The sequence below is a fragment of the Arachis ipaensis genome, chromosome B8 (assembly GCF_059453495.1).
Source record: "Arachis ipaensis isolate K30076 ecotype BB chromosome B8, ASM5945349v1, whole genome shotgun sequence".
In the NCBI taxonomy this organism is placed as follows: Eukaryota; Viridiplantae; Streptophyta; class Magnoliopsida; order Fabales; family Fabaceae; genus Arachis; species Arachis ipaensis.
Genome location: NC_142443.1, coordinates 55,174,842 through 55,246,930, shown reverse-complemented (window position 1 = coordinate 55,246,930; position 72,089 = coordinate 55,174,842). Strand labels below are relative to the sequence as shown.

The 72,089-nt window shown below is 36.5% G+C and overlaps 1 protein-coding gene and 2 non-coding genes across 4 annotated transcripts; 1 reads left to right on the top strand and 2 right to left on the bottom strand.

Moving 5' to 3' along the window:
* Positions 1-3,818: 3,818 nt before the first annotated feature.
* Positions 3,819-5,376, bottom strand: LOC107612316 (glutathione S-transferase U25-like). 2 transcript variants are annotated; one of them, XM_016314081.3, is made up of 2 exons: positions 5,050-5,376; positions 3,819-4,151 (listed from the first exon to the last, which is right to left on the bottom strand). In XM_016314081.3, exons 1-2 carry the CDS (start codon positions 5,374-5,376, stop codon positions 3,819-3,821), a joined length of 660 nt encoding a protein of 219 aa, XP_016169567.1. The 2 variants fall into 2 exon arrangements, with proteins under 2 accessions (XP_016169567.1, XP_088352937.1); XM_088496811.1 differs by having other exon boundaries at positions 3,819-4,163; positions 5,062-5,376.
* A 38,837-nt stretch (positions 5,377-44,213) lies between these two features.
* On the top strand, positions 44,214-44,321 carry LOC148548162 (small nucleolar RNA R71). Its single transcript, XR_015898330.1, has one exon. It is a non-coding gene; the product is annotated as a small nucleolar RNA R71 (small nucleolar RNA).
* An 18,291-nt stretch (positions 44,322-62,612) lies between these two features.
* Positions 62,613-62,720, bottom strand: LOC148548161 (small nucleolar RNA R71). The gene has a single exon (XR_015898966.1). It is a non-coding gene; the product is annotated as a small nucleolar RNA R71 (small nucleolar RNA).
* Positions 62,721-72,089: the final 9,369 nt, after the last annotated feature.

The window sequence follows — 72,089 nt, the reverse complement described above, 5'->3', positions numbered from 1 at the left end:
GCGAAGAGGTCAGGCTTGACAGCTTTTTGGTTCCATCATTTCTTCATGAGTTCTCAAACTTTACATGCTTTTTCTTCATTCCCTTAATCCAATCTTTGCCTCCTAAATCTGAAATCACTTAACAAATATATCAAGGCATCTAATAGAATCAAGGTGAATTAAATTTAGCTATTTTAAGTCCTAAAAAGCATGTTTTCACTCTTAAGCACAATTAAGGGAGAAGTTATAAAACCATGCTATTTCATTGAATAAATGTGGGTAAAAGTTGATAAAATCCCCAAAAATCAATACAAGATAAACCCTACAAATGGGGTTTATTACTCAGTCTCAAAATTTTTACTTGACACCTTCACACCACAAGCATATAGTTAGAGAAAACAGCTCATTTGAACTTTTTTAGGCTAAGATTTTGTTTCTTTAGACCCTCCTAACCATTGATGCTCAAAGCCTTGGATCCTAGCTCTCCTTTTTTTTTTTGAGCTTTTTGGATTTTTATTTTGCTTTTTGTTTTGCTTTTTCTTTTTCTTTTTTTTTTCTTTCTTTCTTTTCTTTTTTTTTCTGCTATTTCTTTTGCTTCAAGAATCAATGTTTTTGATTTTTCAGAGAGTCAATAATACTTCTCTAAATTCACTATTCTTCAAGAGCTAATACACTTAACTTCACTATCAAATGTGCACAGTTAATTCATACATTCAGAAAATCAATGCAAGGCCACCACAAAAAAGATATTTGGAGATAAGTCATGATATACTCAAAAATTATGCACTATTTCTTGAAAAAAAAATTTCTTTTAAGCATGGTGACGGATACAATGGATATCTTATGATCACAACAAGGCACGAACAATAAGTCTAAACGGAAATAAAAGACTAGATATGATCATGCATTAGAACATAAAACAGACAGTAATTTAAAGAGCAATGAAAATAGAAATAACATAGATAGGAGGAGAATGAAACTCAACCACCTTAGTGATGGTGGCTACTGTTCCTCAGGCTGTACTCTTCCATGAAGATGATTCAGCTTCTCTTGGTGCCATTGATAATATTATAAACCTAGAGCTCGCTCTGCAATACCCAACTTAAAAAGTTTGCTTGTCCTCAAGAAAAGAAAATATGGGAGGGAAGAATGAATGGGACATGTTTGAATTTGAAGTGGGTGGGGTATAGGATGGGACCCACTGGCTGAGGAGGCTCCAAACTTCGAGTTCCCTGCCCCCCTGTCTGGTGTTCAATGCCAGGCTTGTGTTCTTCTGGGGTGTTGAACACCCAGCCTTGCTCCCCGGCTAGCGTTTAATGCTAGACTTGTGCCTGTCAGGGGTGTTGGACGCCCAGAGTGGTCCTTCTCTGGCGTTCAACGCCAGTTTCTTGTCTTCTATGGGTGTTGAACACCCATTTTCCTCCTTTTCTGGCATTCAATGCCAGCAAAAGGATCTATCCAGGGTGTTCTGTGTCCATCTCCAAATGTCTTTGTCTCTGTTCTAAGTACTGCACATGATCACAAACATTAAAAAGAAAGGAAGAATTCTAAAAATAAACTAAAATAAACTAGAATAAAAACAAATAGAAGAAATAAGGACAAAAATACTTTACTCATGGTTGGGTTGCCTCCTAACAAGCGCTTCTTTAATCTCATTAGCTTGACACTCGATTGCTGACTTTCTTCCTCTTCTTCCAGTTGGTTAGCAGAAATGACTCCAAGGGAGAAAAGTAGGAGATCAGTTTCCTCAAATTTGAATTTCTCCTAACAAGCTTTCTTTTATTGTTATCAGCTTGATTCTCCTTGCTTGTTAGGGTAGGGATTGTATTGTTTCTCTATTCCTTATGCATGTTCCTTTTGGGACCTTCCTCCTTGGTGGGTGGTGACTGCCCAACACCAAACTTAAGTTTGATGTCTGAAAAAACTGTATGAGTTTTCACCAAGGGAGGAGGCTTTAGTATTGTACTCTACATAGAAGTACCTCCTTTGTTAGGGGGTAGTGGAGGTTTAAGGACTTTGATAATCATGTAATCCTTCTGTAACCTCAACATCAATTCGCCTTTCCCAGCATCGGAGAGGTTTCTTCTAGTAGAGAGAGACCATTGCTCCAAAACCTCAACAAAAAAAATATTGATTTGCGACTTCTTAAAGCCTTCCAAGGACTATGAGCAGTGCTCGTCCTTGGTCTCCTTTTGGGGCTTCTGAGGGTATGGTACTTTAGGTTTTCTTCCCATAAAAATTATTTTGACTATTATCCTTAAAATTTTCTTAGTTGATATTATCAAGTGCGATCAACTACATAAATTAAATGATGTTGTTATGATCTATCATATATCATGTCTACAATGAAATTGTTAACACCTAGATCTTCTTTGATCACCTCATATATAATCTTTTAGATATTCTTTTATTGTTTGTCATCTGACCACTTTCTGCTGTCTCATCTTATCAATCCTTCTAATTAGGTGCTCTGCTAATCTATTTCTACCCACGTGATCATACCACTTGAGACGAGACTCTACTATCTTTTTTACAAAGGTGTTATTTTAATTTTTTTTATATCTTTATTCTTTATTTTATCTACGTACAGGAACAGAGTTAAATGAAATATTAGATAAAAACAAAATATTTTCACAATAAAATAAGACTAAAATAAAAAGATTAAGGGTTATACTAAAATTTGTATATAATTTATATGAAAAATTAAAATTTAGGAGACATTGCCTCCTTTCTTACTAAAGAGCTCCACTCCTCTTTACACATATGTGTGTAATCACTTATCTATATTAATATCTTTATTTTTATCATGCTTAACTTATGTTCATACTTATTTTTTGTGGTTCAATATGTTATTCTATATAACATCGCCCGTCTAGTGACAGTACAATAAAATTTCATTTTAAGTTTTAAAAATATATTTTATCGTATAGAAAATTAGATACATTCTATCACTTTGACTAACGTGTTTGATATTAAATAGTTAAAACTTTGCTCATAGAGACCATTTGAATATTGATCATTTGGATTTAAAAAATACAGCTTTTTATTATTTAAATTAAAAATATCATTATTTTCAAACATATGGAAAGGTTAAAAAATTGTAAATATGCACAACAAATAGTATTTCGCAACTAAAAATGTTATGTATACATTAAAATTAAATCAGTTATTAAATTTAACTATTATATATTTGTGTATAAATATATAAGTTGTTTAACTCATTTTAATAAATATTTTATATTTTAACATATATTTTATACTAAAACTAATTTTAAAAGTAAAATGCATTTCATACAAAAAAGTTAATTGCAACTATTCGCATTTCGCTTGAAGAACTTCGGAAAATTGAGTTAATTCATTTTGAATTTGTTTCACTTATATTGCATAGGAAACTAATTATGGAAAATGTGTTGATTTTTTTTGGCATAAGTTCAACTTATTTGGTAACTTTATTTTACTTTTGTGTATGTCGGAAAATAATTAATTTTTATTTAATATGCGCAATTTTTCAATTATTATGTTTTTTATAAGTGAATGATAAATTGCATAACAACAACATTTAAATAGTTTATAAGCATGTGATTGATCACCATATTTTGCCGGAACAAAAATCATAAATCCAAATGATTTTTTTTAGTCCATTTCAAAATTCTGAATATAAAAAAAAATAGTAATTGAATAATTGATTTAAAATTTAAACTAATATATGAAAAAGTTTAATCATGATTTTTTTTTCGCAATCACATCCATGATATATCTAAAATGCTTGAAAGCATTTAGGTTCTTATTTCATCAAAATTTATTTGAAAGATAAAGTACCAAAAGATCAATGATCGAACCTACTCAACTCCAAACTTCTTTCTCATCTCCACAATTAAACCATACATCTTCTCTTGATCAGGAATTGACTTGGAAACACTCTCTTTTTGAAGGCACCTATTGGCCCAAGCAAAAAGCTTTGAGAACTCATCTTCAATCTTGAATTTGCCATAAATCTCCCTAGTTTTAAATCCAGTTATGATTGGAAGAAGTGCTACATCCAAAAAACCAAGTTCTTCACCTCCAAAATAATGCTTGTCTCCTAGTTGTTCTTCCAACAATTTTAGGTTTTCTTTGAATTCCTTTGTGGCAACCTCCAGCTCTTCTCTTTTTGAGGTCAATAGGCTCATTGACTTGTTCAATATCTATTTGATACAATGAAAAAAGATACTAAGCTAGTCATATATTATTATTATAATTAACAAGCACTATATATGATAAAGGAAAAAGAAAGAAAGATGCTAATAACCTCAATCAAATATAATTTTTGGGTTAATATAATAGCCACCATTTTGTTATGAAAACAAACTTGTTCATACTTAATCCCTTTACCAATATATCACTCTTAATGAATTTGTAAACTATTGATTAGGTGTATTATATAGTAATTAGATACTGGAATCAATTATATAATAATTAAACATCGTCAGTATTGCGTAGTGATAATATCATGATCATGATATATTATTAAAAAAAATTTAAGTAAGTTCGGCACTAATCAGCTCACAAAAGGCACGTACTTGTGTCTCCAAACTCAAGGAGCATTTAAATTTATAAATTACCTAAAAAAATTGATAACGTAAAATGACATGTCAAAAGAAAGACATATCAATAACTCAATAAGTGAGAAAAATAACAAAAATGTTATTTGTACACTAAAATCAACTATCAATATATTTGTGTATAAATACATATATGGTTTAATTTATTTTCAATATGTATTTGTATTCCAACATGTATTTTATACTAATGGCTGATTTTGGTAGCTAATTTTAATATACATATAGCATTACTCGAAAAATAATTACTTTTAATACGGATTGAAAAGATAAGTTCTGAACATTAGTTTTTATATGAATAATTAAAATCATATATATGTTTTTAGAATTATTATATAAATTCCTTTCAAATAAACAATAATTAACTTTTTTTTTGTTACCCACATTATTCCTCAACTCAACAGGTCTAGTTGACCAAGGACCACCACTGACTTTCAAATAAACAATAACTTTTAATTTTAAGCTGAAGAACATAAAGGCATACCATTTTGTCAGAAAAATCAGCCCAAAACTTAGCATGAGCCCTTTGATAAGGGTCAGAAGGAAGCAAGGGAGGTTTTTCATTCCAAACTTGATCAATATACTCAACAATAATAAGAGACTCGCAAATAGGTTTTCCATTGTGGATGAGAACCGGAACCTTCTTATGAACTGGGTTCATTTGTAGCAATAGAGTGCTCTTATTACTCAAATCTTCATCTTTGATCTCACATATCACACCTTTCAACGCCAATGCAATTCTCACCCTCATGCAATAAGGGCTAGGCCAGCGATCTAGTAGAACCACCTCATCTGCCATAGCTATGTCAAATTGTCAAGAGAGAATTTCAAGGAACCAAATTATATATAAGAGGAGAGTTGGAGTAATTGATTTTTGTATCAGGCTATGATGTGTTGATTTTATAGGGGAGTTTATTATTGTGGGTGTGACAACATAATCATTGATCCAATCTTTTCTTTTACTAGACTAACTGCCATATATGAAAAGTTTATTATTTTCATTGTTTTTAAGGTACTATGTATACATAATAGCTATTGTTCTAATCTCATTATGACTGGAATTAAGAGATCTTATCACAATTGTCATATCCAAGATTTGAAAATTTCCTTCTTATCATATAGTGCAACATGTTGGTGCTAAATACAGCTATTTGAAAGGCATTAATTTTGTGAACTTAATAAAATCATGCCTATATGCTGGAAATGATCAAATGTTATCATATACACTATATATAGTTATTTAGAAATAAGTCATTAAATGACTCGGATTGTCACTTCATAAATATTGGAAACAGTAAAATAGAAATAAATCAACTTCTTTTATATTTATTTATAATATATTAAAAAAGAGATCAATCTCTTCTTACCATAGACTTTAATTAGATATATATCAAGCATTTTAATATTTTACCATGTCAGCTGCATTTGTGATACAATCTCTTTTCTTTAATTAATTAATTTTTATACTGAAAATGGATTTTTCTAAAACCAATTAGGTAGAGATGTCATGTTTTTATGGTTCTTTTTTCTTCCAAAATATAGTATATTGTTATCATCTTATAATATTATATCATTGTTATATCATTTTATAATAGATTATATTTTTACACAAATGTAAGAATCTGATTTTTTCTAATATAATTTTTTTGGATTTTTTGCTATTGAAATTCACAAAATTCGAGAATTATAGTTTATCTCGATCGGTATAACTTTAAAATAATATTTCAGACAGGGTTGCTACACATTTAAATATTTTTTTTTATCCAAGTTCATCCAAATAGGTTCAATACTAACAAAAATCACTATCATTAAAAGAGCGTGATTACACGCGCTTCTCATGTTCGTTTACGCACGTAGCTTCTTCTTCTTCACCTTCTTATTTGCGTTCCTCCTCCTCCTTCTTTTTGGCGTTCCTTTTTTTCACGTGTTTTCTCCTTATAATATTATATCATTGTTATATCATTTTATAGATACTGAAATACATTTTTCCATGAACTATGTAAACTGCAACAGAGATATTTGGAAAAAACATCACATAATCTGCGGTAGGAGGTGTCACGGTTTATGTGTGTTTTGGGTTTCGTGCATAAACCGCTACAAGGGTGTCGCGGTTTATGCTTTGTCAATTTTGCCTACACATACCAAGCAAGATAGGGAGTGAGTCATTTGAGGAGAGTCATTTTCATTCTTTGATCGGAATATATTTCAATTGAATTAAATTATTAGATGGTGCGTTTTCCAATTGAATCATTTATTTATTTACTTAGTTATTAATTATTTTTGCGTATTTTGATTTTAAATGGCACATAATATATTAGTAAAGTGAAAAATATTGATATTATTTGTTATTTAAATTATTTTTAATTAATTTAATAATGACAATAATTAATTATAGTAGAGTATATAAAGAGTATATCAAGTTAACTACAAAATATTTTTTAGAAAAAATAAAATTGGTTCTTCTTATTTTTAAAATTTTAAATAAATAAAATAAAAAATTGAAAAAAAAAATTTATGGTTAATTTGATGTCCTCTTTATGTACTCTTATTATAATTAATTACCATCAATATTAAATTAATAATAAATTAATAAAAAAAGTAATATAAATAACATTATTATATTTATTATTGCTTTGAGCTAGTAAATAATGAATATAATAATTAGATGGTCCAAGATTATTGATGAATGATTACAGGAGAAGAGGAACTTGGTGGAAGGACAGGTATTCCAGATGCCTTTGAAGGAATTGGCTAATGTTAAATCTAAAGAGGGAAAGATTCTCAATAAACCCTTCTTGAATGTATGCAAAAGTGTCTTACCAGTTTTAGGTATATACAGTGACGAATCTAGAAAATTTTAGAAGTGGGGGCAAAATAATATAGCAAAATAATAAAAAATATTAATATTAATATATTTAGATATTTAAATTTTGGAGTATATTAGTTAATCAAATTTTTAATAAATAAATATAATTAATACATCTAAAAGTACAGTAATTTAGTTTTTTTTTATTTCAATATTTCGGTAATATTGTATGAGCTACATTTATTATTAATATTTGTGCCTAGTCAAGCATTTAATATCTGTCAAATTATATTTATATTGATTATTTTTTATATGATACAAAAAAAAATTATAACTTAATAGCTAAAAAGTTTATAAAAAATATAACTCAAATGAACTAAATTAAAATTTTGACAATTTTTTATTTTGGTGTCTGAATTTTTTCTAAAATTATGCGAGAAAGACAAAAAATTTGTGAAAAAATAAAAATTCAAATCAAACAACCACAATTATCTTTATATGTAGATATAGACAAAATAATATTTTTCTCTATTAAATAAATATTAAATAATTTTTTGATATTTAATTGAAAAGTTAACATTTTATAATACTATAATAAACATTTTTTTAACGAATTAAATAAATGATATATATTATAAAAAAAATATTAAATACTAATAATCTCATTTATATTTAAAAAGTTAAGCTTAACTATAGGGAATTAAATAATTAAATTTTTATTAGTTATTATTAATATTTGTTTTGAATTTATATAATATAATAATTTTTATTATTACATTAATATCTAATAATATAAATATTTTTTACACATAATTTTTTTTGAAGTGTGGGGACAAATAAATTATTATAATGAAAATAATTCTCTACACATATATAATTGGTATTAATTTTTTAAAAATTCAATGGGGGCAATTGCCCCAAAGTGCCACACATAGATCCGTCCCTATATATATATATAGAATAAATGGAAAAGACTATACATAAAAGAGTTTGTTGTACACAAAAATACTTATAAAAGAATGAAAGATTGTAAATATCAAAATATATAAGAAAGATTGTTTTTAATGAATAAGAATATTATGTATGCTATCAGTGAGTTTGTAAGGTTTAAATTGTACTTTTGTCCATTAAAATTAATCTTTCAACTCTATTTTGATGTATATTTTTATGCATTGTAAATTTTTTATGTATATTTTTGTTTATTTAATACAATTATCAGATTAAATTATTTATATTATATTAAATACAATTCATTTTAGATTTTATTTTACCACGAAATATACTTGTGCATTAGACTATTTTTTATATATGTCCTTGAATTTAATATTATTATTAGATGATTTTACAATTGATATTTAAAATTATATTTAATAGTGATTACTTTTGTAGTTAACAAGGTACTTTTAATTTATAGTGATTACCTTGCTTGGTATTTATAGGTAAATTATATTCAATAGTGATCATATTTTATAGTAATTTATACATCTTATTAGTCAAAGAATGAAAATGACTCTCTCAAATGATTCTCCCTATCTTGCTTGGTATGTATAGACAAAGTTGACAAAGCATAAACAGCGACATCCTGTAGCGGTTTATGCACAAAACCCAAAACACACATAAACCGCGACACCTATACCGCGCATTATGTGATGTTTTTTTTCAACGTAATCCGGATACCCCTGTAGCGGATTACGTACATTTGTAAACCGCGATACTCCTGTCGCAGTTTACATAATTTATGGAAAAAATGTATTTCGATATCCACTTTACAAAATGTGTATTCTGGTAATATTGATGGCCAATTTATTTAAAAGGGTAAATTGCCCTATAACAGATTGTATTTTTATGACAAATGTAAGAATATGATTTTTTCTAATATAATTTTTTTGGATTTTTTGCTACTGAAATTTGTGAAATTCGAGAATTATAGTTTACCTTGATCTGTATAACTTTAAAATAATATTTTAGACAGGATTGTTACACATTTAAGTATTTTTTCATCCAAGTTTATCCAAATAGGTCCAACACCAACAAAAATTACTATCATTAAAAGAGCGTGATTACATAATATAACACCCTAAGTTTTAGCATCTCATGATCGTACTAAAAGTCCAGGCGTCACTTACCTCTATTCCTTTAATTATATACTATGTTTATTTAATATTGAGCCTTCGTGAATACGAACCGAAACTTTAGTTAAGAAAACGAAAAGTTTTTACTTTAATCATTTAATCACAAAAATATATATATTCACATAGCATTATTTACATAGACTTATTTCAAGATACTTAAATACAAGTCCTATCCCCCTTAAAAAAAACCAAAACGATAAACGACGAGGGGAAAATAAAATCTAAGAACTTAACTCATAAACTTAATCTTCTATGCTCCTGTAGTTCCGCACTAAACCTTCGCACCTGTAGCTGAAAGGGGGTGAAAATAGGGGGTAAGAACTGGGGAGTTCTTAATAGGATCGGGGTGTATAGTTATATCCATTTTATATATACTTGGTCAGCAATAATAGTCAACAAAGTATGAGCCAATTCAACAATTATAGAACACAAAATCCAATCACAAGCACACACAATCATAGAAAACACACTCACAAACAAATATGAACAAACAAGTATCATGCATGTCTATCCCTAGTGCATGTAATAAACTCATCTGTCGGTTTCGTCTCACTCCCGACGCAACTCAGTAACCTTTGTCTGAGTTTGGTTTCCATTATCATAACCTCTGTAAGCAACCTCTGTCTTACATGTGTGACTCTCTTGAGCCAATGTATGCAAATATAACCTCTGTAAGCAACCTCTGTCTTACAGGGGAGGCTCTCTCTAGCCAATGTAAGTAACGATAACCTCTGTAAGCAATCTCTGTCTTACAGGTGCGACCATCCCCTGGATTGGCCGATATATCTCTGGAAGTAACTCTCGGTGGATTCACCACCATATCTCTACTCGTTTTCAGCAGGTACATAATCATCTTAGCTCGTTCTTTCTTTCGTTTCTTTTATTCCTACTCTCTGCTCTCCTGTGGCAGAAGTTCTTTAGATTCTTTTAATCTTTTCTCTCTACTATTCTGTGGCAGAGGTTTCTTTAGATTCTTTTAATCTTTTCTCTCTTCTCTTCTGTGGCAGAGGTTTCTTTAATATTTTTCTTTCCTTTTCTTTTCTTTCTTCTTTTTTCTTTCTTATCGTTCATCATATAAATCATCCTCACATTGTTCCCTTGCCTTTCCCTAAGTGTCTTATGGAAAAGAATTATAAAGTTCTTTAATTAAGTCTGCAATCTCTAAAACTTTTAGGATTACTTTGCTTGCTTGCTTACTCATTAATATTACACATTATAATATTCTTACAAAATAATATCTTTGAGAAATACTAATTATAATAATAATTTATTTTAATATAAATGAATAATTTTAAAGAAGTATTTAAAATAATATTTATAATCTTTTTTTAAAACTTAGTTTATAAAATCTTATTTTTAAACTTTTATTAATTACTTTCTAAATCACGAACTCTTTAATATTCTATTTTTAACTTTGATATTTTATAAAACTATATTTGAACCCCCACTTATTATCATATTTATAAAAATAACTCTGATCTTTTACAAAATACCCATTTTTACCCCCCTGAAAAATACAATTTAATTACTAATCTTTTTCTTATATCAAAACCGAAATCCTTAGTCCTTTCCTTTCAAAATATTACTTTTATTTTAATTCGTTCTCGAGTTTCTCGGTTACCGATTCTTTGTAACTTTTAATTTAATCCCTCGACCATCAAATCTCACTAAATTTATACTTTATTTTCAACGATATTCCAGCCCAAAATTCACCAAAACACCCCAACTGGCCGTTCATATATAGCCGATCCAATAAATCACAATCAACAACAATAATTCAACCAAATTAACTCATTCAAACTCAAACAATAATCAACCAAATCAACATTCACTTATCAAATTCACATTTAATTATTATAAAGTTACCAAACCCCACCTCCGTACAAAATCAAAACAACGGAAGCTCCGAAAAAACTTTCTGAGCAAATCGCTGAAGAAAACGTCAGAAATCGCTTGTACCTCCTAAAACTCCAATTGACCGAACTTAAAGGGAAGAGAAGCTACGTTATCGTCAATTTGTACCAAATAAAAGTAACGCTAACACAAAGAGAAAGAAGATACGAATACTTTTATCGGATTAGATTTTTTATTGGAATTATGAATCTCAAAAAATCGAGATTGGAAGAACCACGGTCATAAAGATTCTCACGCTCCTCTCTCTCGATTCTCTTTCTTTTTTCTTTCTTATGGCATTAAAAATGAATGAATGATGATGATTAAATGAGTTTTGATAAAGTGAATATGTGTTGTCAAGGTTATATATATATTCAGAAACCTAAAAGAAAAGAATTGAAGAAGCCCATTCAGAAACAAGAAAATTACATTGTGATTTAATTTTATTTAGATTTGATCTCGATAAAAACAATACATCAATGAGGAGTTAGTTCAAAAAGTTAAATACATTCTATATGTATGGATAAAAGAAGGGCTCAAAAGTCTTCTTTATTGAAAAAAAATTGTAAGAAAAAGACCTTTCCCTTCGTTAGAAATTCTAAAAAGTCTATTCTAGAAAAGAGTCATAAAGTAATAAAAAAGGGGTTGAAATCTACACATTAATTTATTTTTGCGATCTTTTGTGAACCGTATGCATCAAAAGATGCATGTACGGCTCTTAAAGGATAAAATCTTATTCTAATCAACCGATTTTATAGAGAAAAACTCCTTTTTTTAGGCCAAGAAGTTGATAGTGAAATATCGAATCAACTTATTGGTATATATATATATATATATATATATATATATATATATATATATATATATTAAAGCCATGTTTTGGCTTTCTTTATCTTTACTTTGTATATATATAATAAATATATACAATGGCATATATGTATAATAATGGCCTTTTGGCCACTTTCTTTTCCTTCTTTTTTTTTTTGAATAATAATAATAATAATAATAATAATAATAATAATAATAATAATCAATTTAATTTTTGTTTTATCAAATTATAATTTTCTGATAAATAATTTAAATTTAATAAAATAAATAATAATTAAATTAAATTTCAATAATTATAAAATTGTAGTTAATTATTTTTATTAACTATAATTTTTTAAAAATAAAATTTTAATATAATATAATAACTCATAAATAATTAATTATATAACTTTTAAAAATTCAGGATGTTACAACATGTGCTACTTCTTCTTCTTCTTCTTCTTCTTCTTCTTCTCACGCTCATTTACGCACAGAATTTCTTCTTCTGCGCCTTCTTCTTCGCCTTCTTCCTCCTCCTCCTTCTTTTTCGCGTTCCTTTTTCTTTACGTCTTTTCTCCTTATCGTCATTCTTTTGTTGTTGTTATTGCTGTCTTTTTTCTTTTCTTCCTTCTCTCCCTGGTGAAAAAGCAGTAGAAGGTGAGGAGAAAGAGTTTTAAATTGTGCAGAACAGAAATAAACCGAAATTATATTCATAAATAAACTGAAATTATATTTAGAATGAACCAAAAATTAAATTCAGAATGTAAACTCGTTTCAAAATAAGCACAGACTAAATGCAACTTATTTAAATCCAGAATAAATCAAAATTACTTAATGATTGCGACACACAAACTCAATTTGAAAACAAACACACAAAAAAATTGAATCATGAACAAAAACACATCCAAATAATCCATCAAGTAATTTTGCAGTATTATGTGTTTCTTCTTCTTTATTTGATTAGATGAACAAGACAAGAAAAGAAGAACATGATGAGAAGTTTTGAAAATTTTTTTCTTCTTATATCTTCTTTTTTGTTTGATTTTTTTCTCTTTTTCTTGGATTTATTCTTTTCAAGATAGTGAAACAAGAAGAATCATAACAAAATAATTCACTAAGAAATGAACTAAAATTATATTCAGAAATGAACTGAAATTATATCTAGAATGAACCGAAATTACTTAATGATTTTAGTTCATTCTAAATATAATTTCAGTTCATTTCTAAATATAATTTCGGTTCATTTCTGTTCTGTAGAATTCAAAACTCTTCCTCCTCACCTTCTACTGCTTCTTCACCAAGGAGAGAAGGAGGAAAAGAAAAAAAAATACAGTAGCAACAACAACAAAAAATGACGATAAGAAGAAAACATATGAAGAAGAAGGAACGCATAGAAGAAGATGAAGAAGAAGAAGAAGACGCTCTATGCGCATATGTGAATTTTAAACAAGAAGAAACGCGTGCCTCTAAATTACTTGGATAAACTTGGATGCTAAAATTGTTTAGATATGGAGAATAATTCTATTTTAGAAATATTTTGGAGTTGAGATAATATAAGATACCCCATTATTCATACCGGTATAATTATCTGCTTCATCTGATACAGTAAAAACAAATAATAAAAAAATTATCACTTTTAATAATTATTCTTTAAGAATTTATCGTAACAATATTTTTTTCACTCGTATATTCATCCTCCTTTCTTTATTCATCCACCACAAGTTAATTCACTATGTGGTGAATTAACTCGGAGATAAGAATGATTAAGTCATCAAAGTGACATCAAATAACATCTAATTTCACCCTTCGCACAAATTCGACCACATATCTCTAATTTATCCATCACATGTTGAAATATTATTCATGGCCAGCAAGTAAGAAAAAGGAACTTTTCTCTCCCTTTCTTCTTTCTAACCACATTTAAATTAATTTCACTACATGGTTAATTCATCAAAATTGGATAATATTATAAAAAATAAATGATAAAAAAAAATAATTTTCCTTTCATTTTTATCTCATCAAAAAAACCCACGTTACTTTCTCTCCCTCCCTTACAAATTTTTTTTTCCTTCATAAGTAACACATTAATTACTATATTAGTATCATAAGAAAAAAAAGCTCTAACATTAAAAAGAAAAGAGAAAGAAAGAAAGAAAGAGAATTGAAGAGTTTACTTGTGCCGATTTTTAAAACTACGCGAGTCATATCAAGTAATACTATGAGAGTGAGTTATCGTTCTTATAAGGATTAATAAATTAAGCAAGCAATAGTTAATTGATTATTCTAATCAGACAAGCACAAACTTAGGGTTTCAATAGCAAATAGTATAAAAACAAAGAATTAAATAAGAGTAAACTAAAATCGGTTGAGAAAGTAATATGATTAAAAATATTTTTTACTTTTTACCTTGATCAAGTAATGATGTATCTATGGCAAATCATAAGTAATCAAACTCTAATTTCTTGATAATTTAATTTCTCTAATCCTAATCAATTATCGATTCTTTGATTAATTAATGTGAAGATTAAAGAACTAAAATATTGTTAAGATGATGACTAAATATTATTCGGTTGAAAGCCAATTATTTGTGTGATTTGTTTTGTTTAGTGTGCAGAAAATAAATACACCAGGCCCAAGAAGCATGAACACAAGCCCAAGAATGGTTCAGCTTAAACAGAGTACTTATAACATCTCTCTCAATCTAAACTTTGAGTGGTTGAACTATAAGAAAGAAGGAAAGGAAGCAAACTAGCCCATATTCAAACACAAGTCCAAACGGTGGTCCACATCCAAACCCATTCATTCACTTAGATGGTAACTAAATGATTCAAGTTTCATTTCATTTGAACAAATTACTTCACACCACCGAAATCAAATTCTCCCTTCTCTCTCTTCTTTCTCTTCCAACCCCATGTGATTTCTCAGAAGAAAAGAAAGAAAAAGGGAAAGCAGCTAGGGCAAAATCAAGAAACCAAAAGTGAGTTACCAATTCCATCAAAGAAGAAGAAAGTCAAAGAGGCTTGGGATAAAAGCAAACATCACTCCGAAGCATCATCAGAAACGTATTTCTGGATTATTTGTGTTTCATTGAAGCTTGATGAAGAAATCATCTCTTTGCATGTATAGAAGTAGAAAGTTAAAAATGTTGAAGATGCTGAAACTTTACTGTTAATCAACCTTCAAAAATCTGACTTGGAGCCAAAGCAAGAATGCACAGCCCAGATTGAAGAAGCAAGATGAAAATGATTGAAAGAGAAGATTGAAGGTATGGTTGCATGTATGAATCAGTCACTGCCTCTACCCTCTCTGCTCTGTCATGCTGCTGCTACTTTTGATTTTTTCGGAGAAGAAGACCAACAAGTGCTGAAGCATGTTTCAAGCCCTAGAAGCTTCACTCCTCTATTAAAGGGGTGAACGACCAAGGATTGGAAGAAGGAGTGAGAGCACAATATTTGGGTTCCCATAGCTCACTGAGCTGTTCATTCATGGTTCTTGTTAAATATTCTATTGTTTCAGTCTAGTCTTTCTGTGTTTCAACGTAAAAGAGCAAAATAGTGAGGCTTGTAAGTAAAAGCCATTGAGCGGAGAAAGGCAGAGAGTTAGACTTGGAGAAAAGATCTATAAGTTTATTCCAGAAATTCTTTGTATGTTTTTTTTGTTTTGTTGTCATGATCCTAAGGGAATTTCTTTGCAAGTTGGGTTAGCACTTTGCTGTTGAAAGCTAGGGTGAGTTCCTAGTCAAGTCTAGTTTGGGTTAAAAACTGGATTCATTCTAGATAGGATTGGTTAGAATCCTAGGGTGAATTGGTGAATATATCTTTGTTGAAAGATAGTGAAATTCTGTCATTGTCGTGATGGAGACTGGATGTAGGCTACATTGCACTGAGTAGCTGAACAAGGATACATCTATATGTCATTTCTCTTTCTCCTCTCTGTTCTGATTCTGGACTATATGAGATAGAACTAAAGTATCTCATGATTCTACTATCCAGTATTACTTCACTGTAATACACCTTGCTCGCAAAACTATTTTAGCTTCTACCATGTCAAGAGACAAAACCAAAGTTTCTCCAATTTTCTACTCAAAGTGTCTCAATAGAATTCTAGTTTGAAAGCAAAATAAAAGGAGGCCAAGATTCAACCATCCCTTCTCTTAGCCACTGATATCCATCAAATAATTGTGACAAGAGGTTAAGAACGTTCACTGATTTAAAAACTACACAATTCTTAAGAACCAAACTTGATTGATTTGATGTCACTTATCAAGTCTAAGTCCAAAACTGAAGAACAATGAGAAAAAGTTTTCAAGCTTAATTCAATTAATTAACTTTTTCAAAATATTAAGAGAATAAAAGTCAGAAGAGAATTATTTTCCAACATATTCAAATCTTTTGGATGAAGAACAAAAACTTTTTCTTAAGAAAACATCAATGCATTAATCAAGATAGAAAAGCTATCACATTAGTCCATAGGAATCAATAGAGCTCCTAACCTTAACCAAAGAGATTAGTGACTCATGCTTCAATGAAAATAAAAAACTTATAAATGAAAACGACCAAAAGGTAAGTTTTTAGGATTCCTTTTATACTAAAACCTAAAATAAAACCTAAGCTTCAAATGAAAATTTAGTTAAAACAAAACCTAATCAAACCTTCCGCAGTTAATCATCAAATCTTCTTAGTGATTTAGATCCATCACTTAATGATTCAATTCTTGACTTGGTGGTTCAATATGGGTTTGAGGTGAGCCTTCTTTAAGTGTGTGATCTTGGGCTTTTGGGGCGTGTGCAACGCCTGATGAACGGATTTTTACTAGTAAAGAATTCACAATAAATTCTCGTTGCAAGTATAGTTTCTAAACTAACAATAATCCTTTCATACAAAAACTTGTTTGTCACTTAAGCAAACCCAATAAAAATAAACCGAAGTATTTAAACCTCGGGTCGTCTCTCAAGGAATTGCAGGGAGGTGTAGTTATTATTGGTTATGGGTTTTTCAGAGAATTTTTAGAGTTGGAGAATGAAAAATAAATGATTATAAATTAAAGCAATGAAAATAAATGAGAGATTTTACGTAATTAAATTAAAAAGCCTTGGCTAGGAGAAGATTAATCGGAAGTTCTATCCTTATTGGATTTTCCAAGATTAATAGTAATAGGTTATTGTTTCTACTTGGTCATCCCTTACTTAATAAAGGAAAGTCAAGTTTGGAGCCAACTTCTATTCGCAAGTCCAAATCCTTTCCCCTAGGAAGGATTAGCGTTAGTGGCCAGAGAGCCAGCCAACAACTTCCAATTACAATTTAACTCTTGAGTCTTCCAACTCAAGGGTCTCCAAATATTAATCAACCCCAAAGTCAAGTTGAGAGCTGATAAACCCCATTTGTAGGGTTTATCTTGTATTGATTTTTGGAGATTTTATCAACTTTTACCCACATTTATTCAATGAAATAGCATGGTTTTATAACTTCTCCCTTAATTGTGCTTAAGAGTGAAAACATGCTTTTTAGGACTTAAAATAGCTAAATTTAATTCACCTTGATTCTATTAGATGCCTTGATATGTTTGTTAAGTGATTTCAGATTTAGGAGGCAAAGATTGGATTAAGGGAATGAAGAAAAAGCATGTAAAGTTTGAGAACTCATGAAGAAATGATGGAACCAAAAAGCTGTCAAGCCTGACCTCTTCGCACTTAATTGACCATAACTTGAGCTACAGAGGTCCAAATGATGCGGTTCTAGTTGGGTTGGAAAGCTAACATCTGGGGCTTCGAAACGATATAAGATTTGCCATAGTTGCATCGCGCATAGGGGCACGCACGCTCACGGTACGTGGACGCGCTGTTGGTGGCACATGACTCACTTAATGCAACACGTGGCCAGCGATTTTAGAAGCCTTGTGGGCCCAATCCAACTCATTTCTGATGCTATTTAAGCCAAGGATTGAAGAGGAATCGATATACTTTAATCATTAGTCATAGTTTAGTTTTAGAAGTAGTTAGAGTTAGAGAGAGAAGCTCTCTCTTCTCTCTAGAATTAGGATTAGGAATTAGGGTTTGATTAGGATCTCATAGTTCTAGGTTTAATTCAAGTCTCCTTCTACTTCTACCTTCAATTGATGATTGCTACACTTTGGTTCTTCTCTCTATCCCTATTCTCTTGTTGTAATTTCTCTTATTTTGTTTCTAGGTTTTGTAATTGAGATACTCTTGTTCTCTTTATTTTCTTTCAATAATGCAATTTGAGGTAATTCATGATAATTGTGATTTCCTTGATTGTTGTTGTTAATTCTTTACATTCAATTGTAGTTAGAATTCATTCTTGTTGTGATTGACTATACTTTTCTTTTGTGCCTTCCAAGTGTTTGATTAAATGCTTGGAAGAATGTTAGACTAGAATTTTATGTTCTTGGCTTGAGAAGGTAACTTAGGATTTCTTGAGTCACTAGTGTCCAATTGATTGATAGTTGATAGCCATTAACTCTAGCCTTCATTAATCCAATTAGTGGAAAGCTAGGACTTATGGACTAGGATTGATATAACTCACTTGACTTTCCTTTGTTAATCGATTTAAGGATGACTAAGTGGGAGTAATCCTTGCAACTACCATACTTGTGGCTAGTGATAATGATGAAGACCCTTGACAACCAAACCTTGCCAAGACCATTTTGTGAATAAAGTTTTCCTACCATTTACTATTCACATTCCTCATCCAAAACCCCAAAATAAACAAGTCCATAACCAATAACAAGAACACTACCCTGCAAGTCCTTTGAGAGACGACCCGAGGTTTAAATACTTCGGTTTATAGATTTTAGGGGTTTGTACTTGTGACAAACAAATTTTTGCATGAAAGGATTATTGTTGGTTTAGAGACTATACTTCAACGAGATTTCATTTGTGAAATTCTAAACCGTCAAAAATCCAATCATCAAGAGCCTACTCCATTGACATGGATGCCAATTTCATATACATATTCAAGGGGTAGAAAGAAGACATAATAATCAAATTAATTGGAAGCAAGCAAACAGATAATGAAATTAAATGGAAAATTATTCTTTGCATTACTAAATCCCAAAATTAGAAATATTCATATGTAACTCGTGAATAAGATAAATGGAAATTAAAGGAGTAAGGAAATAGGAAACAAACTAGAATAATAAAGACTTCACGGAGGTAGTAATATCCAACTCAATAGCATAAAACTAGGAATCCTAAAACCTAGAGAGAGGAGAGAGCATGTCTCTCTAGAAAACTACATCTAAAACCTAAATTGTGAATAATGAGAACCCCTTTCAATCCTCCACTTTGCAGCCTCTAATCTGTGTTTTCTGGGCCGAGAACTGGGTCAAAAACAACCCAGAAATCGTTGGGGACGAATTTTAATACGTTGAGTTTTCACATAAACGATGCGTGCGCATCGTTTATCTTCTGAGAAACTATGGCAAATTATATATCATTTGAAGCCCTGGATGTTAGCTTTCCAACGCAACTGGAACCGCCTCATTTGGACCTCTGTAGCTCAAGTTATGGTCGATTTAATATCAAGAGGTCAGGCTGGACAGCTTAGCAATTCCTTCAGTTTCTTGTATTCGTTCCACTTTTGCATGCTTTCTTTCCATCCTCTAAGCCATTCCTGCCCTATACACCTTGAAAACACTTAACACACATATCAAGGCATCGAATGGTAATAAGAGAGGATTAAACATATCAAATTTAAGGCCAAAGAAACATGTTTTCAATCATAGCACAAAATTATGAAGGAAAATGTAAAACATGCGGATTCTATGAATAAATGTGAGAATAGTGGATAAAATCCACTTAATTAAGCACAAGATGTACCACGAAATTGTGGTGCATAAAATCTCTCCACACTTAAACATTAGCATGTCCTCATGCTAAGCTCAAGAGAAACTATAAGAGTGAAGAGGAATGGTAGAAAGTATGAGATGCAACCTATAAATGCAACTATATGCTAAGATGTTTCTGTCTACTTAGTTTAAAGTAAATATGCTCTTCAAGACAAACATAAATCAGATTTCACTAATTCAAATTATACAATAAAAGACAAGTAAACTCGTAAGAAGATAGCTCATGAAAGCAGGGAATATAGAATCAAGCATTGAACCCTCACTGGTAGTGTATATGCACTCTAATCTCTCAAGTTTCTAGGGTGAATCACTCCACTCATCTCTATCATGCTTTCTAAACTTTGTTCTTCATCTAACCAATCAACAAATATTTAGTGTACCAATGCAAACATCATGAGGTCTTTTCAAGGTTGTAATGGGGCTAAGGTAAGGGTGGGGGTATATGTATGGGTAAGTGAGCTATAAATTGAATCCTTGACTAACCTAAGTTCTCACCTAAACATACACACACTCTATATAACTCTAAAATTATGCCTAGCTACCCAAATTCCCACTTTTGCATCATATACTCATATATCAACTTTTCTTTTAATTAATTTTTTATCACATATCACATATACTCATATATATATATATTTTTTTTTCTTCTTTTCTTTTTCTTTTTCTCTTTTTTTTTTTATTTTAATATAAAAGTAAACATAACATATCAATGCACATGGATTTTTAATTTTTCTAGTCTCACATGAGTAGGTACCCAAATTCCTAATATTTTGTCAATGAAACACTGTACACTTTCATCAACCCAAGTTCCCACGGTTCCCCACACTTAATTGACACACAATCTCTATCTTAAGCTAACCAAAGATTCAATTTGGGGTAATTAATTTGTTTTTCTGCTTAAGGCTAGTGATGTGGTAAAATACAGAATAAATGCGGATTAAAAGACTCAAGGTGGCAAACAAAGGTGATTGAAAGGGTAGGCTATTTGGGATAAGTGAGCTAATAAAAAATGATGGCTTCAATCATATGCAAGCATGTAAATACACTAAACAATGGACATATAGAATGGAACAAAGTAAAGTCTGCAATCACAGTGAAGAAAACACATAAGAATAAAATATTATGGTTAAATAATGTAACCATATAAATAAGCTCAAAACTCACGGGTTGTATGTTCTTAGCTATAATTCATGTTCCAAATTACAATCCTCAAACAAGTTTAACACAAATTTTTAATTTAAATTAGTGAAATGCTATAAAAAAGGGTCTTGAAATAGAAAATATTACTTCAACCAAGTAGTAGCTAAATGCACAAAATCAAACAAATATGTAATCAAACATGCAAATGCAACAATAAACTTACAAATAAAATAAAATATTGGTGTTGAGAAGGAAACAACTAACCCATGGAGATCGGTATCGACCTCTCCACACTTAAAGATTGTACCGTACTCGGTGCATACTAAGATGTACAAGTGGACGGGCTGCTCCAACTGATGCTTTTCTCCAAAGGCTGTGCAGAAGGACTTGTCTGTTGTCCCATATAGAAGTTCTTCTTTTCCCTTCTTGGTGACCATCCTGAAAGAAGAGAAAAGGGAAGAAAAGTAACCCAGAAACAAAGATAGGAAAGCAAATAAAATATGGGTAGGTTAATGCCAAATAATGAGAGTCTCAGTTACATGGTAGCTACAACATGTACATGAGAAAACCATAGAAGCGATTGGCATATCAATAGTGCAAAAATTGCAACAATGAGGAAGAGATAATGGATAAGGAAAGACAATATAAATTCATGTCAATGCAAAAAGAGTACAACTATCATAAAAGATTAGCATTGACTTAAATAATATTACCCAATCGGAACAAAACAAGTCAGGAAGCATGAGAGTAATGCAAGAAAAGATGTAACAGTTGATAAGGGCATTTAACACAAATGGAAAAATAATAGACTTAGAAAAGGAAATAAAACATCCACAAGATTAAAATGCAATGAATGAACGTATGCAAAGAATTTAAGTAAAATAGAATGAAAGAGAATAGGGATGAGAAGTTAACGAAAGGAAGAAGAAGTAAGTAAGAAAGGAGGAAGAAAGAAGGGGTAAAGGATGGAGGAAAAGGGAAGGAAATTAAAAACGGGACGCGACGCGTGCGCGTGAAAACTGCATTAACCATGTGACGCGTATGCGTCGCCCACGCGTACGCGTGGTTTGTCTGAAAGCGAAAGGACGCGCACACATCAGGGACGCGTATGCGTGGGTGATGTTGTGCCTCTAGCACAGTGCCAGCCTCAGACCATCGCAACTCTCTGTTTAGTATGCTTTTACGCCGATTTTCATGCCCACGCGTACGCGTCGCTGACGCTTACGCGTGGGTTGAACTTTTTGCAGGGGACGTGTACGCGTTTGGTACACGTACGCGTGGCGTGGCTTGTGCACCACGCACCCCTCCCGCGCATCTCTCGCGCAACTCTCTGTTTATTGGCACATACACATACGACGCGCGTTCGTCGTGGATGCTTGTGCATCGATCCCCCTTTTTTTTTCAATGTAGTATTCAGAATGCAAAATGCAGATGCTGATGCAGATATTATGAATGAACACTAAGAAAAATAGAATAAAATAAAACTAAGGATAAAACAAAGTAAAATAAAACTGAGACTGAAAAAGAACGATCATACCATGGTGGGTTGTCTCCCACCTAGCACTTTTAGTTAAAGTCTGTAAGTCTTTTTGTTGCTTTATTTAGTTTCTCTTTTAATTGCATGATGATATTTCTTACTTTTTATTTGCTTACTTTTCCTTTTTTCTTATTTTTCCATGGATGATTGAATTTGAGCTTAAATTACTTTACTAGATCTTTTGTCATTCTTTTCCTTATCTTTGCCAATATGTGATATTTATGTGATGATTGATGTTTCATTTTGGGCTTCGAATTGATTGAGTATCTCATAATTGCTCTTTGCTTGATAATTGCACACCAAGTATTCGAGAAAATGCATGAATGTCATTTTGGTTTCTTTTAATAATGCACTTTCAATTGGATGCTTCCCCCTCATTCACTTGTTGTCTTCTATATGCATTGAGTCCACTTTGCTTCTTGATTAGATACTCATTGAACATGACTTGATCTTTGTTATGGATGCTTGAGAATACTCCTCTCATGCCATTGCATGCTTTACTTCCTCTTGCATCCCATGCCAAGTGTTGTGACCCATGTCTTTGTGATTACTTTGTTGCAAGATTTCTTTCGGGCACTATCCTTCACTTGCATATTTTTATTAAAATGATTCTTTGGGTTTAATGTTTTCCTGTTTCCCTTCCTTTCTCAGGATGGCCACCAAGAAAGGCAAGGAGAAAGCTCCAAGAAAACCAGCCACAAAGAGGGCACCCTAAAGATCTACTTCTAAGGCGCACTCTTCATTGGAAGCCAAATCCTTAACTACGAAGGCGAAGACGCCCGTTCCTATTGATGAGAAGAAAAATATCAAATCAGCGAAAGATTCTTCAAGGTTTCCCAACTGCTTCTGTGAACTTATGTTCCCTTCCATAGCTGTGAGGAACTATCATCTTGAGCATCTACTTGCTCCGCCGGACAAGGTTGCTCCTTATATTCTACCCCGCATTGAACGGCGAGGATGGGAGTTTCTTTTGAGAAAGTCAAGGGAAATCAACCTCTCTTGGGTGAAAGAATTCTACACTAACTACCATCTTTCCTCCCTTCAATCGGTATACATGCGCCGGAAGCAAGTCTCAGTTTCAGAAGAGGCTATTCAGCAAGTACTCAATGTCCTACCAATACCAAGTGACATGGATGGCTACCAAGAAGTCTTATATCAGCGAGAGAAGTTTGGATTCGATTGGGACTCGATCCTTTGAGCCATTGCTGAGCCAGAGACATTTTGGACCCAATGTCGACTCTGGATGAGGCCCAAATGCATTGACGCTCGCTTTCTCACTGTAGAAGCTAGAGCTTGGGCCTATATCCTATCTCACTATGTGCTACCTAGCACCCACAAGTCGTCCTTCACGGTGGACCTCGCCTTGCTTGTTTGGTGTGTTCTCACAGAGAGGTCGGTGAACATTCCGTTTCTTGTCAAGTAACCGATGAGTCAAGTTCACGCCCGAGGTAATTTGCCATTTCCAGCATTGGTATCTGATTTAGTTGCTGCTACGGGTGTTCCTTGGGAAGCCAAGGATAGGAAGATTATAGTTTCGGCTAAGGGCGATGTGGTCCCAAGCGGAAAATACTTACATCTTCCCATGAACAACCCAAGCCTTGACATAGCCCTCCCATCTACTATTCTTTCCACTTCATCATCACCACCACGGCAAAGATCCACACATCAAAGGATAGAAGATCTATACCAGAAGCTTGATAGATATGAGCGGCGCAATCAACGCCGATACACTTATATCAAGAAACTTCTGCGTTGTGTTACCCCTAGCATGGAGGAACCCGAAATATTCACATCCACCTCAAACCCAAGTGATGGGAGCTCTGAAGGAGAGGATAATGACGGTTCCGGTCCCGACCACCCTTTGCGCATTGTTCGTAGCACGGAGGACCGTGCTAATTTCTAAGTGTGGGGAGGTCGTCCGACCGATCTCCATGGGTAACAATCTCTTCCTTTCAATACCCATGGATTTATCTTTTGCTTAGTAGTTAATACATTGTATGTGTAGTTAGTTTTGCTTGTAAATACTCCTTGCATGATAGTTAGTTTCTATAGAGTTGCTTGGTCAAAACAATAACTTCTTTTCTAAGAAACTGTGTTTTGGGATACCCTACCAAATTTTTGCAGTAAACTTTCTTTAAGAATGTATTTTGGAACATAGTGATTGAGCTAAGAACACAAGCATGTAAGTTTTGAGCCTATTGCATGGTTACATCTTCTAACCATTATTTCCTATTCTTGTGTGCATATCTCTCTCTATGATTGTGATCCTTGCTTTGTCTGATTCTATATGTACATTACTTTGTGTATGAATGCATTTACATGATTGAGGCCATCATTTCAATAGTCACTTTTCCCAAATGGCCTTAACCCTTTTATCTACCATTGCTAACCAATTTTGAGCCCATGATAAACATTTTTTGTTCTTAAATAGAGCGCATCAACAACCCTAAGTGAAAAACCATGAATGTCCCTAAATTTGGATCCTTGATTAGCTTAGGTAAGTTAGGATGTGTATCATTCAATTAGGAGGGTATACTTGGAAAATTTGGGTAGATATATAGGTGTGTAATTGTAGTGTAATTGAAATTCTAGGATTTGGGAACATACTCATGTATTGAATGATTGGACTATATGCATTGAAACTTTTGTACACAAGGCCCAATGAAAAGGGGATAATAAAAAAAAAACTAACAAACAAAGCAATACAAGGGGACAAAGAAACCCCAAGACAAAGTAATGAAGAAAACAATGCATATGGTTATGAATTGAAAAGAATGCATGAGTATGAAAAAAAATGTGAAACTCAAGGGTAGCTAGGTAATGTATTATAGTTGTATAGGTTATTCTATGTGTCTAGTGGGATCCTGATGAGCGGGTATTTTATACGCTTTTTGGGGTTAATTTCATATAGTTTTTAGTATGTTTTAGTTAGTTTTTAGTTTATTTTCATTAGTTTCTAGGCAAAATTTATATTTCTGGACTTTACTATGAGTTTGTGTGTTTTTCTATAATTTCAGGTATTTTCTGGCTGAAATTGAGGGAGCTGAGCAAAAATCTGATTCAGGCTGAAAAAGGACTGCTGATGCTGTTGGATCTTGACCTCTCTGCACTCGGAATGGAATTTCTGGAGCTACATAAGTCCAATTGACGCGCTTCCAATTGCCTTGGAAAGTAGACATCCAGGGCTTTCCAGAAATATATAATAGTCCATACTTTGCTCAAGGATAGATGACGTAAACTGGCGTTCAACGCCAGTTCCATGTTGAAGTCTGGCGTCCAGCGCCAGAAACATGTTACAAGTTGGAGTTCAACGCCAGAAACAGGTTACAGCCTGGCGTTGAACGCCCAAAACAGCCCAGGCACGTGAGAAGCTTTAGTCTTAGCCCCAGCACACACCAAGTGGGCCCCAGAAGTGGATTTCTGCACTATCTATCATAGTTTACTCATTTTCTGTAAACCTAGGTTACTAGTTTAGTATTTAAACAACTTTTAGAGATTTATTTTGTATCTCATGACATTTTAGATCTGAATTTTGTACTCTTTGACGGCATGAGTCTCTAAACTCCATTGTTGAGGGTGAGGAGCTTTGCTGTGTTTCGATGAATTAATGCAAGTATTTCTGTTTTCCATTCAAACATGCGTGTTCCTATCTAAGATATCCATTCGCACTTCAACATGAATGTGATGAACGTGACACTCATCATCATTCCCTCACGAACGCGTGCCTGACAACCACTTCCGTTCCACCGTAGAATGAATGAATATCTCTTGGATTTCTTAATCAGAATCTTTGTGGTATAAGCTAGATTGATGGCAGCATTTAAGAGAATCCGGAAAGTCTAAACCTTGTCTGTGGTATTCTGAGTAGGATTCAGGGATTGAATGACTGTGACGAGCTTCAAACTCGCGAGTGCTGGGCGTAGTGACAGACGCAAAAGGATAGTAAATCCTATTCCGGTACGATTGAGAACCTGTAGATGATTAGCCGTGCGGTGACAGCGCACCTGGACCCTTTTCACCGGAAGGATGGATGGTAGCCATTGACAACGGTGATCCACCAACACACAGCTTGCCATAGGAGGACGTGCGTGCGTGAACAAGAAGACAGAGGAAAGCAGAGATTCAGAAGACAAAGCATCTCCAAAACTCCAACATATTCTCCATTACTGCATACAAGTATAATTTGTGTTCTGCCCTTGTTACTTTTTTTACAATTCAAACTAAAAATTATCATTGATATTATATCCTGACTAAGAGTTACAAGATAATCGTAGCTTGCTTCAAGCCAACAATCTCCGTGGGATCGACCTTTACTCACGTAAGGTATTACTTGGATGACCCAGTGCACTTGCTGGTTAGTTGTGCAAAATTGTAAGAGAGTAATGTGAACATTGGCATCACAATTTCGTGCACCAAGTTTTTTGCGCCGTTGCCGGGGATTGTTCGAGTTTGGACAACTGACGGTGAATCTTGTTGCTTAGATTAGGAAATTTTTGTCTCTTGGGTCAGAGTCTTTTATTTTCTTTTCAAAAATTTTTTAAAAATAATTTTTCTATTGAATCTTGTGCCAAACTTTAAGTTTGGAGTTTTCTTGTTGATTTTTCTTTGTTTTTCGAAAATTTTAGCTTGGTTTTCTAAAAATTTTAAGTTTGGTGTTCCTTCTTCATGTTCTTGTTGTTCTTGTGAGTCTTCAAGGCGTTCTTGAGTTTTCCTTGTGTCTTGATCTTAAAATTTTTAAGTTTGGTGTTCCTTGGTGTTTTCCCTCCAAAATTTTCGAAAACAAGGAGCATTAGATCTAAAAATTTTAGATCTTGTGTTATTTTATTATTTTTCTCTTTCCTCATTAAATTCAAAAATATCTTTTTCCTCTATTTTAAAGTAATTTTTCGAAAATCAATTTTAAAATTCAAATTTTTTCTATTTCAAAATTTAAAACCCTTTTCAAAAAAAAAAATCATATCTTTTTCAACACTTCCTAACCACTTTCTCTCTCCTCATTTTTTTCGAAAATCTTCACCCATTTTAATTTATTTTATTTTCGAAATAAATAAATAAATAAATAAATAAAGATAATTTTTTATTTTACATCCAGAAGGACTCTGGGGTCATATGCTAACCCCTCTACTGCTTCATATGGGAGTAGTATCTGCATACCCTCCATTGGAGTTAGTAGCTTTGAGTTGAATCCTCAGCTCATTATCATGGTGCAGCAAAGCTGCCAGTATTCCGGTCTTCCACAGGAAGAACCTACAGAGTTTCTGGCACAATTTTTACAAATTGCTGACACAGTACATGATAAGGAAGTAGATCAGGATGTCTACAGATTATTACTGTTTCCATTTGCTGTAAAAGACCAAGCCAAGAGATAGTTGAATAACCAACCTAAGGCTAGCATAAAGACATGGAAACAGCTGACAGAAAAATTTTTGAATCAATACTTTCCTCCAAAACGGATGACACAGCTAAGGCTGGACATCCAAGGCTTTAAACAAGGAGATAATGAATCTCTTTATGATGCCTGGGAGAGATACAGAGAGATGCTAAGAAAATGCCCCTCTGAAATATTTTCAGAGTGGGTTCAGTTAGACATCTTCTATTATGGGCTTGCAGAAAGAGCTCAGATGTCTCTAGATTACTCAGCTGGTGGATCTATCCATATGAGAAAGACAATTGAAGAAGCTCAAGAGCTCATTGATACAGTTGCCAGAAATCAGCATCTGTACCTAAGCAGCGAATCTTCCATGAAAGAAGAGGCTAAAACAGTAACTACTGAATCCAGTCCTGCTGAACAAGCTACTGAATTCAATCAGCAATTGGACTTTCTAACACAGCAGTTAGCCGAATTCAAAGTTAGACTACAAGAGACAAGGATGGCTAATATAAATATGAAAGAACAATTGAAGCAAACAAAACAGCAGCTGTCAAAACAAATAACAGAAGAATGCCAAGTAGTTCAATTAAGAAGTGGGAAAACATTAAATACCTCACCTCAAGGTAGCAGGAAGCTAAGAAATGAGCAAACCACCCAAAATCCATCTGAGGACAGTAAGAGCCCAGAAAAAATTAATTCTGGCGTTAAAACACCAGAAATTGGGTGGAAGGCTGGTGCTGAACACCCAGACCATGCTCAGGACTGGCGTTCAACGCCAGAAACAAGCAAGGAACTGGCGTTGAACGCCCAAAAGAAGCACAGTTCTGGCGTTCAGACGCCAGGAACAGATGAGGAGTTGGCGTCTAACGTCACTCCAGCTTCTAACTCTGGCACTCAATTGCCAGAGAGGGATCAGACACACACAAGTGCTGATGACAACCCATCTAAAAAGGCTTCTTCAACCACTTCTGTAGGAAATAAACCTCCAGCAACCAAGGTTGAGGAATATAAAGCCAAGATACCTAATCCTCAAAAACTCCGCCAAGAGGAGCAGGATAAGCAATTTGTTCGCTTTGCAGATTACCTCAGGACTCTTGAAATAAAGATTCCGTTTGCAGAAGCACTTGAGCAAATACCTTCTTACGCCAAGTTCATGAAAGAGATCTTGAGTCATAAGAAGGATTGGAGAGAAACTGAAAGAGTTCTCCTCACTGAAGAATGCAGTGCAGTCATTCTGAAAAGCTTTCCTGAAAAGCTCAAAGATCCCGGAAGCTTTCTGATACCATGCACATTAGAGGGAAATTACACCAGGACAGCTTTATGCGATCTTGGGACAAGCATCAACCTAATACCTACATCCACCATCAGAACGCTTGGTTTAACTGAAGAAGTTAAACCAACCCGGATATGTCTCCAACTTGCTGATGGTTCCATTAAATACCCATCAGGCGTGATTGAGGACATGATTGTCAGGGTTGGGCCATTCGCCTTTCCCACTGACTTTGTTGTGCTGGAAATGGAGGAGCACAAGAGTGCTACTCTCATTCTAGGAAGACCTTTCCTATCAACTGGACGAACTCTCATTGATGTCCAAAAGGGGGAAGTCACCCTGAGAGTCAATGAGGATGAGTTTAAGTTGAATGCTGTCAATGCCATGCAACATCCAGACACACCAAAAGACTGCATGAAAGTTGATCTTATTGACTCTCTAGTGGAGGAGATCAACATGGTTGAGAATCTCGAATCAGAGCTGGAAGACATCTTTAAAGATGTTCCGTCTGATCTAGAGGATTCAGAGGAATTAAAAGAGCCTCTGAAATTTCCTCAGGGAGAGGAAAAACCTCCTAAACCCGAGCTCAAACCATTACCACCATCCCTGAAATATGCATTTCTGGGAGAAGGTGATACTTTTCCAGTGATCATAAGCTCTGCATTAAATCCACAGGAAGAGGAAGCACTAATCCAAGTGCTAAGGACACACAAGGCAGCTCTTGGGTGGTCCATAAGTGACCTTAGGGGCATAAGCCCAGCTAGATGCATGCACAAAATCCTATTGGAGGATGATGCTAAGCCAGTGGTTCAACTATAGAGGCGACTGAATCCAGCCATAAAGGAAGTGGTGCAGAAAGAGGTCACTAAATTACTGGAGGCTGGGATTATTTATCCTATTTCTGATAGCCCCTGGGTGAGTCCTGTTCAAGTTGTCCCTAAAAAGGGAGGCATGACAGTGGTTCATAATGAAAAAAATGAACTGGTTCCTACAAGAACAGTTACAGGGTGGCGCATGTGTATTGATTACAGAAGGCTCAATACAGCCACCAGAAAGGATCATTTTCCTTTACCATTTATAGACCAGATGCTAGAAAGACTAGCAGGTCATAATTATTACTGCTTTTTGGATGGCTATTCAGGCTACAACCAAATTGCAGTAGATCCCCAGGATCAAGAGAAAATAGCATTCACATGTCCATCTGGAGTATTTGCTTACAGAAGGATGCCTTTTGGGCTATGTAATGCGCCTGCCACCTTTTAGAGATGCATGCTCTCTATTTTCTCTGATATGGTAGAAAAATTTCTGGAAGTCTTCATGGATGACTTCTCAGTATATGGAGACTCATTCAGCTCCTGTCTTGATCACCTGACACTGGTTTTGAAAAGATGCCAAGAGACCAACCTGGTTTTAAACTGGGAAAAATGTCACTTTATGGTGACTGAAGGGATTGTCCTTGGACATAAAATTTCAAACAAGAGAATAGAGGTGGATTGGTATGCGAAATTGTTACTCTGGTTGTGAATTATTATTCGAAATTAATTCCCTGGCGATGGCACCAAAAACGGATGCACAGAATCATGGTCTAAACATATCTTCACAACTTCGCATAACTAACCAGCAAGTGCACTGGGTCGTCCAAGTAATAAACCTTACGTGAGTAAGGGTCGATCCCACGGAGATTGTTGGTATGAAGCAAGCTATGGTCACCTTGTAAATCTCAGTCAGGCAGACATAAAATAGTAATGGTGTTTTCGAAAATAAGTAATAAAAGAAGGATAGAAATACTTATGTAAATCATTGGTGAGAATTTCAGATAAGCGTATGGAGATGCAATCGTTCCTCTGAACCTCTGCTTTCCTGCTGTCTTCATCCAATCAGTCTTACTCCTTTCTATAGCTGGCTTTATGTAAGGATGTCACCGGTGTCACTGGCTACTTTCAATCCTCTCGGAAAAATGGTCCAAATGCTCTGTCATAGCACGGCTAATCGTCTGGAGGCATCACCCTTGTCGTTGGTTGCATCCTATTCCTCTCTGTGAAAATGGTCCGATGCGCTGTCACTGCATGGCTAATCATCTTGGAGGTTCTCGATCATACTGGAATATAATTTACTATCCTTTTGCGTCTGTCACTACGCCCAGCACTCGCGAGTTTTGAGTTCGTCACAGTCATTCAATCCCAGAGTCCTACTCGGAATACCACGGACAAGGTTTAGACTTTCCGGACTCTCATGAATGCCGCCATCAATCTAGCTTATACCACGAAGATTCTGATTAAGAGATCTAAGAGATACTCATTCAATCTAATGCAGAACGGAAGTGGTTGTCAGGCACGCGTTCATAGGGAATGATGATGATTGTCACGTTCATCACATTCAGGTTGAAGTGCGAATGAATATCTTAGAAGCGAAATAAGATGAATTGAATAGAAAACAGTAGTACTTTGCATTAATCTTTGAGGAACAGTAGAGCTCCACACCTTAATCTATGGAGTGTAGAAACTCTACCGTTGAAAATACATAAGTGAAAGGTCCAGGCATGGCCAAGAGGCCAGCCCCTCTGATCTAAGAACCAGGCGTCCAAAGATAAAACTCAGGATGTCTAATACAATAGTAAAAAGTCCTATTTATAATAAACTAGCTACTAGGGTTTACAGAAGTAAGTAATTGATGCATAAATCCACTTCCAGAGCCCACTTGGTGTGTGCTTGGGCTGAGCTTGAATGTTTCACGTGTAGAGGTCCTTCTTGGAGTTGAACGCCAGCTTTTGTGCCAGTTTGGGCGTTGAACTCCACTTTGCAGCTTGTTTCTGGCGCTGGACGCCAGAATTGGGCAGAGGGCTGGCGTTGAACACCAGTTTGTGTCGTCTAAACTTCGGCAAAGTATGGACTATTATATATTTCTGGAAAGCCCTGGATGTCTACTTTCCAACGCAATTGGAAGCGCGCCATTTTGAGTTTTGTAGCTCCAGAAAATCCATTTTGAGTGCAGGGAGGTCAGAATCCAACAATATCAGTAGTCCTTCTTCAACCTCTGAATCTGATTTTTGCTCAAGTCCCTCAATTTCCGCCAGAAAATACCTGAAATCACAGAAAAACACACAAACTCATAGTAAAGTCCAGAAATGTGAATTTAACATAAAAACTAATGAAAACATCCCTAAAAGTAACTAGGTTCTACTAAAAACATACTAAAAACAATGCCAAAAAGCGTATAAATTATCTGCTCATCACAACACCAAACTTAAATTGTTGCTTGTCCCCAAGCAACTGAAAATCAAATAGGATAAAAAGAAGAGAATATACTATAAATTCCAAACTATCAATGAAACATAGCTTCAATCAGATGAGCTGGACTTGTAGCCTTTTGCCTCTTGAATAGTTTTGGCATCTCACTTTATCCATTGAAGTTCAGAATGATTGGCATCTATAGGAACTCAGAGTTCAGATAGTGTTATTGATTCTCCTAGTTCAGTATGATGATTCTTGAACACAGCTTCTTTATGAGTCTTGGCCGTGGCCCTAAGCATTTTGTTTTCCAGTATTACCACCGGATACATAAATGCCACAGACACATAATTGGGTGAACCTTTTCAGATTGTGACTCAGCTTTGCTAAAGTCCCCAACTAGAGGTGTCCAGGGTTCTTAAGCACACTCTTTTTTTGCTTTGGACCTTGACTTTAACCGTTCAATCTCAAGTTTTCACTTGACACCTACACGCCACAAGCACATGGTTAGGGACAACTTGGTTTAGCCGCTTAGACCAGGATTTTATTCCTTTAGGCCCTCCTATCCACTGATGCTCAAAGCCTTGGGATCCTTTTTATTTGCCCTTGCCTTTTGGTTTTAAGGGTTACTGGCTTTTTGCTCTTGCCTCTTAGTTTTAAGAGCTTTGGCTTTTTCTGCTTGCTTTTTCTTCTTTTTTTTTTGGCTATTTTTTTTTCTGCAAGCTTTGTTCTTTGCTGCTTTTTCTTGCTTCAAGAATCATTTTTATGATTTTTCAGATTATCAAATAACATGTCTCCTTGTCATCATTCTTTCAAGAGCCAACATATTTAACATTCTTAAACAACAACTTCAAAAGACATATGCACTGTTCAAGCATACATTCAGAAAATAAGAAGCATTGTCACCACATCAATATAATTAAACTAAGTTCAAGGATAAATTCAAAACTCATGTACTTCTTGTTCTTTTGAATTAAAACATTTTTCATTTAAGAGAGATGATGGATTAATAGGACATTCATAACTTTAAGACATAGTTACTGATGACAAGTCATCTTAGCCTAGTTTCACTAGCCTTTTTCTTTTAATTTCAATTGAATTATGCACTTTCTTGAGCCATAAGCAAGCCAATTGAGTAGATTTTCATGCTTCCTTTGATTTAATCAACCATAGATGAATTAATGCAATTTCATGAGGTTTTATGCTATAATTGTCACATATTATGAAAGAATGAATATCTCATGATTTTGAGCATAGCTTTGAAGTGTTTGTTTGATTGATGATAGGTGAAGAAAGCTTGGAGAAAGGTAGAAGCAAGAAGGAATGGCTAGGAGGAAGAGAGGACAAAAAGTTTGAGCAAAAGTTTGCCTCAAACTTTAGCTCAAACTTTTGGAATAAGTGAAAACAAACCAGGGAGCAAAAAGCTTGAGCAAAAGTTTGCCTCAAACTTTTTGGCAAACTTTTGGCATCACAAATCAACACCCTAGAGAGCAAAAGTTTGCGCCAACGTTTGCCTCAAACTTTTTGGCAAACGTTGGCGCCATGAACAACACACCCTGGAGGGCAAAAGCTTGCGCCAACGTTTGCCTCAAACTTTTTGGCAAACGTTGGCGCCATGAGTGTGCAAGGGGAGGCCAACGTTTGAGCAAAAGTTTGACCCCAAACTTTAGCTCAAACGTTGGTATCAGCAAAATGGGGTGGCTGATGTGAAAAGTTTGAGTAAAAGTTTGCCTCAAACTTTTACTCAAACTTTTACTCAAGCTTTCATGATTCCAAACCCGGTTCAATTCGGTTCTTCTCCAAACTCCAAGAGAAATCAACCAAGGCCTCTATCAACCCAATTCCATCAAGAGCAAAGGCCCAATTGAAGGCTTGAAGACCATTTGAAGAAAGTGTATAAATAGCATAGGATTTAAGTTTTTAGGGGAGCTTTCCTTTTATTTTTCAAGAGCTTTCTTTTCGGTTTTGAAGAGTACACTTAGTAGAGAGCTCACTTTACATTTCTTGGCATTGTTGTTTTAATTCAAGAGAATTTGGGAGGAGAATTGATCTCTCTTCTTCCTTGTTCTTGCCCAGCACTCTTTACTTTCCTTGTCTTGGATCTTGGGTTGGAGAATTGAAGGAAATCTGTTTCAATCTCATCCTGAGATCTCTCTATTTCATTTTACTGCATAATTGAATTTTCATTTTGGTTAATTGCTTCTGTCTTCTACTTATTCTGCAATTTACAATTTACATTCCCTTTGCAATTGTTCTTGTTGGATCTAGAAAGACATTGAGATCTAGACTTGGTTATCTAGTCTCTTGGGTCCTGAGATCTGAATTCTCATTTCACTTTCTCTGTTTAACGCTTTTCATGCTCATTTACAATTCTGTTTTTTTTAGATCCGGTTCAATCCAAGTTATCTTCTATTCCTCTGCTTGTTGAATTTTACTTTGCCTCGTTTAATTTCTGCAAATCCAAGTCCCAATTCCGTTTACAATTCAAGCCATTTACATTTCTTGCACTTTAAGATTCTGCAATTTACATTTCTTGCGTTCTAAGTTTCTACCATTTAATTTCTTGTTCTTTAAGATTCAGCACTTTAAATTTCAGTTCTCTTTAATTTCATGCAATTTACCCATTCCCTTTACTTTCTATGCAATTTAAATTCTGCAAATCACAAATCACTCAACCAAATCTTGATTCGCTTGACTAAATCAACCACTAAGCTAAAATTGCTCAATCCTTCAATCCCTGTGGGATCGACCTCACTCTCGTGAGTTATTATTACTTGATGCGACCCGGTGCACTTGCCGGTGAGTTTTGTGTCGGATCATTTTCCGCACATCAAGTTTTTGGCGCCGTTGCCGGGGATTGATTAGATTGACAATGATTAAGTGAGGTGGTGATCTAGATCTAGCATTTTTTCTTTTCTGTCCTTTAACTTTCAATTAACCCACTAACTGTTTGAATTTTGGCCTGAGATAACTGAAACTTCGCTTTAGCAACAAAGTGAAGTTTTCCTGGAAATTTCTGGCTCTATGCAATGCTCTTGCTTACACAAGAGAAGAAATTTCTGCCACTAATCTCCCAAGTCCATCAACTGTTTGATACTTTGTGCCAGCTAACCTTCTGAATCACATTCTGAGCTTGAAAATATTCAATCATCACTTGAATTGTTTGTGATTGTGCAGATCATGGAGGGGAACTCAATAAATTCTAGCAATCATGAGAGTAATATCCCCACCTTGGATGATAATGTAACCCATAGTTCGAAGCAACTATCCATAGCCATGAATGATGTTGCCCAATGGTTTGAAGCTTTTCCACAAGGAAGTATTATCAGATGGGAAGAACTGATGAGTGAACTCCTAGTCAAGTTGAACCCATCACAGAGAGTTGTTAGGCCAGAGGCAGAAGTGCATCCATTCACACAAGAGAAAGAAATTGAAGGTGCTCGTGCAGTCATAAGCCAAAACAAGCAGATACATCAGGAGACTCTACAACAACTAGACATGATGGCCAGAAAAATCACTGAGTTGAGACATGCTGTAGTACATACATACAACCTGACTCAAAGCTCATATGGGCGTAATCAAGCTGAACACAGTTTTGGGGTCATTAACCATGAGCAACTACAATCTCCAAGCAATCACTCTAGCGTGCTCCAACACAGGCCTCAGAATGATGTGTACAATCCACCTTGGAGAACTCATTCTAATGGGAGGGGGGTTGAGAACCAAAACCAAAGACCAAGGGACTTCAACTGCAACAATCCCAGCTTCAAAAATCAACATAAAACACACCCCCACAACAACAATCACACACACTTCCAACCCCGTCCTACCTCACTACTCGCCCAAAATGACCTTCATCGACCACCACAATTGACACAGCCACAACCACTTCCAACCTTTCAAAGAATCTATATTCTAGAAATGCTGATGGAGAGGTTCATGAAAATTCAAGAAATGATGGCAATAGAGCAGGAAGAAATAAAGAAACATCAAGAGATGATAAGCAAGAACCAAGAGGCCTCACTCGGGAGAATTGAGAGGCAAATGGAACAATTAGCTAATAACTCACAGAAATGAGTGAGAAGAGGGCTAAAGGAAAAGAATCACTCATCCAGGATGAGCATCACAAAGCAAAGCCCCACTTAGGAGGACAAGGGGACAAGGAGAAGGAAGCTCAGAATCTGAACTGAGCAAGCACAGAGGATGTCAAGCTAGTGACAATAAAAGAGCGCTTGTTGGGAGGCAACCCAACCGGAGGTAATTATCTTTTCATATCTATTTCAATAAAAAGGTTAATTAGTTTTATCTATATTGCAAGAAACTAAGTTTGGTGTTGCACACCAAAACAATCTAAGGGAGAATGAAGGATTCTAAGTTTGGTGTTCCACCAAAATCCCATCATAAAACACATTCTCACTTTCTGCATAATGCTGGCTTCAAGCATGTTGGATGAACTAGTTAACTATTCTGCTGTTTCCTAGTTTTTAGTTTTATTGCTTTTGAAAAAAAAAAAAGAAAAAGAGTTTCACACATGGTTAATTCGATGCATGAGAACCATTGGCAAGGTACTAAGTTTGGTGTTCCCACACCAAAGTAAGTTCAAAAGCCCACAAATAAATCATGCAAGCTAACCATTTCTTCTTTCAAGTGCTTGGGGAACAAGCAACTTTCAATATCACTGCAGAGTACTATACAAACTTTTGGGAAGATTAAGCATCATCAACCAAAGAGATGAAAGATGAATGTGAAGGCCAGCAATGATGATGATGAGAAGAAGGAAAGCAAGTGAACTCCAAAAGGTTGTATTGTTAAGTAATTGTTTTACATCAAACACTGCTATGATTGAAAGTAATATCATACCCTTATCTGTCCGTCTGTCTAGTATAGTTTTTTCTGCAATTCAATAAGCAAGATGCTTGATCATTTCACAACATTTTTCTCTTCAAAACTTGTTTGCACTCAATGTTCAAAAATTGCATCACATGAAAGTTCTTTGAAAAGAAGGATTGAGGAATCAAACAATTTTGAGGCAAGCAAAAGATTAGGAGAAGTGGTGGTTCTAGTTGTATGATTATGTATTGAGGTTGCATGCTTGTGAAAACTTGCATGGGAGCTCATAGGCAGGACATGAAGTTCAAAGAAGTATTGTGGAGATTCTCAAAAATCTATTGATCCAAGAAGCAGGAAACAAAACAAAAGAAAAGAAAGAAAATACAAAAACAAAAAGAACATGGCCCAAGGCTCTGAGCATTAATTACTAGGCAGAAAAAGAAAGAAGAAACAAAACTCAAAGAGTTGTTAGCCTAGTAAATGCTTGTGGTTGAGTTGTGTCAAAGAAAGAGGCTTGAGCAAGTAAATCCTTAGGGATGCTTCAACATCTAATACCTTAAAATCAACTGGTTTAGGAGTATTGATTGAAAGCTTATCTAAAGAGCCGCTTTGAGACATGACACTTAGAGTCAAGGCCAAAGCAAAGAAACTATAAGCTGCTTCAAGGTGATTACATATAAAGAGATCTCCATAATACCATTTGGATGAAAATCCTAAGACCTAAGACTCCCAATATGTGAGGACTAGTAAGCACTGAAGCCCTTGCATGAGCATATGATTTAGAGTTTACCCCACTGTCACTTAATCACTTCACTCACAGGATAGTACATGTAATTTTTCAAATCCATTCTGATTGAAAGAACCTTTGAGCATAATTCCTTTCTTGCTTGGGGACAAGCAAGCTTTAAGTTTGGTGTTGTGATGACAAGTCATCTTAGCCTAGTTTCACTAGCCTTTTTCTTTTAATTTCAATTGAATTATGCACTTTCTTGAGCCATAAGCAAGCCAATTGAGTAGATTTTCATGCTTCCTTTGATTTAATCAACCATAGATGAATTAATGTAATTTCATGAGGTTTTATGCTATAATTGTCACATATTATGAAAGAATGAATATCTCATGATTTTGAGCATAGCTTTGATGTGTTTGGTTGATTGATGATAGGTGAAGAAAGCTTGGAGAAAGGTTGAAGCAAGAAGGAATGGCTAGGAGGAAGAGAGGACAAAAAGTTTGAGCAAAAGTTTGCCTCAAACTTTAGCTCAAACTTTTGGAATAAGTGAAAACGAACCAGGGAGCAAAAAGCTTGAGCAAAAGTTTGCCTCAAACTTTTGTGCAAACTTTTGGGCAAAAAGCTTGAGCAAAAGTTTGCCTCAAACTTTTTGGCAAACTTTTGGGCAAAAAGCTTGAGCAAAAGTTTGCCTCAAACTTTTTGGCAAACTTTTGGCATCACAAATCAACACCCTGGAGAGCAAAAGTTTGCGCCAACGTTTGCCTCAAACTTTTTAGCAAACGTTGGCGCCATGAACAACACACCCTGGAGGGCAAAAGCTTGCGCCAACGTTTGCCTCAAACTTTTTGGCAAACGTTGGCGCCATGAGTGTGCAAGGGGAGGCCAACGTTTGAGCAAAAGTTTGACCCCAAACTTTAGCTCAAACGTTGGTATCAGCAAAATGGGGTGGCTGATGTGAAAAGTTTGAGTAAAAGTTTGCCTCAAACTTTTACTCAAACTTTTACTCAAGCTTTCATGATTCCAAACCCGGTTCAATTCGGTTCTTCTCCAAACTCCAAGAGCAATCAACCAAGGCCTCTATCAACCCAATTCCATCAAGAGCAAAGGCCCAATTGAAGGCTTGAAGACCATTTGAAGAAAGTGTATAAATAGCATAGGATTTAAGTTTTTAGGGGAGCTTTCCTTTTATTTTTCAAGAGCTTTCTTTTCGGTTTTGAAGAGTACACTTAGTAGAGAGCTCACTTTACATTTCTTGGCATTGTTGTTTTAATTCAAGAGAATTTGGGAGGAGAATTGATCTCTCTTCTTCCTTGTTCTTCCCCAGCACTCTTTACTTTCCTTGTCTTGGATCTTGGGTTGGAGAGTTGAAAGAAATCTGTTTCAATCTCATCCTGAGATCTCTCTGTTTCATTTTACTGCATAATTGAATTTCCATTTTGGTTAATTGCTTCTGTCTTCTACTTATTCTGCAATTTATAATTTACATTCCCTTTGCAATTGTTCTTGTTGGATCTAGGAAGGCATTGAGATCTAGACTTGGTTATCTAGTCTCTTGGTTCCTAAGATCTGAATTCTCATTTCACTTTCTCTGTTTAACGCTTTTCATGCTCATTTACAATTCTGTTTTTTTTAGATCCGGTTCAATCCAAGTTATCTTCTATTCCTCTGCTTGTTGAATTTTACTTTGCCTCGTTTAATTTCTGCAAATCCAAGTCCCAATTCCCTTTACAATTCAAGCCATTTACATTTCTTACACTTTAAGATTCTGCAATTTACATTTCTTGCGTTCTAAGTTTCTGCCATTTAATTTCTTGTTCTTTAAGATTCAGCACTTTAAATTTCAGTTCTCTTTAATTTCATGCAATTTACCCATTCCCTTTACTTTCTATGCAATTTAAATTCTGCAAATCACAAATCACTCAACCAAATCTTGATTCGCTTGACTAAATCAACCACTAAGCTAAAATTGCTCAATCCTTCAATCCCTGTGGGATCGACCTCACTCTCGTGAGTTATTATTACTTGATGCGACCCGGTGCACTTGCCGGTGAGTTTTGTGTCGGATCGTTTTCCGCACATCAGTTACTAACTACTAATGATCATGTAATAAGACACAAACATAGATAAGCACTTAACATAGAGAAAACGAAAAACAGAGAATTTAAGAACAAGGAATGAGTCCACCTTAGTGATGGTGGCATTTCCTTCTTGAGGAACCAATGATGTCCTTGAGCTCTTCTATGTCTCTTCCTTGTCTTTGTTGCTCCTCCCTCATTGCTTTTTGATCTTCTCTAATTTCATGAAGGATGATGGAGTGCTCTTGATGTTCCACCCTTAATTGTCCCATGTTGGAACTTAATTCTCCTAGGGAGGTGTTGATTTGATCCCAATAGTTTTGTGGAGGAAAATGCATATGAGGCATCTCCGGGATCTCATGGTGATGAGCTTCCTGCACCTCTTGAGCTCCATGAATGGGCTCTCTTGCTTGCTCCATCTTTTTCTTAGTGATGGGCTTCTCTTCCTCAATGTGAATGTCTCCTTCTATGGAAGCTCCAGCTGAGTAACATAGATGGTAGATAAGATGAGGAAAAGCTAGCCTTGCCCCAGGAGAGGGCTTTTCGGCTATTTTGTAGAGTTCAAGGGAGATGACTTGATGAACCTCTACTTCTTCTCCAATCATGATGCTATGGATCATGATGGCCCGATCCACAGTAACTTCAGATTGGTTGCTAGTGGGGATGATGGAGCGTTGGATGAACTCCAACCATCCTCTAGCCACAGGCTTGAGGTCCAATCTTCTTAGTTGAACCGGCTTGCCTTTGGAGTCAATCTTCCATTGAGCTCCTTCCACACATATGTCCATGAGGACTTGGTCCAACCTTTGATTAAAGTTGACCCTTCTAGTGTAGGGGCGTTCATCTCCTTGCATCATAGGCAGGTTAAACGCCAACCTCACATTTTCCGGACTAAAATCCAAGTATTTCCCCCGAACCATTGTAACATAGTTCTTTGGATCCGGGTTCTTACTTTGATCATGGTTCCTAGTGATCCATGCATTGGCATAGAACTCTTGAACCATTAGGATGCCGACTTGTTGGATGGGGTTTGTTAGAACTTCCCAACCTCTGCTTTGAATTTCATGTCGGATCTCCGGATACTCATTTCTTTTGAGTTTGAAAGGGACCTCGGGGATCACCTTCTTCTTGGCCACAACATCATAGAAGTGGTCTTGATGAGCTTTGGAGATGAATCTTTCCATCTCCCATGACTCGGAGGTGGAAGTTTTTGTCTTCCCTTTCCCTTTTCTAGAGGATTATCTGGTCTTAGGTGCCATCAATGGTAATGGAAAAACAAAAGGCTTATGCTTTTACCACACCAAACTTAGAATGTTGCTCGCCCTCGAGCAAGAGAAGAAAGAATTAGATGAAGAAGAAGAAGAAAAGATGGAGAAGAGGGGGGAGGTGTGTTTCGGCCAAGAAGAGAAGAGAGGGTTGTGTTGTGTGAAAATAAGGAAGAATGGAAGGCTTTATATAGGGAAGGGAGGGGGGTTTAAGTTTCGGCCATATGGGTGGGTTTGGGTGGGAAATTGATTTGAATTTTGAAGGTAGGTGGAGTTTATTGGGTAGGTTTATGGGGAAGAGTGGGTGGATGTGAGTGGTGAAGGGTTAATAGGGAAGAGAGATGGAGGTGATAGGTGAAGGGTTTTGGGGAGGAGTGTTTATTGGGAATAGAGGATGATTGAGAAGAGAGAAGAGAGTGAGTGGAGGTAGGTGGGGATCCTGTGGGGTCCACAGATCCTGAGATGATCCTGTGGGGTCCACAGATCCTGAGGTGTTCAAGGATTTACAACCTTGCACCAAATTAGGCATGTAAAATGCCCTTGCACACAACTCTGGGCGTTCAGCGCCAGGTTGGTGCCCATTTTGGGCGTTCAACGCCCATTTGTTGCCCATTTCTGGCGTTGAACGCAAGAACCATGCTTGTTCTGGGCGTTCAGCGCCAGCTCCTCTCCAGGGTGCAATTCTGGTGTTCAGCGCCCAGATGATGCCCATTTTGGGCGTTCAGTGCCCAGATACTGCCCATTTTGGGCGTTTAGCGCCAGAACCATGCTCTGTTCTGGCGTTGAACGCCAGGCAGGTGCTTCCTCCAGGGTTTGATTTTTCTTCTGCTATTTTTGATTCCGTTTTCAATTTTTTTATTTTTATTTTGTGACTCCACATGATCATGAACCTATAAAGACATATAACTAAGAAAAATATAGTTAGATAAATAGAAATTGGGTTGCCTCCCAACAAGCGCTTCTTTAATGTTAATAGCTTGACAGTGGGCTCTCATGGAGCCTCACAGATGTTCAGAGCATTGTTGAGACTCTCCAACACCAAACTTAGAGTTTGGATATGGGAGTTCAACACCAAACTTAGAGTTTGGTTGTGGCCTCCCAACACCAAACTTAGAGTCTGACTGTGGGGGCTTTGTTTGACTCTGCTTTGAGAGAAGCTTTTTCTGCTTCCTCTCCATGGATGCAGAGAGAGATCCTTGAGTTGTAAACACAAGGTTGTCCTTATTTAATTGAAAGATCAATTCTCCTCTGTCCACATCAATCACAGCTCTTGCTGTGGCCAGGAAGGGTCTTCCTAGGATGATGGATTCATCCTCTTCCTCTCCAGTATACAAGACTATGAAATTAGTAGGGATGTAAAGGCCTTCAACCTTCACTAACACGTCCTCTACTTGTCCATAAGCCTGTTTTCTTGAATTGTCTGCCATTTATAGTGAGATTTTAGCAGCTTGCACCCCATAGATTCCCATTTTCTCTATTACAGAGAGGGGCATGAGGTTTATCCCTGAACCAAGGTCACACAGAGCCTTAAAGATCATGGTGCCTATGGTACAAGGTATTATGAACTTTCCAGGATCCTGTCTCTTCTGAGGCAATGTCAGTTGATCCAAATCACTTAGTTCATTGGTGAACAAGGGAGGTTCATCTTCCCAAGTCTCAATACCAAATAATTTGGCATTCAGCTTCATGATTGTACCAAGGAACTTGGCAGCTTGCTCTTCAGTAACATCCTCATTCTCTTCAGAAGAGGAATACTCATCAGAGCTCATGAATAGCATAAGGAGGTTCAATGGAATCTCTATGGTCTCTAGATGAGCCTCAGAGTCCTTTGGTTCCTCAGAGGGAAGCTCCATATTGATCACTGGACGTCCCAGGAGGTCTTCCTCCTTGGGATTCACGTCCTCCTCTCCCTCTTTGGGTTCGGCCATTTTGGTTATGTCAATGGCCTTGCACTCTCCTTTTGGATTTTCTTCTGTATTGCTTGGGAGAGTACTAGGAGGGATTTCAGTGATCCCTTTTCTCAGCTGGCCCACTTGTGCTTCCAAATTTCTAATGGAAGACCTTGTTTCATTCATGAAACTTATAGTGGCCTTGGATAGATCAGAGACTAAGTTTGCTAAATTAGAGGTACTTTGTTCAGAGTTCTCTGTCTGTTGCTGAGTGGATGATGGAAAAGGTTTATTATTGTTAAACCTGTTTCTTCCACCATTATTAAAGCCTTGTTGAGGCCTTTGATCCTTCCATGAGAGATTTGGATGATTTCTCTATGATGGATTATAGGTGTTTCCATAAGGTTCACCTAAGTAATTCACCTCTGCTATTGCAGGGTTTTCAGGATCATAAGCTTCTTCTTCATAAGAAGCCTCTTGAGTACTGTTGGATGCAGCTTGCACTCCATTCAGACTCTGAGAAATCATATTGACTTGCTGAGTCAATATTTTATTCTGAGCCAATATGGCATTCAGAGTATCAATTTCAAGAACTCCCTTCTTCATAAGCGTCCCATTACTCACAGGATTCCTCTCAGAAGTGTACATAAACTGGTTATTAGCAACCATGTCAATGAGTTCTTGAGCTTCTGCAGGCATTTTCTTTAGGTGAATGGATCCACCTGCAGAAGTATCCAATGACATCTTTGATAGTTCAGATAAACCATCATAGAATATATCCAGGATGGTCCATTCTGAAAGCATGTCAGAAGGACACTTTTTGGTCAGCTGCTTGTATCTTTCCCAAGCTTCATAGAGGGATTCACCTTCTTTCTGTCTGAAGGTTTGAACATCCGCTCTAAGCTTGCTCAGCTTTTGAGGAGGAAAGAACTTGGCTAAGAAAGCCGTGACCAGCTTATCCCAAGAGTTCAGGCTGTCTTTGGGTTGAGAGTCCAACTATATTCTAGCTCTGTCTCTTACAGCAAAAGGGAAAAGCATGAGCCTGTAGACTTCAGGATCTACTCCATTAGTCTTAACAGTATTACAGATCTGTAAGAATTCAGTTAAGAACTAAAAAGGATCTTCAGATGGAAGTCCATGAAACTTGTAGTTCTGCTGCATCAGAGAAACTAGCTGAGGTTTCAGCTCAAAATTGTTTGCTCCAATGGTAGGGATGGAGATGCTTCTTCCATGTAAATTGGAATTAGGTGCAGTAAAGTCACCAAGCATCCTCCTTGCATTATTATTATTTTCGGCTGCCATCTCCTCTTCCTGTTCGAAAATTTCTGAAAGGTTATCTCTGGATTGTTGTAATTTAGCTTCTCTTAATTTTCTCTTCAGAGTCCTTTCAGGTTCTGGATCTGCTTCAACAAGAATGTTCTTGTCCTTGCTCCTGCTCATATGACAAAGAAGAGGGCACAGAAATAATAATAATAATAATAATAATAATAATAATAATAATAATAGGGATCCTTTATACCACAATATAGAGGTCCCTGTGTGAGTAGAAGAAAAGAAGAAGAAAATCTGAACTCAGAGAGAGAGAGAGGGAGTTCGGATTTTTGGTGAGTGATGTGAGGAAGAGATGTTAGTAGATGAATAAATAAATAGAATAAGATGAGAGAGGGAGAATTTCGAAAGTAATTTTTGAAAAAGAGTTAGTGATTTTCGAAAATGCTTTTTTCGAAAAAGGTTAGTAATTTTTTTGAAAATTAAAAATTAAAATAATTAGTTAATAAAAAAAGAATTTTTGAAAAAGAGGGGAGATATTTTTGAAAATTAGAGAGAGAGAGAGTTAGTTAGGTAGTTTTGAAAAGGATAAGAAACAAACAAAAAGTTAGTTAGTTAGTTGAAACAAATTTTGAAAATCAATTTTGAAAAGATAAGAAGTTAGGAAGTTAGAAAAGATATTTTGAAATCAAATTTTTGAAAAAGATATGATGAGAAGATATTTTTGAAAAGATATGATAGAACTTAGTTTTTTGAAAAAGATTTGATTTTTTTTTTGAAAAAGATTTTGAAAAAAGATAAGATTTTCAAATTGAAAATTTGATTTGACTCATAAGAAATAACTTGATTTTAAAAATTTTTGAAAAAGTCAACTCAAATTTTCGAATTTGATGAGAGAAAAAGGGGAAGATATTTTTTTGATTTTTGAATTTTTAATGAGGAGAGAGAAAAACAAGAAAAATGATGCAATGCATGAAAGTTATGGATCAAAACAATGAATGCATGCAAGAATGCTATGAATGTCAAGATGAACACCAAGAACACTTTGAATGTCAAGATGAACACCAAGAACATATTTTTGAAAAATTTTTAATGCAAGAAAAACATGCAAGACACCAAACTTAGAATTCTTTAATGCTTAGACACTAAGAATTCAAGAATGCATATGAAAAACAAGAAAAGACACAAAACATGCAAATGCAAAGATCAAACAAGGAGACTTACCAAGAACAACTTGAAGATCATGAAGAACACTATGAATGCATGAGAATTTTCGAAAAATGCAAGATGAGTATGCAATTAACACCAAACTTATAACATGACTCAAGACTCAAACAAGAAACACAAAAATATTTTTGATTTTTATGATTTTATGACTTTTTTGTATTTTCTTTTAATTTTTTTTTTCGAAAATCATTTTCAAAAAAAAAAATAAGGATTCCAAAATTTTTAATATGAATTCCAGGAATCTTATGCTCTTTATTCTAAAGCTCCAATCAAAGGGTCAGGCATGGCTTAATAGCCAGCCAAGCTTTAGTATGTAACTCAGACATGACACGTCTAACATGCCCTACAGTCGTGGCTTTACAGCCAACCAGGCTTCAACATGCTTTATGAAACACTAGAATTTATTCTTAAAAATTCTGAAGAAAAATATATTTTTGAAAACATTTTTATTTTTTAAAAATTTTTTTTTTGGAAACAAAGGAGAAATTTTTGAAAAAATTTTTGAAAAATTTTTGAAAATAAAACACAAAGAAAATTACCTAATCTGAGCAACAAGATGAACCGTCAGTTGTCCAAACTCGAACAATCCCCGGCAACGGCGCCAAAAACTTGGTATGCGAAATTGTTACTCTGGTTGTGAATTATTATTCGAAATTAATTCCCTGGCGATGGCACCAAAAACGGATGCACAGAACCATGGTCTAAACGTATCTTCACAACTTCACATAACTAACCAGCAAGTGCACTGGGTCGTCCAAGTAATAAACCTTACGTGAGTAAGGGTCGATCCCACGGAGATTGTTGGTATGAAGCAAGCTATGGTCACCTTGTAAATCTCAGTCAGGCAAACATAAAATAGTAATGGGGTTTTCGAAAATAAGTAATAAAAGAAGGATAGAAATACTTATGTAAATCATTGGTGAGAATTTCAGATAAGCGTATGGAGATGTAATCGTTCCTCTGAACCTCTGCTTTCCTGCTGTCTTCATCCAATCAGTTTTACTCCTTTCTATGGCTGGCTTTATGTAAGGATGTCACCGGTGCCACTGGCTACTTTCAATCCTCTCGGGAAAATGGTCCAAATGCTCTGTCACAGCACGGCTAATCGTCTGGAGGCATCACCCTTGTCGTTGGTTGCATCCTATTCCTCTCTGTGAAAATGGTCCGATGCGCTGTCACTGCATGGCTAATCATCTTGGAGGTTCTCGATCATACTGGAATAGAATTTACTATCCTTTTGCGTCTGTCACTACGCCCAGCACTCGCGAGTTTTGAGTTCGTCACAGTCATTCAATCCCAGAGTCCTACTCGGAATACCACGGACAAGGTTTAGACTTTCCAGACTCTCATGAATGCCGCCATCAATCTAGCTTATACCACGAAGATTCTGATTAAGAGATCTAAGAGATACTCATTCAATCTAATGCAGAACGGAAGTGGTTGTCAGGCACGCGTTCATAGGGAATGATGATGATTGTCACGTTCATCACATTCAGGTTGAAGTGCGAATGAATATCTTAGAAGCGAAATAAGATGAATTGAATAGAAAACAGTAGTACTTTGCATTAATCTTTGAGGAACAGCAGAGCTCCACACCTTAATCTATGGAGTGTAGAAACTCTACCGTTGAAAATACATAAGTGAAAGGTCCAGGCATGGCCAAGAGGCCAGCCCGTCTGATCTAAGAACCAGGCATCCAAAGATGATTCCAAACATAAAACTCAGGATGTCTAATACAATAGTAAAAAGTCCTATTTATAATAAACTAGCTACTAGGGTTTACAGAAGTAAGTAACTGATGCATAAATCCACTTCCGGGGCCCACTTGGTGTGTGCTTGGGCTGAGCTTGAATGTTGCACGTGTAGAGGTCCTTCTTGGAGTTGAACGCCAGCTTTTGTGCCAGTTTGGGCGTTGAACTCCACTTTGCAGCTTGTTTCTGGCGCTGGACGCCAGAATTGGGCAGAGGGCTGGCGTTGAACGCCAATTTGCATCATCTAAACTTTGGCAAAGTATGGACTATTATATATTGCTGGAAATCCCTGGATGTCTACTTTCCAACGCAATTGGAAACGCGCCATTTTGAGTTCTGTAGCTCCAGAAAATCCATTTTGAGTGCAGGGAGGTCCGAATCCAACAGCATCAGCAGTCTTTCTTCAACCTCTGAATCTGATTTTTGCTCAAGTCCTTCAATTTTAGCCAGAAAATACCTGAAATCACAGAGAAACACACAAACTCATAGTAAAGTCCAGAAATGTGAATTTAACATAAAAACTAATGAAAAACATCCCTAAAAGTAAATAGATTCTACTAAAAACATACTGAAAACAATGCCAAAAAGCGTATAAATTATCCGCTCATCATGGATCAAGCTAAAATAGAGGTAATTGAGAAATTACCACCACCTACTAATGTTAAGGCAATCAGAAGTTTTCTGGGGCATGCAGGATTCTATAGGAGGTTTATAAAGGATTTTTCAAAAATTGCAAAACCTCTAAGCAACCTACTAGCTGCTGACACGCCATTTGTGTTTGACACAGAGTGCCTGCAAGCGTTTGAAACTCTGAAAGCTAAAATGGTCACAGCACCAGTTATCTCTGCACCAGACTGGACATTACCATTCGAATTAATGTGTGATGCTAGTGATCATGCCATTGGTGCAGTACTGGGGCAGAGGCATGACAAGCTTCTGCATGTCATTTATTATGCTAGCCGTGTTTTGAATGATGCACAGAAAAATAACATAACCACAAAAAAAGAATTGCTTGCAGTGGTTTATGCCATTGACAAGTTTAGATCATACTTAGTAGGATCAAAGGTGATTGTGTACACAGATCATGCTACTCTTAAATATCTACTCACAAAGCAGGATTCAAAACCCAGACTCATAAGATGGGTGTTGCTTCTGCAAGAGTTTGATACAGAAATAAGAGACAGAAAAGGGACAGAAAACCAAGTGGCTGACCATCTGTCCCGGATAGAACCAGTGGAAGGGGCGTCCTCCCCCTCTATTGAGATCTCTGAAACCTTTCCGGATGAGCATTTGTTCGCCATTCAGGAATTACCATGGTTTGCAGACATTGCAAACTACAATGCTGCAAGGTTCATTCCCAAGGAGTACAGTAGGCAACAAAAGAAAAAGTTAATTACTGATGCAAAGTACTACTTGTGGGATGAACCCTATCTCTTTAAGAGATGTGCAGATGGCTTAATCCGTAGGTGTGTGCCTAAAGAAGAAGCACAAAGGATCTTATGGCATTACCATGGGTCACAATATGGAGGTCATTTCGGAGGTGAGCGAACAACCACCAAGGTCCTCCAATGTGGTTTCTACTGGCCTACACTTTACAGAGATTCCCGAGAGTTTGTACGTAACTATGACAGTTGCCAGAGAGCTGGTAATTTGCCTCACAGTTACGCCATGCCTCAACAAGGAATCTTGGAGATTGAGCTGTTTGACGTATGGGGTATTGATTTCATGGGGCCTTTCCCACCATCATACTCAAACACTTATATTCTGGTGGCAGTTGACTATGTATCAAAATGGGTCGAGGCCATTGCCACACCCACCAATGATACTAAAACAGTGCTGAAGTTCCTCCAGAAACATATATTCAGCAGGTTTGGTGTCCCTAGGGTACTAATCAGTGATGAGGGCACTCACTTCTGCAACAAACAGCTTTACTCTGCCATGGTCCGATATGGGATTCGCCACAAAGTGGTGACTCCATATCATCCACAGACAAATGGGCAAGCTGAAGTTTCTAACAGAGAACTAAAAAGAATCCTGGAACGGACTGTAAGTACCCGTAGAAGGGATTGGGCATGAAGCTTGGATGATGCTCTGTGGGCTTACAGAACAGCATTCAAGACTCCTATAGGGACCTCTCCGTACCAACTTGTGTATGGTAAGGCTTGTCACCTGCCCATGGAACTGGAACATAAGGCCTACTGGGCAACCAGATTCCTAAACTTTGATGCCAAACTAGCTGGAGAAAAAAGATTGCTCCAGCTGAATGAGCTAGAGGAATTCAGATTCATTGCCTTCGAAAATGCCAAGCTTTATAAAGAGAAGTAAAAAAGATGGCATGACAGAAAGCTGTCATCTAGAATCTTTGAACCAGGAGAAAATGTTCTGTTGTTTAACTCTAGGCTCAGGCTATTCCCTGGGAAACTGAAGTCCCAGTGGAGGGGACCATATGTGATTACAAGTGTATCACCATATGGTTATGTGGAGCTTCAAGATATTGATTCTGATAAGAAGTTCATTGTTAATGGACAGAGAATCAAGCACTATCTTGAAGGCAATGTTAAGCAAGAGTGCTCAAACCTGAGGCTAGATTAAAAAAACTCAGCAAGGTCCAGCTAAAGACAATAAAGAAGCGCTTGCTGGGAGGTAATCCAGCCATAGGGCATCACTTCCTCTAAGCATTTTGCCCTATTCTTGATTTTATTTGTTTATATAAAGTTCATTGATACTAAGGTAAAGAGTCAATTATATAAGTTTACAGGGTTACAAAAGGATTCTGCACACAAAACAGAGAAAAAGAGCTCACTGGCAAGAAAACGCCAGTAAAAGTCTGTTTTGGGCGTTCAACGCCCAAAAGAAGCATCCACTGAGCGTTGAACGCTAGTAAGGATAGCCATCTGGGCGTTAAACGCCAGAAAGAAGCATCTTCTGGGCGTTGAACGCCAGAAAGAAGCTCCTTCTGGGCGTTTAACGCCAGATTTACAGCGTCCTGGGCATTCAGAAAAACGCCCAATGACAAAGGAGTTCCTGGCGTTCGACGCCAGAAAGAAGCAACAGCTGGGCGTTGAACGCCCAGGAGAAGCAGCAGTTGGGCGTTGAACGCCCAAAACATGCAACATTTGGGCGTTCAAACGCCAGAATGGTGGGGAAGAGGTAATTTCGTTTCTACTTCATATTTTTCATTTTAATTTTAATTTTCATGTTTCAATTCATGATTTCTTGCATAAACATGTTACAAACCCTGATTTCTAAAATCCCTAATTTCTAAAAATCCTACTTTAAAAATATCAAATGTATCTTAATCCATAAGCACAAATCCTTTTTTTTTCAATCCAATTCAACTCTTTTTCAAATTTTCAAAACAAATCTATCTCTTTTCATTCAAAAAATTTTTTTTTCAACTAATCAATATCTTTTTTTAAATCTCCATATTATCTTTTTCAAATATCTTTCATATCTCTTCAATTTTAAATTATATCTTTTCTTATCATACTTATTCCTTTTTAAATCATATCTTCTATCTTATCTTTCCCCCTTTTTTCGAAAATCCCACCCCTCCCTTTTAAAAACACGATTCGGCCTCCCTCCTCTCATCCACCATTCAACACTAGCTCTCCTTCTATCCCTCTCCTTTCTTTTCTTTTGCTTGAGGACAAGCAAACCTCTAAATTTGGTGTGTTTTTCCATGATCACTAAACCATACCCACTAAGATCATGGCTCCTAAAGGAAAACAACCCACTCCAAGAGGCAAGAAAGAGAGTGTTCCAAAACCACTTTGGAATCAAGGGAGGTTCTTAACCAAAGAACATTCAGACCATTACTACAAAATAATGGGTCTAAGATCTGTGATCCCGGAAGTCAAGTTCAATCTGAAAGAAGATGAATATCCGGAGATCCAAGAGCAGATTCGAAACAGGAACTGGGAAGTCCGAGCTAATCCTGAAACGAAAGTGGGAAGGAATATGGTTCAGGAATTCTACGCTAATCTGTGGCAAACAGACAGGCAGAGAATATCTGGAGCTGCCCTCTATGACTATAGGACTGTGGTCAGAGGAAAGATTGTTCACATCCACCCTAACAAAATCAGGGAGATCTTTAAGCTACCTCAGCTGAAAGATGACCCAGACTCCTTCAATAGGAGAATGATGAGAACAAACAAGGGCCTGGATAAGATTCTAGAGGATATATGCATCCCTGGAGCCAGGTGGACCACCAGCACGAGGGGTGTCCCAAATCAACTCAAGAGAGAAGATCTCAAACTAGTCGCCAGAGGATGGCTAGACTTCATTGGGCGTTCTATATTGCCCACCAGCAACCGTTCTGAAGTCAATATTAGAAGAGTAGTGATGATCCATTGCATTATGTTGGGAAAAGAAGTAGAAGTTCATCAACTGATCCCATCTGAATTCTACATACTTGCCAACAAGAACTCCAAGGATACCAGGTTGGCTTATCCAAGCCTAATCTCTATGCTCTGCAAAGATGCTGGAGTAAAGATGGGAATAACAGAGTATATCTCAGTGGAGCAGCCAATCACTAAAATCACAATGAAAAAACAACAAGTGCAGGATGACACCATCAAGAGGAGGGCGCAAGAATTCCTACCAAAACTCCCTCAATTTGAATACTGGGAGCATCTTGAAGCATCTGTTACTAAGTTGCAAGAAACCATGGACCAAATGAAGGAAGAACAGCAAAATCAAAAGAGCATGCTTTGCAAACTGCTCAGAGAACAAGAAGTGCAAGGGCGTGAATTAAGAGAACTAAAGCGTCAGAAACTATCTCTTGAAGGGCCAAGCACTCCACAGACTAAAGAGGCATCCGCTTCCCAAAGTCAAGGTTGTTGAGTTCTGATCTTAACCTTAACCCTGTGATAATTTTTTTTTATTTGAGTTTTACCTTAGGAGTCATATAATAGTAATTAGTATCTATATTTTGATTTTATCTCCAATTAAGCTATAATTTATTTTTCTCATCATCATTAAACATGAATAAAATAGAAGATTTTCTCTAGGATAAGGAGGCAATATTTCTCGAGTTTTAATACAAGAAATTCTGATTAATTACATGTGGTGGCAATGCTTTCTGCCTTCTGAATGAATGCTTGAACAATGCATATGTCTTTGGAATTTGATGTTCTTGAATGTTAAATATGTTGGCTCTTGAAAGAATGATAAACATGAGACATGTTATTGGTAATCTGAAAAATCATAAAAATGATTCTTGAAGCAAGAAAAAGCAGTGAATACAAAGCTTGCAAAAAAAAAAAAAGCAAGCAGAAAAAGCCAATAACCCTTAAAACCAAAAGGCAAGGGTAATAAAAAAGATCCAAGGCTTTGAGCATCAGTGGATAGGAGGGCCTAAGGAAATCAAATCCTGGTCTAAGCGGCTAAACCAAGCTGTCCCTAACCATGTGCTTGTGGCATGAAGGTGTCAAGTGAAAACTTAAGACTGAGCGGTTAAAGTCAAGGTCCAAAGCAAAGAGAAGAGTGTGCTTAAGAACCCTGGACACCTCTAATTGGGGGCTTTAGCAAAGCTGAGTCACAATCTGAAAAGGTTCACCCAATTATGTGTCTGTGGCATTTATGTATCCGGTGGTAATACTGGAAAACAAAGTGCTTAGGGCCACGGCCAAGACTCATAAAAGTAGCTGTGTTCAAGAATCAACATACTGAACTAGGAGAATCAATAACACTATCTGAATTTTAAGTTCCTATAGATGCCAATCATTCTGAGCTTCAATGGATAAAGTGAGATGCCAAAACTGTTCGGAAGCAAAAAGCTACTAGCCCCGCTCATTTAATTAGAATCTGAGCTTCACTCAAAAACTCTGAGATATTATTGTTTCTTGACTCATTTGTATTCTATTTTATTTATCTAGTTGCTTGAGGATAAGCAACAGTTTAAGTTTGGTGTTGTGATCAGTGGGTATTTTATACGCTTTTTGGGGTTAATTTCATATAGTTTTTAGTATGTTTTAGTTAGTTTTTAGTTTATTTTCATTAGTTTCTAGGCAAAATTCATATTTCTGGACTTTACTATGAGTTTGTGTATTTTTCTATAATTTCAGTTATTTTCTGGCTGAAATTGAGGGAGCTGAGCAAAAATCTGATTCAGGCTGAAAAAGGACTGCTGATGCTGTTGGATCCTGACCTCTCTGCACTCGGAATGGAATTTCTGAAGCTAAAGAAGTCCAATTGATGCGCTTCCAATTGCGTTGGAAAGTAGACATCCAGGGCTTTCCAGCAATATATAATAGTCCATACTTTGCTCAAGGATAGACGACGTAAACTGGCGTTCAACGCCAGTTCCATGTTGCAGTCTGGCATCCAGCGCCAGAAACACGTTACAAGTTGGAGTTCAACGCCAGAAACAGGTTACAGCCTGTCGTTGAACGCCCAAAACAGCCCAGGCACGTGAGAAGCTTTAGTCTCAGCCCCAGCACACACCAAGTGGGCCCCAGAAGTGGATTTCTGCACTATCTATCATAGTTTACTCATTTTCTGTAAACCTAAGTTACTAGTTTAGTATTTAAACAACTTTTAGAGATTTATTTTGTATCTCATGACATTTTAGATCTGAATTTTGTACTCTTTGATGGCATGAGTCTCTAAACTCCATTGTTGGGGGTGAGGAGCTCTGCTGTGTCTCGATGAATTGATGCAAGTATTTCTGTTTTCCATTCAAACATGGGTGTTCCTATCTAAGATATCCATTCGCACTTCAACATGAATATGATGAACGTGACACTCATCATCATTCCCTCACGAACGCGTGCCTGACAACCACTTCCGTTCCACTGTAGAATGAATGAATATCTCTTGGATTTCTTAATCAGAATCTTTATGGTATAAGCTAGATTGATGGCAGCATTTAAGAGAATCCGGAAAGTCTAAACCTTGTCTGTGGTATTCCGAGTAGGATTCAGGGATTGAATGACTGTGACGAGCATCAAACTCGCGAGTGCTGGGCATAGTGACAGACGCAAAAGGATAGTAAATCCTATTCCGGTACGATTGAGAACCTGCAGATGATTAGCCGTGCGGTGACAGCGCACCTGGAGCCTTTTCACTGGAAGGATGGATGGTAGCCATTGACAACGGTGATCCACCAACACACAGCTTGCCATAGGAGGACGTGCGTGCATGAACAAGAAGACAGAGGAAAGCAGAGATTTAGAAGACAAAGCATCTCCAAAACTCCAATATATTCTCCATTACTGCATACAAGTATAATTTGTGTTCTGCCCCTGTTACTTTTTTTACAATTCAAACTAAAAATTATCATTGATATTATATCCTGACTAAGAGTTACAAGATAATCATAGCTTGCTTCAAGCCAACAATCTCCGTGGGATCAACCCTTACTCACGTAAGGTATTACTTGGATGACCCAGTGCACTTGCCAGTTAGTTGTGCAAAATTGTAAGAGAGTAATGTGAACATTGACATCACAATTTCGTGCACCAGATCCTAGGTTAATCAAGGACTCAAATTTTAAGCTCACTTGGCCATATACATCCTTACCTTCACCTTAGCCCCGTTACAACCCATGAATAAGACCTCATGATACTTGTAAGCATGCATTAAGTAATTGTTGATTGTTAGATGAAAGACAAATCTTGGAAAGCATGATTAGGAGAAGATTGAGCGATGAACCTTATACACTTGAGCGAATAGAGCGGATACTCTTCCGGTGAGGGTTCGATGCTCAATTCTTTGTTCTCGGCTTTCACAAGCGTTCATCTAGCAAGTTATATGCACTCCTTAGTGATGTTCAATTTGGTAGGATTCATGAGCTACATACGATTTTCACCTCATATGTTCACATGTGTTCTTGGAGGATAGGTTTGCCCTTGACCAAGTAGGTAGATGATTTCACATTAGTTACATGCATTCACTTAGGTAGTTTACATTTCATAAACCCTTTCTCACCATGATCTTTGGTCTTTTTATTTTAAGCATGAAGACATGCTTGGTTTAAGTGTGGGGAGATTTGATAAATCCCAATTTTGTGGTTTATATTGTGTAGAATTTGGGGGGTTTTGTCAATATTTCTCACACTTATTCACAAGAAATGCATGGTTTTGTGTTCACTTCTTAATATTGCTCCATGATGAAAAACATGCTTATTTTGCCTTAAAATTGCCATATTTTAATCCTCTTCTATTGCCATTCGATGCCGTGATGTATTTATTGAGTGATTTCAGGAATTATAGGGTAGGAATAGCCTAGAAGAGAGAAAGAAAGCATGTACAAAAGGGAGGAACATGAAGATTTGAATTTTTGGAAAAGCAGCATTGGCGCGCACGCGCACTCCACGCGCACGCGTGGATGAGGATGGCTGAAAGCGGCGCGCAAAGATGGACGCATCCACGCGGATAAGAAGATTCCTATTGACGCGTACGCGCACTTGGCGCGCATGCATGGATCACAAAAGCAATCGGCGCGCACACACGCATGGCGCGTACGCGCGGGAAGCTGCACGTGACCTCATTAAAGAAAATCGTGCCTGGCAATTTCTGAGGCTCATGAGGCCCAAATACAAGCTGTTTTTGCATGAAAAAGACCCAAGGATGCTAGGGGGAAAGGGGAGATCAATCATTTTTACACTAAGATACAATTTTAGCTAGTTTTTTATTCTTTGTTCTTCTAGAGAGAGAAACCCTTGTTCCTCTCTAGATCTAGTTTTAATTTGATCTTCCCTTGTTGAATTGTGAATTGAATCTTGTTAATTACTAGTTTTAATTGTTCAATTTGAATTCCTTAGTATAATTGTGCTTAGATCTTGTGATAGTTTTATGAATTCTTATCAATTGTCATTTTATACCCATTTCATGAATGTTGTGAATCTTGACTTGTTGATGTTACATTGATGATTTCTATGATTAATTGTGTTGTTTGGATGATTTTATGTTGATAATTGTTAGTGGGTACTTGTTGATTTCAATTTAATTGCTATTTTGAACATGTCTTTGTTAATGCTTACCATGTGTTTGATGAATTGTTTACTTTGATTATGGAGTAGTTCTCTTTACTCTTTGCCTAGGCTAAGAGAATTAGGTAAACTTGAGTCATTGGGTCTAATAGATTTGATGATTTGGGAGCCCTTAGTGGTCAATTTGATAGCTATTGACGCTAACCTTCTACTAAGTCAATTAGTAGTGAAGTTAGAACTTATGGGTTGATGTTGACCAAACCATTTGACGTACTTCAAGTATAGAAGTAGACTTAATGAGTTTGGTTCCTCATAATTGTCAAGATATGGTTATTAGACAAGGATGGTGACCCCAATTCCCATGCCTAGCCAAGAGTTGCTTTTATCATTCCTATTTGAAAATCCAAATTCTTAAGTACTTGTCTTAGTTATAGTTACTTGTTTAGTTTAGAATAGAATCATATTGGATGTTATTTTGTTAGCTTGGAATTGCTCATGTTTTGCTTAGTTAATTGAATTAGTTTCTTACATTATAAGATTTCTTGCTTGTTAAGATTCCCATTTATTTTCTTGCTCATGACTCACAACCCTGGATTTCTAACCAATGTTGAAGCACATGTTTGCCTATTCCTTGTGAGACGACCCGAGGTTTGAATACTTCGGTTATTTTTATTGGGTTGAACTTGTAACAACCAAATCCCTCTTCTAAATTTGATACCCGAGGCTTGTTGTTGGTTTGGACTATACTAACAACAGAGTTATTTTGTGGAATTCCAAACCGTTATACAACCTTGGGGGCAGCATCAGAGGCCCTCTTCGATATTCCGCATATTCCTCTGGCTCGTGACGCTTACACTCAAATAATGAAGGACGTTACGACGGGCAAGATTTCTTTGGATGTGGTTCTGGCAAAGATTGGCCAGCCTGAGGCTAGATGGGAGTACAGCAAAGGGGACAATGCGGTTCCGTTGAGCATTGCGTGTACTGATCTAAATCTGGAGGCGAGGATCTGGCAGCAGATCATAGCTGACTACATCCTTCCGAGCACGCATGCCACGCATATCAGAGTCCGTGTGGCAGTGTTACTATGGGCTATTCTAGAGGGGAAGAGGATCTCTGTTCTTCTACTTACCAGAGAGTCGATGTGGAAGGTGAACCAACAGCAGAAATACAACATTCCTTTCCCATCGTTGATTACCAAGTTTGCCACTTTATTTGGAGTAGAGATACGCCCAATAGACCGAACGTCTGTCTACATCAGTAAGCAGCCATTCCTGCCATATGGTGACTACGTCGGACCGCCGCAGAAGAAGAGGAAGACCACTGAGCCTCCATCATCAGCAGTGGAGCCTTCAGCAGCTCCTACAGCTTCTGCGCCCACACCCTGACCTCAAACACCGTTTGAGTTGTGTCGGGAGATCCTCCAGGCCGTCCACCGATTTGAGTGCCGCAACGCTCACCGTTTCCAGTGGATTGTGACAAATTTTGAGGGTAGAGACCCTGGACCCCCTCCTCCGGATACACCAGAGCCTGAGGCCGAGGAGCTTGCATCTGAGGAGCCAGCAGCTGAAGCTGGCCAGGCAGTCAAGCACCTGGAGCAGAGACCGATGGAGCCCACGGTCGAGGAGCCTAGAGTCGAGGAGCCAAGAGCTGAACCTGAGCCGATAGTGGAGATGGTAGTCGAGACAGCTGACCAGGAAGTAGAGTAGCCGGCAGCTGAGGCCGCCCCAGTGACATCCCGAGCCCTCATAGTGTATCAGCGTCATCATCACCCACCACCATCTGACGGTGGAGCTTTTCACGGTTGATTTCCCCCGATTGATTATTTTGGCATGGAGGACTGTGCATCATCTAAGTGTGGGGGAGTGATGAGCGGATAATTTATACGCTTTTTGGCATTGTTTTTAGTATGTTTTTAGTAGGATCTAGTTACTTTTAGGGATGTTTTTATTAGTTTTTATGTTAAATTCACATTTCTGGACTTTACTATGAGTTTGTGTGTTTTTCTGTGATTTTAGGTATTTTCTGGCTGAAATTGAGAGACTTGAGCAAAAATCAGATTCAGAGGTAGAAGACGGACTGCTGATGCTGTTGGATTCTGACCTCCCTGCACTCAAAGTGGATTTTCTGGAGCTACAATATTCAAAATGGCGCACTTTTAATTGCGTTGGAAAGTAGACATCCAGGGCTTTCCAGCAATATATAATAGTCCATACTTTGACCGAGTTTAGACGACGTAAAAGGGCGTTGAACGCCAGTTCTATGCTGCTGTCTGGAGTTAAACGCCAGAAACACGTCACAAACCAGAGTTGAACGCCAAAAATACGTTACAACCTGGCGTTCAACTCTAGAAAGAGCCTCTGCACGTGTAACCTTCAAGCTCAGCCCAAGCACATACCAAGTGGGCCCCGAAAGTGGATTTATGCTTCAATTACTTACCTCTGTAAATCCTAGTAACTAGTTTAGTATAAAAAGAACTTTTTACTATTGTATTAGACATCTTTGGAATTATCTTTGGACGCCTAGTTCTTAGATCAGAGGGGCTGGCCATTCGGCCATGCCTGAACCTTTCACTTATGTATTTTTAACGGTAGAGTTTCTACACTCCATAGATTAAGGTGTGGAGCTCTACTGTTCCTCAACGATTAATGCAAAGTACTACTATTTTTCTATTCAATTCAACTTATTCCGCTTCTAAGATATTCATTCGCACTTCAACGTGAATGTGATGAGCATGACAATCATCATCATTCCCTATGAACGCGTGCCTGACAACCACTTCCGTTCTACCTTAGATTGAATGAGTATCTCTTGGATCTCTTGATCAGAATCTTCGTGGCATAAGCTAGATTGATGGCGGCATTCATGAGAATCCGGAAAGTCTAAACCTTGTCTGTGGTATTCCGAGTAGGATTCTGGGATTGAATGACTGTGACGAACTTCAAACTCGCGAGTGCTGGGCGTAGTGACAGACGCAAAAGGAGGGTGAATCCTATTCCAGTATGATCGAGAACCTCAGATGATTAGCCGTGCTGTGACAGAGCATTTGGACCATTTTCACAACAGGATAGGATGCAGCCATTGACCACGGTGATGCCTCCAGACGATTAGCCATGCAGTGACAGCGCATCGGACCATTTTTCAGAGAGGATGAAAAGTAGCCATTGACAATGGTGATGTCCTTACATAAAGCCAGCCATAGAAAGGAGTAAGACTGATTGGATGAAGACAGCGGAAAAGCAGAGATTCAGAGGGACAAAAGCATCTCTATACGCTTATCTGATATTCTCACCAATGATATACATAAGTGTTTCTATCCTTATTTTCTATCTATTTATTATTTATTTTCGAAAACTCCATAACTATTTTATATCCGCCTGACTGAGATTTACAAGGTGACCATAGCTTGCTTCATACCAACAATCTCCGTGGGATCGACCCTTACTCACGTAAGGTTTATTACTTGGACGACCCAGTGCACTTGCTGGTTAGTTGTATCGAAGTTGTGAATGAAAAACAATTTATTAAGACGTGCGTACAGAGTTTTTGATGCCGTTGCCTGAGATCACAATTTCGTGCACCAAGTTTTTGGCGCCGTTGCCGGGGATTGTTCGAGTTTGAACAACTGACGATTCATCTTGTTGCTCAGATTAGGTAATTTTCTTTTTGTTTTATTTTCAAAAATTTTTCAAAAACCTTTCAAAAATTTCTCATCTGTTTTCGAAAATAAATAAATAAATAAATAAATCTTTTCAAAAATATATTTTTCTTCAAAATTTTTTAAGAATGAATTCTAGAGTTTCATGAAGCATGTTGAAGCCTGGCTGGCTGTAAAGCCATGTCTAATTCTTTTGGATAGGGGCTTCCAACCATCAGCATAGAGGCAAGTTAATTAGAATGTCAGTCATGGCATGTCTGAGTTACATACTAAAGCTTGGCTGGCTGTTAAGCCATGCCTAACCCTCGAATTGGAGCTTTAGACTAAGAATACAAGATTCCTGGAATTCATATTAAAAAAAAAATTTTTGAAATCCTTATTTTCTTTTTCCTATATGTTTTTTTCGAAAAAAAAATATACAAAAATCCAAAAAAATAAAAAAATTCATAAAAATAAAAAATATTTCATGTTTCTTGTTTGAGTCTTGAGTCAAGTTGAAAGTTTGGTGTTAATTGCATATTCATCTTGCATTTTTCGAAAAATTCATGCATTCATAGTGTTCTTCATGATCTTTAAGTTGTTCTTGGTAAGTCCTCTTGTTTGATCTTGATGTTTTCATGTTTTGTGTCTTTTCTTGTTTTTCATATGCATTCTTGCATTCATAGTGTCTATACATGAAAAATTTTTAAGTTTGGTGTCTTGTATGTTTTCTTTGCATTAAAATTTTTTCAAAAATATGTTCTTGATGTTCATCTTGACATTCAAAGTGTTCTTGGTGTTCATCTTGACATTCATAGCATTCTTGCATGCATTCATTATTTTGATCCAAAATTTTCATGCATTGAGTCTTTTTCATGTTTTTCCCTCTCATCATTAAAAATTCAAAAATAAAAAAAATATCTTTCCCTTTTTCACTCATAAATTTTGAAAATTTGAGTTGACTTTTTCAAAACTTTTTACAATCTAGTTGTTTTTATGAGTCAAATCAAATTTTCAATTTAAAAAAAAAATCTTATCTTTTTCAAAATCTTTTTTAAAAATCATATCTTTTTCATTTTTCTTAGTTATTTTCGAAAATTTTAAAAATATTTTTCAAAAAAAAATCTTTTTCTTATCTTTATCACATAATTTTCGAAAATAACATCATCAATTAATGTTTTGATTCAAAAATTTCAAGTTTGTTACTTACTTGTTAAGAAAGATTCAAACTTTGAGCTCTAGAATCATATTTTGTGATTTCTTGTGAATCAAGTCATTAATTGTGATTTTAAAAATCAAATCTTTTTCAAAACTAATTTCAATCATATCTTTTCAAAAATATCTCTTTATCTTATCTTTTTCAAAATTTGATTTTAAAATATCTTTTCTAACTTCTTATCTTCTTATCCTTTCAAAATTGATTTTCAAATTTGTTTCAACTAACTAACTAACTTTTTGTTTGTTTCTTATCTTTTTCAAAACTACCTAACTAACTCACTCTCTCTCTAATTTTCGAAAATATCTTCCCTCTTTTTCAAAATTTCATTTTAATTAACTAATTATTTTAATTTTTTATTTTAATTCTCGAAAATTACTAACCTTTTTCAAAAACTATTTTCGAAAATCACTAACTCTTTTTCAAAAATTATTTTCAAAAATTCTCTCTCTCTCTTATCTCCTTCTATTTATTTATTCATCTACTAACACTTCATCTCACCCAAATTCGAACCCCCTCTTCCATCTGTGTTCGAATTTTTTCTTCTTTTCTTCTACTCACACAGGGACCTCTATACTGTGGTAAAAAGGACCCCTACTATTATTATTTTTCTGTCCCTCTTTTTCATATGAGCAGGAGCAAGGACAAGAACATTCTTGTAGAAGCAGATCCAGAACCTGAAAGGACTCTGAAGAGGAAACTAAGAGAAGCTAAATTACAACAATCCAGCAAGCACCTTTCAGAAATTTTCGAACAAGAAGAGGAGATGGCAGCCGAAAATAATAATAATGCAAGAAGGATGCTTGGTGACTTTACTGCACCTAATTCCAATTTACATGGAAGAAGCATTTCCATTCCTGCCATTGGAGCAAACAATTTTGAGCTGAAACCTCAATTAGTTTCTCTGATGCAGCAGAGCTGCAAGTTTCATGGACTTCCATATGAAGATCCTTTTCAGTTCTTAATTGAATTCTTGCAGATCTGTGATACTGTTAAGACTAATGGAGTAGATCCTGAAGTTTACAGGCTCATTCTTTTCCCTTTTGCTGTGAGAGACAGAGCTAGAATATGGTTGGACTCTCAACCCAAAGATAGCCTGAACTCTTGGGATAAGCTGGTCAAGGCTTTCTTAGCCAAGTTCTTTCCTCCTCAAAAGCTGAGTAAGCTTAGAGTGGATGTTCAGACCTTCAGACAGAAAGAAGGTGAATCCCTCTATGAAGCTTGGGAGAGATACAAAGAACTGACCAAAAAGTGTCCTTCTGACATGCTTTCAGAATGGACCATCCTGGATATATTCTATGATGGTCTATCTGAATTGGCTAAAATGTCATTGGATACTTCTGCAGGTGGATCCATTCACCTAAAGAAAACGCTTGCAGAAGCTCAAGAACTCATTGACATGGTTGCTAATAACCATTTCATGTACACTTCTGAGAGGAATCCTGTGAGTAATGGGACGCCTATGAAGAAGGGAGTTCTTGAAATTGATACTCTGAATGCCATATTGGCTCAGAATAAAATATTGACTCAGCAAGTCAATATGATTTCTCAGAGTTTGAATGGAATGCAAGCTGCATCCAATAGTACTCAAGAGGCAGCTTCTGAAGAAGCAGCTTATGATCTTGAGAACCCTGCAATAGCAGAGGTGAATTACATGGGTGAACCTTATGGAAACACCTATAACCCCTCATGGAGAAATCATCCAAATTTCTCATGGAAGGATCATCAAAAACCTCAACAAGGCTTTAATAATGGTGGAAGAAATAGGTTTTACAATAGTAAACCTTTTCCATCATCCACTCAGCAACAGACAGAGAACTCTAAACAAAATACCTCTAATTTAGCAAACTTAGTCTCTGATCTATCTAAGGCCATTGTAAGTTTCATGAATGAAACAAGGTCCTCCATTAGAAATTTGGAGGCACAAGTGGGCCAGCTGAGTAAAAGGATCACTGAAATCCCTCCTAGTACTCTTCCAAGCAATACAGAAGAAAATCCAAAAGGAGAGTGCAAGGCCATTGACATAGTCAACACGGCCGAACTTGGAGAGGAAAGGGAGGACGTAAATCCGAGTGAGGAAGACCTCCTGGGACGTCCAGTGATCAATAAGGAGTTTCCCTTTGAGGAACCAAAGGAATCTGAGACTCATCTAGAGACCATACTTATGCCCTTCATGAGCTCTGACGAGTATTCATCTTCTGAAGAGAATGAGGATGTTACTGAAGAGCAAGTTACCAAGTACCTTGGTGCAATCATGAAGCTGAATGCCAAATTATTTGGTATTGAGACTTGGGAAGATGAACCTCCCTTGTTCACCAATGAACTAAGTGATCTGGATCAACTGACATTGCCTCAGAAGAAATAGGATCCTGGAAAGTTCGTAATACCTTGTACCATAGGCAACATGATCTTTGAAAAGGCTCTGTGTGACCTTGGTTCAGGGATAAACCTCATGCCCCTCTCTGTAATAGAGAAACTGGGAATCTTTGGGGTGCAAGCTACTAAAATTTCATTAGAGATGGCAGACAATTCAAGAAAACAGGCTTATAGACAAGTAGAGGACGTGTTAGTAAAAGTTGAAGGCCTTTATATCCCTGCTGATTTCATAATCCTTGATACTGGGAAGGATGAGGATGAATCCATCATCCTTAGAAGACCTTTCCTAGCCACAGCAAGAGCTGTGATTGATGTTGACAGAGGTGAATTAGTCCTTCAATTGAATGAGGACTCCCTTGTGTTTACAACTCAAGGTTACCCTTTTGTAAACATGGAGAGGAAGCATAAAAAGCTTCTCTCAAAACAGAGTCAACCAGAGCCCCCACAGTCAAACTCTAAGTTTGGTGTTGAACTCCCATATCCAAACTCTAAGTTTGGTGTTGGGAAGTCTCAACAATGCTCTGAACATCTGTGAGGCTCCATGAGAGCCTACTGTCAAGCTATTGACATTAAAGAAGCGCTTGTTGGGAGGTAACCCAATTTTTATTTATCTAATTTTATTTTTCTTGTTCTTTCATGTTTTATTAGGTTCATGATCATGTGGAGTCACAAAATAAATATAAAAATTGAAAACGGAATCAAAAATAGCAGAAGAAAAATCACACCCTGGAGGAAGACCTTACTGGCGTTTAAACGCCAGTAAGAAGCATCTGGCTAGCGTTCAACGCCAGAGCAGAGTATGGTTTTGGCACTGAATGCCCAAAATGGGTAGCATATTGGCGTTTGAACGCTAGAATTGCACCCTGGAGAAGAGCTGGCGCTGAACGCCCAGAACAAGCATGGTTCTGGCGTTCAACGCCAGAAATGGGCAACAAATGGGCGTTCAACGCCCAGAACAAGCACCAATCTGGCGCTGAACGCCCAGAGTTGTGTGCAAGGGCATTTTGCATGCCTAATTTGGTGCAAGGTTGTAAATCCTTGAACACCTCAGGATCTGTGGACCCCACAGGATCACCTCAGGATCTGTGGACCCCACAGGATCCCCACCTACCTCCACTCACTTCTTCTCACCCCTCTTTCACACAATCCCATAAACACTCTTCCCCAAAACTCTTCACCAATCACCTCAATTTCTCTTCCCTATAACCACTTCACCACTCACATCCATCCACTCTTCCCCATAAACCTACCTCATAAACCCCACCTACCTTCAAAATTCAAAATCAATTTCCCACCCAAAACCCACCCTTATGGCCGAACCTTACCCCCTCCCTTCCCTATATAAAGCCCTCCATTCTTCTTCATTTTCACATAATACAACCCTCTCTTCCCCTTCTTGGCCGAATACACCCCTCCCCCTCTCCTCCATATTTTCTTCTTCTTCTTCATCTATTCTTTCTTCTCTTGCTCGAGGGCGAGCAATATTCTAAGTTTGGTGTGGTAAAAGCATAAGCTTTTTGTTTTTCCATTACCATTGATGGCACCCAAGACCGGAGAATCCTCGAGAAAAGGGAAAGGGAAGACAAAAGCTTCCACCTCCGAGTCATGGGAGATGGAAAGATTCATCTCCAAAGCTCATCAAGACCACTTCTATGATGTTGTGGCCAAGAAGAAGGTGATCCCCAAGATACCTTTCAAGCTCAAGAAGAATGAGTATCCGGAGATCCGACATGAAATCCAAAGAAGAGGTTGGGAAGTTCTAACAAACCCCATCCAACAAGTCGGCATCCTAATGGTTCAAGAGTTCTATGCCAATGCATGGATCACTAGGAACCATGATCAAAGTAAGAACCCAAACCCAAAGAATTATATTACAATGGTTCGGGGAAAATACCTAGATTTTAGTCCGGAAAATGTGAGGTTGGCGTTTAACTTGCCTATGATGCAAGGAGATGCACGCCCCTACACTAGAAGGGTCAACTTTAATCAAAGGTTGGACCAAGTCCTCATGGACATATGTGTGGAAGGAGCTCAATGGAAGATTGACTCCAAAGGCAAGCCGGTTCAATTAAGAAGACTGGACCTCAAGCCTGTGGCTAGAGGATGGTTGGAGTTCATCCAACGCTCCATCATCCCCACTAGCAACCGATCTGAAGTTACTGTGGATCGGGCCATCATGATTCATAGCATCATGATTGGAGAGGAAGTAGAAGTTCATGAAGTCATCTCCCTTGAACTCTACAAAATAGCCGAAAAGCCCTCTCCTGGGGCAAGGTTAGCTTTTCCTCATCTTATTTGCCATCTATGTTACTCAGCTGGAGCTTCCATAGAAGGAGACACCCCCATTGAAGAAGAGAAGCCCATCACTAAGAAAAGGATGGAGCAAGAAAGAGAGCCCATTCATGGATCTCAAGAGACGCATGAAGCTCATCACCATGAGACCCCGGAGATGCCTCAAATGCATTTTCCTCCACAAAACTATTGGGAGCAAATTAACACCTCCCTAGGAGAATTAAGTTCCAACATGGGATAATTAAGGGTGGAACATCAAGAGCACTCCATCATCCTTCATGAAATAAGAGAAAATCAAAAAGCAATGAGGGAGGAGCAACAAAGACAAGGAAGAGACATAGAAGAGCTCAAGGACATCATTGGTTCCTCAAGAAGGAAATGCCACCATCACTAAGGTGGACTCATTCCTTGTTCTTACTTTCTCTGTTTTTCGTTTTCTATGTTAAGTGCTTATCTATGTTTGTGTCTTCATTACATGATCATTAGTATTTAGTAACTTTGTCTTAAAGTTATGAATGTCCTATGAATTCATCACCTCTCTTAAATGAAAACTGTTTTAATTCAAAAGAACAAGAAGTACATGAGTTTCGAATTTATCCTTGAACTTAGTTTAATTATATTGATGTGGTGACAATACTTTTTGTTTTCTGAATGAATGCTTGAACAGTGCATATGTCTTTTGAAGTTGTTGTTTATGAATGTTAAATATGTTAGCTCTTGAAAGAATGATGACAAGGAGACATATTATTTGATAATATGAAAAATCATAAAAATGATTCTTGAAGCAAGAAAAATCAGCAAAGAACAAAGCTTGCAGAAAAAAAAATAGGCGAAAAAAAATAGAAAGAAAAAGAAAAAACAAGCAGAAAAAGCCAAAAGCTCTTAAAACCAAGAGGCAAGAGAAAAAATCCAATAACCCTTAAAACCAAAAGGCAAGGGTAAATAAAAAAGGATCCCAAGGTTTTGAGCATCAGTGGATAGGAGGGCCTAAAGGAATAAAATCCTGGCCTAAGCGGCTAAACCAATCTGTCCCTAACCATGTGCTTGTGGCGTGAAGGTGTCAAGTGAAAACTTGAGACTGAGCGGTTAAAGTCAAGGTCCAAAGCAAAAGAAGAGTGTGCTTAAGAACCCTGGACACCTCTAATTGGGGACTTTAGCAAAGCTGAGTCACAATCTGAAAAGGTTCACCCAATTATGTGTCTGTGACATTTATGTATCCGGTGGTAATACTGGAAAACAAAGTGCTTAGGGCCACGGCCAAGACTCATAAAATAGCTGTGTTCAAGAATCATCATACTGAACTAGGAGAATCAATAACACTACCTGAACTCTGAGTTCCTATAGATGCCAATCATTCTCAACTTCAATGGATAAAGTGAGATGCCAAAACTATTCAAGAGGCAAAAAGCTACAAGTCCCGCTCATTTAATTGGAGCTATGTTTCACTGATAGTTTGGAATTTATAGTATATTCTCTTCTTTTTATCCTATTTAATTTTTAGTTGCTTGGGGACAAGCAACAATTTAAGTTTGGTGTTGTGATGAGCGGATAATTTATACGCTTTTTGGCATTGTTTTTAGTATGTTTTTAGTAGGATCTAGTTACTTTTAGGGATGTTTTTATTAGTTTTTATGTTAAATTCATATTTCTAGACTTTACTATGAGTTTGTGTGTTTTTCTATTATTTCAGGTATTTTCTGGCTGAAATTGAGAGACTTGAGCAAAAATCAGATTCAGAGGTAGAAGAAGGACTGCTGATGCTGTTGGATTCTGACCTCCCTGCACTCAAAGTGGATTTTCTGGAGCTACAGAACTCAAAATGGCGCACTTCTAATTGCGTTGGAAAGTAGACATCCAGGCTTTCCAGCAATGTATAATAGTCCATACTTTGACCAAGTTTAGACAACGTAAAAGGGCGTTGAACGCCAGTTCTACGCTGCTGTCTGGAGTTAAACGCCAGAAACACGTCACAAACCAGAGTTGAACGCCAGAAATACGTTACAACCTGGCGTTCAACTCCAGAAAGAGCCTCTGCACGTGTAACCTTCAAGCTCAGCCCAAGCACACACCAAGTGGGCCCCGAAAGTGGATTTATGCATCAATTACTTACTTTTGTAAATCCTAGTAACTAGTTTAGTATAAAAAGAACTTTTTACTATTGTATTAGACATCTTTGGAATTATCTTTGGACGCCTAGTTCTTAGATCAGAGGGGCTGGCCATTCGGCCATGCCTGAACCTTTCACTTATGTATTTTTAACGGTAGAGTTTCTACACTCCATAGATTAAGGTGTGGAGCTCTGCTGTTCCTCAACGATTAATGTAAAGTACTACTGTTTTTCTATTCAATTCAACTTATTCCGCTTCTAAGATATTCATTCGCACTTCAACGTGAATGTGATGAGCGTGACAATCATCATCATTCCCTATGAACGCGTGCCTGACAACCACTTCGGTTCTACCTTAGATTGAATGAGTATCTCTTGGATCTCTTGATCAGAATCTTCGTGGCATAAGCTAGATTGATGGCGGCATTCATGAGAATCCGGAAAGTCTAAACCTTGTCTGTGGTATTCCGAGTAGGATTCTGGGATTGAATGACTGTGACGAACTTCAAACTCGCGAGTGCTGGGCGTAGTGACAGACGCAAAAGGAGGGTGAATCCTATTCCAGTATGATCGAGAACCTCAGATGATTAGCCGTGCTGTGACAGAGCATTTGGACCATTTTCACAAGAGGATAGGATGCAGCCATTGACCACGGTGATGCCTCCAGAGGATTAGCCATGCAGTGACAGCGCATCGGACCATTTTCCAGAATGGATCAAAAGTAGCCATTGACAATGGTGATGTCCTTACATAAAGCCAGCATAGAAAGGAGTAAGACTGATTGGATGAAGACAGCGGGAAAGCAGAGATTCAGAGGGACGAAAGCATCTCTATACGCTTATCTGAAATTCTCACCAATGATATACATAAGTGTTTCTATCCTTATTTTCTATCTATTTATTATTTATTTTCGAAAACTCCATAACTATTTTATATCCGCCTGACTGAGATTTACAAGGTGACCATAGCTTACTTCATACCAACAATCTCCGTGGGATTGACCCTTACTCACGTAAGGTTTATTACTTGGACGACCCAGTGCACTTGCTGGTTAGTTGTATCGAAGTTGTGAATGAAAAACAATTTATTAAGACGTGCGTACAGAGTTTTTGACGCCGTTGCCTGAGATCACAATTTCGTGCACCAGGGAGGTTCTCCTACTTTTGGGTGTAAATATTATCTTTCAAACACTTGTCATTTTAGTTGATTTTTAGCCTTTATTATGCTTTTTGTGGATACTTTTAGTAATTTGACTTATGCACTTTTTACCTTGGTATATATATATATATTAGTTGCTTCTAGTTATATCTAGTATTGCACTTTCATTTTGGTATATACATACATATTGTATTTTATATTTCATGGTATATAGTATAGATATGGATTGTGATTGGATGATATGAATAGCTTATGCCTAGTTTATCTTAATCCTAATTGTTCATGTTACTTTTTACTTGTTAAAAATTAGGAAAAGAACTAGGAATTTTTGAAAAATTTTACATCCATCATAACGTACATACATAGATATATAGGAAATAATTTTGGTGAAAAACAATAAGAACTTTCCAAGAATTTTGGGCCTTCTATTGAATTGATTTTAAAATTATTTTCAAACTTGCTTGAATGATTTCTTTATGGAACATAGAAGAGTAAAGAATAATTACCTTGTGAGCTTTTGGGCTATATTGAGTGGTTACACATGTTAACCACTAAGTTTTGTTCTTGTGTGCTATATCTCTTCTATGATTGTAATCTTGGTTTTGCTTGATTCTTTATTTCCAACAATTGATGTTTTGAATTGCATTGAGCATGATTCAGGCCATCTTTGTTTAAAAAGCTTACTTTTCTCATATAGCCTACCCTTTGCATTTACCATTGTTAACCCCCTTGAGCTTTATTTACCCCGTTGTTCTTGATATTAGCACATCACAACCTTAAGCGGAAAACTATGAATTACCTTAGATAGAATTCTTGATTAGCTTAGGTTGAAAGAAGTGTGTTTCATCTAAGTGTGGGGGAATCTTTTAGGAAACTTTGGTAGTAAAAGAAAATGTTTAATTCGGGTATTCATTGAAAATTCTGGGAAATGGGAACATTCATGTATGAACTAATTAAACCATATGCAATTCTGATTCCAAAAAAAAAAGCTCTTTATCATAAAAGGGCGCAAAGTCACCTTAAAGAGTAAAGAATCAACTAAATAAAGAATTGCATATGTGTTGTTTGTGTGAGAAAAGCATACATGAGTGTTGGTAAATAAGAATTGATGGAAGGTTAGGATTGTATTTTTGTTTTGATTTGGTTGATATAGGTCGATGTGGAGACTTAAACTAATCAAGGATTCAATTGCATTTAGTCTACTTGGCCATATCAATCCCACCTTTACCCTAAACCCATTACAACCATACGAAGTCTTCATGATAATTGCATTCATGCATCACTTGTTTGTTGATTGTTAGATGAAGAGCAAATCCTTGAAAGCATGATTGGAAAGAGACTTGAGTGACTTGACCCTAAACACCGAGTGCTTAGAGTGTATACACACCTAGTGAGGGTTCAATTACTCGATTCTATGTTTTCACCTCTCTTATCATGCATTCTTGCAAGTTGCTTAATTTTGACAAGTTGAATCAATTCTTTAGATTTTGGTTGCATTGGATTAATTCCGTGCTTGGCCCTACTTGTCTATAGTTGCTTGGGAATTTGATTGTTTGTTTTCACCAATCTCACATAGATGCTATAGATAGTCTAGACATATTTGCATATGTATAGGTAGTTACATTTAATAAGTTGATTACCCCTTTGATCATTCTCCTTGTTGGTTTAGCATGAGGACATGCTACTGTTTAAGTGTAGGAAATTTGATGAGTCCATATTTTCTGATGTATTTTGGCTTGATTTGAATGGATTCTAGCACATGAACTCACACTTAAGCACCAAAATGGCATACTTTTGTGTTTGATCCCTAAGTTGATTCTAAATGTGAAAACATGCATTTTAATGCTTAGATTAGTGATCTTTAATTCCACTTTTATGTCATTCGATGTCGTGATGTGGGTTGTGAGTGATTTCAGGCGTTAGAGGCAAGAATGGATGGCCAAAAGTGGAAGGAAGCATGTACAAGGGAGAAAACATGAAGAAAACAAGGAAAAGCACACATAGCGAAGTGTGCATGCGCATGCCCTTGCGTGCGTGCACACAAGCGAGGATTTCCATGTGTGCGTGCGAACAAGCACCTGTGCGTACGCACAGGTCAATTTTCAGCCGAGTGTGCGGATGCACACATCTGTGCATCCGCACAGGTCCCTGTACGTGATTGCATTAATGAATCATGTGTTGCGCGAATTTGGAGGCCTCTTGGGCCATCTCGGAAGGCTGGGATGCTGTTTTGGAGTGCTATATGAAGGAGAATTTGTCACTTATCAAGGGGGACACATTGGAGGACAATTTTACATAGTTTTTCATAGTATTAGGAGTAGGAGTAGGAGTAGTATAGCATTGCTCTCTTAGGGTTTTAATTTCCATCTCTATTGTAGCATTTTATAGCAAGCTTTTCTTTTGGATTTTGCTTCTTTAATTGTAAGTACTCTCAATTTCCTCTTTAATTATAGCACTTTTACTTTCAATTTCTCTTTGGTTCAAGCACTTTGTCAATATTTACAATTTTGAGTTCTTGAAGTTTTGATTGATGAATTTAATGCTTTATGCTCTCTTTATGTTTGATTGCTTGTTTATATTTGGTTTTGTTTATAGTTGGTTATAGTTCTCTATTTTTCCTTGCAAATTTTCCATGCTTTACTTTTATGCACACAAGGTGTTTGTGAAAATGCCAACTCTAGATTTTGAGTAGATTTTTCCACCTTG

Coding starts and splice junctions, on each gene's coding strand:
- LOC107612316 (XM_016314081.3), bottom strand. CDS start 5,376: ATGGCAGATGAGGTGGTTCTACTAGATCGCTGGCCTAGCCCTTATTGC. Junction 4,152..5,049: donor ACAAAATGGTATGCCTTTAT/GTTCTTCAGCTT, acceptor ATATTGAACAAG/TCAATGAGCCTATTGACCTC.